The sequence below is a fragment of the Megalops cyprinoides genome, chromosome 10, assembly GCF_013368585.1.
Source record: "Megalops cyprinoides isolate fMegCyp1 chromosome 10, fMegCyp1.pri, whole genome shotgun sequence".
Taxonomy (NCBI): domain Eukaryota; kingdom Metazoa; phylum Chordata; class Actinopteri; order Elopiformes; family Megalopidae; genus Megalops; species Megalops cyprinoides.
In genome coordinates, this window is record NC_050592.1 from 25,624,295 (window position 1) to 25,691,547 (window position 67,253).

At 43.8% G+C, this 67,253-nt stretch overlaps 1 protein-coding gene across 2 annotated transcripts; it reads right to left on the reverse strand.

The window, feature by feature from the left end:
* Window positions 1-18,431: 18,431 nt before the first annotated feature.
* On the reverse strand, window positions 18,432-52,802 carry hace1 (HECT domain and ankyrin repeat containing E3 ubiquitin protein ligase 1). 2 transcript variants are annotated; one of them, XM_036539414.1, is made up of 25 exons: window positions 52,748-52,802; window positions 52,492-52,605; window positions 51,136-51,190; window positions 50,406-50,495; window positions 49,004-49,108; window positions 47,945-48,020; window positions 45,953-46,084; window positions 43,004-43,086; window positions 42,064-42,160; window positions 41,134-41,235; window positions 40,561-40,667; window positions 40,061-40,211; window positions 37,938-38,290; window positions 35,520-35,588; window positions 35,312-35,399; window positions 34,148-34,259; window positions 31,589-31,686; window positions 29,496-29,583; window positions 27,080-27,229; window positions 26,302-26,498; window positions 23,274-23,405; window positions 22,259-22,357; window positions 21,952-22,022; window positions 20,623-20,736; window positions 18,432-18,588 (listed from the first exon to the last, which is right to left on the reverse strand). In XM_036539414.1, the coding sequence occupies exons 2-25, from the start codon at window positions 52,580-52,582 to the stop codon at window positions 18,486-18,488; spliced, it is 2,763 nt and encodes a 920-aa protein (XP_036395307.1). In that variant the 5' UTR covers window positions 52,583-52,605; window positions 52,748-52,802; the 3' UTR covers window positions 18,432-18,485. The 2 variants fall into 2 exon arrangements, with proteins under 2 accessions (XP_036395307.1, XP_036395306.1); XM_036539413.1 differs by having other exon boundaries at window positions 52,492-52,592; window positions 52,748-52,797.
* Window positions 52,803-67,253: the final 14,451 nt, after the last annotated feature.

Sequence of the window (67,253 nt, forward strand, 5' to 3'; positions counted from 1 at the left end):
CACAACTACAGTAACAATATTTAAGTTTTCACAAGGGGACGTCCATTCAAGTACAAGTCAATCTGACCTCTGCATGGTGTTAGCCATTTGGCAAGAGAAGGTTACAGGGAAGCATGACTGTCTGAAGGACAAAGGGTGGGGGGATGTAATTATTCATTAAGTGCAACGGGAATTGTGTGTATATGAGAGGTAGAGAGAGAGAGAGTGTTTGTGTGTTACATACTGTGAAAGGTCTGTGTTTGCGTGTGCACGCATGTATGTGTGGCACTGGGACTCAGTGCAGAAACATAGTCGCTGTCCTGCTTCCACAGAACACCCCCCCCCCCCCCCCCTTTTCTGCGTGCTTTCTGCCTTCAGTACTGCGGGTGCTGGATTGACAGGGCGGAAAATTGCATCCTGTCATTTAATTTCCCCAAATCTTTGTTTTCAATGTATTAATCTCCCCGCTTTGCTCTGCTAATGTTGAAAGCTCAGCAAAAGCAGCCGGCCGGGTCTACATCTGCGGTCCTTTTGGCCAAGTCTGAAACGTAAAAAAAGGAAAAAAAATTAATAACTATTAGCTCCTGAAATAAGCATGTTGAGATTTACCCCAAATAACCTTAGTGCCCCCTATCCAAACACATTAAGTGTTGTTGTCCGTTTGTTTTCAGCAGTTTGGGTATTTGACTCTCTGTCATTTACAAGCAACACTAACATGACTCATCTGATGGTCTAATCAAGCTCTTTGCAATCAAATTTGTGTTAATGAAACATTGTGCAGAGTCAAATATTTGCTCCTCTTAATATCATGCAAATAAATTATGTAGATTCAAGTATTTTCTCAAGTACAAACTAGAGTTCTCTTATTTGGAATTGGATTACAGAAGAAGTAATTTTCTAATTAAAACCCTCTCATTGCAGCTGACTGTAGTAGTATGGCTTCCACAACAGTTGGAGATATAAAAAGATATAAAGTCACATTCAGTAGTGGTCAGTGGCATTTTACATATTTCTCCCACAGCTGTGTGATCATGCAGCTTGGTCTGATTGTTGTCATGCCGCTTGTCAATATCTTCCAACAACATTGGTAAAAATCCATCAGTGCTCCATGACAAACCCACGGACCCACTTTAAAATCACTTACATTGCTTTCACGTTGTACAATGTAATGAATGAATGCCTGCAGGTGAACTTGTTCAGGACCCACGAGAGATGGCGGCACGGCATATGACTGCCACAGCACCTGTAACGGCATCATCCTTTGTCCTTAAAATCAGACAAATGAATAATAATGATAATAAGAATTGTAATACTAAATAAAATTCCAAATTTTATTTACTTGGCAGGCATGCTCATCGAGGGAGACTTACTGTACGCAGCCTCTACATTATCCATTTGAAGATTTGGATGCTAACTGGTGCAGCTCAGGTTAAGTGCCCCACTCCTGGGCACAGCAGTCAGTCGCCCCTTGAGAGCTAAACCTGCAGCACTTTGGTTCCCAGCCAAATTCCTTACCCACTCCATCATACTGTCGCTCTGCATGTTTTTCTAACGATTCATATAGGGCTTCATGCTGGGGAAGAGCAGAGGGGCCCCTCACCACGTGGGTGTGTGGAAAGAGGGTGAAGGGGTCCCCGTCACTTTTAATGGCATTCCAAAGAGAAATACTCCGATGCCCCTCAAAGATGCGGACTAATTAAAAGAATGGATTTTATCGAATCTCATCCTTTCAGGTTGAAAGAGAAAAAAAAAATCTTGTTCGGGGCCGATCGATCGGCTTTACAAGCCTCGTCCGGGGGCTCGCGAAGACACGTCCTTAATGAAAACACAAACCGGGAGAGGGGGGAAAAAAGAGGCAACGCGAGGCAAAGCACTGAACGGGGCGCTCAGAGTTTAAGTCTGGAGAGAGTGAGGGGCGAGAAAAAAGCAGGTTACACTTATTAACCTTTCTGAAATGGCCCCTGCGTCTGGGTGTTATTGATGACCTGGGTTATGAAGTCGCAATGATTTCTCTGGGCAGCTGAAATGAAAGGTTAAACTATTCACACGAGTTGGTCCTCTGGTCATTTATCGACAGTTCCTTAAGCTGCGAGGCTACAGAATTCAAATTAAACAGGGGTGGGGTGGGGTGGGGGGGGCTACCTTTTTGATGTCCATGAGAGTTATGAACAAACTGTTTTCAATCGCACTCTGCTCTTGAAACAAAAAGCACAAAGGCTGCCAGACAAGAGTATGCAGACGTCAGCCAATTGGATTTTCCATGAAGAAAGTCACAGTGGGGATACAGATGGGAGAAATGCAAATCACCTCAGCGTACAGTACCAGCCTGAAGTTTAAACACACTTACTTGTTACTAGTTACCACATTTTAGGATAAGTGTAAAGTCATTAAAACTATGAAATAACACAAACAGAATTATGAAGTGACCAAAATTAAAACTGTCTTATATTTTAGATTCTTCACAGTAGCCAAAAAATATATTTTTTAAATTAAATTTTTTTGAAAGAAATTCATACACAGGCATCAACTTCACTATTTATAATTGTCTAAGAAACAAATTTCAAGCTTTCAAGTCTTTAAAACAAAATTTCTTTGAATGCATGTTTCCTGTTTTCTTAATCAGGTGTGTCCAAACTTTTGACTGGTACAGTATACGCATTAACCATGTCAATGCATCTGTGACATGCTCATAACCTTTGCCCTGCTCCAGTCGGTTTGCCCATTGTATCTGATCGCCAATCATAGCCCCAGTGGGTGTGTGCTCATGTGTTCACATTGCGTGTAATATTACATTGGACCTGGAAGGAGCAATTTCCCTGGATTTCCATTTGCCATTCTCTTCCTCCCATCGAGCACGACCCCCGGTGACCCTGCTTGTGAAGATAATGGTGATTCAGGTTGTTACCAGGGTCCACAATTTGTCAAAAGATCGTTTATCTGCTCTACCTCACACACACACATACTCACACGGACAGACACACACCGTGTCTGACTGTAAAACAGCACAAATGAGGCCCAAGGACAGACCTGGTGGAGAAGGGCCAGCACAGGAGGCAAGAAGAGTTGGAGGGGAGGGACCTGATTTAGGAAGATCTCTTTCTCTCCCTCTCTCTCATTTTCTTTCTCTGTCTTTCCCTGTCTTCTGTTATGTCTCGCTTTTCTTTCTCTCTGTTTGAATAGTTTTTCTCCTGGAATTTAATATTGGCAGGATCAATGACCATGCCTATGAGAGAGGTTATATGAGTAAGTTACAGCCTGATCCTGCACTCTGTGCCCTGTCTGAAAGAGACTCCCGTGGCTTGGCCTTTCTGAGCCCTGATCCACCTCCACCCCTAAACTCCTTCCAATGCCTTTACCAACAATTCCTTCTGTTTTCTGTTTCCCAGTGAGTAAATCTGATGCGTCTGCAATATTACACAAAACTTTTTTTCATGATTGTTTTTTAAATCATGTATGTTTAATGATCAGTTCACTCATTGATCCGTGACCATGTCTAATAGTGAAGATTTCAAAGTGACCACAGTAGCTGCAACAACAGTCTTGTGACAGTGACATTGTCATGATGTAACAACATTTAAGGAATGTTATTTGTTACTTGTGAAACCAGCTATGTTGTCAATACCTTTATGTTTCTGAATTGTCCGTGTGCGTCATCGAACGTGGTTAATTCTCATTTTAAATCTCTTTTCTGGCCTTGCCTTCTCTGAGTAGAATTCACAAGGCTATTTGATCATCATTCAAAGTCCTTTGCTGTTTTCCCTGACATTTTTTGCTGTTGTTGGATGTGCTTAAAATGCTCATCCAAGGACAAGTACCTGCGATATCCCATGGCTATTCATTCCTGTTCTATCTGTTCAGAGGGACTTGTGTTTGCCACTATAGCTAATCATTGCTTCAGTTGTTGACAACCTTTCCTTTTCTTGCTCATTCAGTGCAGGAAATCTAACAACACAGAATGTTCTTGCTTCAACCTGCTCACATTTCAGTCACAATATATCAAACAAGGATTTATAAGTATCTCGTAAACAACTGTTTGCTTTTTCTAGTTAGCATCTTTCTATTTATCCAGAGAAGACACAGCATTGGCCATTTTTTCTGTTTCTTTCATTAAACATAATATTGTAGATGTTCTTTTGTGAATTGAGCATTGTGGACGAGAGTGAGGTTTGCTTGTTGTTTTTGTTTTTTTATGCTGAGTTCCCTGAATCAGGTGGTTTTGAATGCGCTACTGATTCCTGTCTCAACTGAAACAGATCTTTTTTTTTTTACACAGAATTTGATTTACAACAATTATATGATTTGCATTGGAGGCAAGGGGTGAGATCACTGACTCTGAAGCTCCAGTTCCAATCACTTCAATAACCATTACAAATGCACAAACAGACACACACGCATACAGACAGACACATGCACTGTACACAGTCAGACACACTCTCTGCTCACTTCTGCTCTCTCTCTTTCTCTCTCTCTGTCACGTGCGTGCACACACACACACGCGCACACACACACACACACGCACAAGCACACACACGAACGCACAGTTGCTATACTGCAAGTTCCTTTCTGCACCATTTCCTTTCTATTGCATGGTAGCATTTTAATTCCCCTCCAGCTCTGCAGAGGGCAATTAATTTAAGCAAGGCATTATTAAATTAAAACATCAATAGTCAAAAACTTCCATCTCACACACTGTGAATCTCCTCCACCACTGTACTGTCCATTGTATTTACTTAATATGTTTTACTGAGCTGAATAATAATCATTTGGAAAAGTGAATGCTGCGTGGGCACAAGTGCTCTCACTTTACAAAGCAGAAGCGGTTTCCCAGTATAAAACACCTATAAAACAAACCAACAGTAAAAGCCCCAAAGCCTGGAGATGCCCTGTCCGCTGCCCTGCTGTGACAGCCCATATTACGCCCCCCCGCTCCTATCAGCTCGATCTCACTGGACATACGGCCGCAGCACCACAGAATGTCTTACATGAGATTTTTAAAAAAGTAATTACCCTTTCAGATGGGTCAAGCCATTCTCCATTGTAACAAAGCACATGTAACAAGAAAGTGTGCATAAATAAACATTAACCAACCCCCCCCCCATTCAACTTTGATGATAGAAAACTGCTGAAACACTTGTGTGCTAACACCGCCTTCCCCCAATTCAAGCTGCTACTCTATTTGTTAGGGAAAAAAAAGGCTTTCTTTGCTTGTCTCGCCACGATGGGGACAGGAGGTAGAGAGTGGACACAGGGAGCATAAGGCACGTCAGATGCAATCAGCCCTGAAAGGGCATATTATACAACCTAATGGAGATTAAAGCATCGGCCATTCACCGCTTAAAGTGCTCCCCCGCCTGGGTGGTCCGGATACTCTCTGAACAGAGAAAGGCACAAGAGCTGAAAGCCTCCAGCGCTCAACCTGATCAAAACTGCACTCCGAGAGTTCAATCTACAACACAGAAAAGTTGCACAGTTATACACACACACACACACAAGGTCATAATGGGGGAGGGACAGGAGAGAGGGCATTTGTTTGTAACAGCCACCAGAAGGAGCAAAACACCTGAACTAATACCACCAGAGGCTGTAGGCGGTTTTACCATGCAAGTTGCCGTTTCTCTCGCAATCGCAGGATCAATTTCACCCCCAAGTTGACTTCCCCTGTGCCTCAGATGGGATGCAGAGAAAAGCATTCTGGGCAGTTTCACTCATCCCCAGGCTGAAACAGAAAGCCAGGTTTTAGTCAGGGCCTTATAACACAATCAACACGGCTCAGCTTTAACGACGTGTCATTCTTAGCTAGCTTCTGAGAAACAGATAAAAAATAAAACAATGAAAATTATTATTGCGCTATGATATGTAGAGGGTAGAATGTCAATCAATGGCGTGCAATCACCAAAACACCCTCACCGGGACGCCGTGTGAAAATAATTGCGTGTTAATGATGCTGGTGACGTGTCCTCACAGTGGCAAGTCAGGATGAGGCGCATCTATTTTCATCTAGTGAGCCGCGAAAAACAATCACGGAGGAAAAAAAGGGAAAGTCTGTGAGTGGATACCAGCCGCTCGAGGAAAAACTTCGAAGTTCTGCTGACAAAAAAAATCACATCATTTCCCAAAGTTTCCATAGAATCCGTGCGATAAATCAAACCGGTCCCTTTGCAAAACCTCTCGAGATGTTTACTCATATTGTCAGGGTGACCAAGGGAAGAATCGCCTCCTCTGCCGGATATTTGTATCTCAAGGACAATAAGTGATGGATGCGGCAGAATGGGACGGCCTTGGCACACATCAATCAGGCATCCGCGGGACCTTGAGAGCTTTAGAGAGGCAGATGAGGAAATCCGTTTGACCTGTCCGTGGCTAAATTAATTATCCAATTACTCCTCTTCAACTGACTGCCGCGCCTAGATAACTGTGGGGCTATTTACAACTGACTGTGTCTCGGAGATAACAAAAGAGCTATTTACCGTATAATCACCTCTCACGGTGAATGATCAGAGCTGCACAAACTTACCCACATCTTTTTTTTTTTTGTTTAAGGGTTACTACCTTGAGTTTGGAAAATTCCAGTTTGGAAGTTAGTTAAGCCATTCATCTGAGAGGTCAAAGGTTGTCTTTCTTCCTCTTTTTTTGAGAGATGAATATGGTCAGATTTTGGAGCCAGAGTTTAAGGTATTAATGTTACCTCTTTATGTGCTTCACTATTATAACTATATGCAGTAACTTATATAACATATACTGTATATTACAACTGTCTAAAAGCATAAGTGGCAAACTGTTTGACTGTAGGTCAGACAGCATACACATCTCCAAACACTTGATCTTCACTTTTAACATAATCAGCAGTAAGGAAAGCTGATTAGGTTAGTGAACCCATAATTAGATGGTTCAAATCCCAGGAGCAAGGTGCTAAAAATGAATAGAATTCATAATTTTTTTGCCTAACATTGGACATTTTAAAGGTGAATTGGTCAGCAAATATTCAACATAAATATTTACCGAGCAAACTGATCATAAAAGAAACATTAATATCACCGGGAATTCCCAGCTCCTTGACCTATGGATGTGCTCTACAGACTGCCATAGCAGCAGAGAAGCTCTGGTGGACTGAACAGAGGAGGCAATGGGAGAGAGTGGCTGATCAATGACATCGAGGGCCCCACAAGAAGGCTGGCTCAAATGAGCTCAAGATAGTCGCCTCACCCCATCGAACATCTGCGCACACATCTCACTCCTCTCCCCTAACAAGAGAGGCAGAGCAACGTTTTAATCCGAGCCAACATTCCCGCCAAGGACAATCATCCCGCTGTCAAGATCTATTGAGAGTCCGTAATAATCTCGATGTATCAAAGCACCCCGCGCGACATCGATACGCTGCCCTTCCAGCTTACAGCGGGTGAGCATATTTCTCCTGGAGAGAAAGGACAGTGAGGAGGAACACATCCTCCGGAAACAAGCAGCCCGGACCTCAGTCTCTTATCTATCACCGCGTAACCGGGTTCAGTTTGTTTCTTTCAAATGTTGATTCATTTCTCTCAGCCCGTCCCTGGCAGAGTGAGTCCATCAAAAGGACAGGCGGCGTGCCCTCCCGGGCACGCATGTGTGTGAGTGTGCATGCGTGTGCAGGTGGGAAGCCTTTTGAAGCATCGGATGCAGTAGCGGGGTGTGTGGACACACACCCCATATTCCACATCACACTTTATGCCTTTGAGATGATTGTAAATAGGTCAAGGTCACAGTATATTTTTTGATACTAATTCATAGTCCAAGCTTGGCATCTGAAGAGGTGTAAATTCCTTTCATGTTCTGGGTACACGCACACAGACACACGCATACACAAAACATCAGACAGAAGGTGCAAAAACAAAGGCTGCAAGTATCTTTCCAAGGCTCTGATGTAGTCTCATACGTATAAAATTATAACAATCTCTGATCCATCGGGCTCCTGAAAGTAAACCTATAAGGACTCTTTGCTGGATACATATTGATGAGCCAGAGAGATCTGCCGTGGCTTGTTTGTGGATTTTTTGTGAGTATGTATGGTATCATAAGGTGACAAGCCCTCTGAAATCACTGCATAGCTCATTTCGATTTGCAAGGCTCCCATTTGAATCCACAGAGTGAAAGTGACCCTAGAGGAAGATGGGGGGGGGGGTTTGCAGCTGTGGGAGGGGGGTTACATGCAGTGTAATTCCTTTCACATTTTGCCGAGAGCTGGGTGTAATTTCACAGAGTCATTACTAAAGCGCTTTGCTAGGGGCTCTGCAAATCAATTCTCTGGATTTGTGTAACAGACCAAAAACATCAATTATCATCACAACGATTAGCCAGAGACAATCATCTGCTTTTAGCAGGAGACATGGATGCGGGACTGTTGGGTATGAGAATTTGTGAATGTTATTTTTGTTGCACATCAAAAATTAGTGAGATGAAAAAAAATTGTTTTGGACCACAAAAACCTGGCTTTTCTTAGACAAAGAAACCAAGTGCTTTTGATTTTTCTTCTGACAGTTGAGCAGGTCAGGGAGGCAAATCTTTCAGCACTTGAGGTTTTTTCATTCCATCTGACAGCAGCTGTTTGAGATTGAAGTGGAATTGGAATATGAGGGCAGAATTTATCTGGGCTCGGAATTTAGAACTGCAAATCTATCCCAAAAGCCCCCTCACCTTGGCTGTATTCCACTCCCAGACTCAATCATCCTCTGGTCCTCTTCACAGTGGCTAGCGAATGGCAGACACTCCTGTAGAAGTACTAACGAGCACGATCAGATGCCAGCACCTTGCAGAGAGAGGCAGAGAGGATGCTGGGAATTGTCTGACTTATTTCTCTGAGATATTTCTGGGGAAAGACAGGGCTCAAGAAAGTCAGAAGATGATTGTGTAACTGAATGTTCTGCAAGAGAGCAAGACCAGAGAGTAAGCCCAAACTATGTTCCAAAGACAACATCAAGTTTATATATGTAAAGGGTTCAAAAGAAGCAGCAAGGTTAACATTTAGCCTTATGGCCTTTACTTTGTAAACAGCAAGCATGTATTCATGATAAACTGTGCGAAGAGAGGGCTCGAAAGGAAGGTTATGGATTGATTGGTGCCTGTCAATGACCCCCCACAGATTTTCGGACATCATTGTGCGGAGGTGGTCTCTCACCGTTGTTTGGCGGAAATCAGTTCCCTGGCGATTCAGCATCGCTACACTGCTTCTGATGGGCTGACCTCCTTCAAAGGGCTTGGGGGCTGGGAAAAGCAGCACAGAGGCAGGTTGAACCCTGCTGACCTCCCCCTTAAGAGCAAACCTCTTGCCTTCAACCCTCAGGCAGAGTGAGCGCAAATGCGTAGGCCCAGAAACACCCCACGGCTCTTCTCGCCTCGAGCCTCCCAGCTCTCTCATTCACAGAGCCCTGGGATTGGTTGCCCATCACACTACTGAGCTAAGATTGGCTGGTTATAACCATGTTGAACCAGGATTGGCTGCACTCTCAGCCTCTGTTAACGTATATGAACAATGTGCCGCTGGTGAGAAAAATTCAAGTTTTTCCTTCCTTGTGGTCGTGGTGACCAGTAAGAAACTGGTGCTTAAAAATTCAGCATGTACTTTGACATTTACTTTTTATACCACAGCCAGGAGGTCAAGATACAAAACATTGTAGGCGTGTTGACCAAAACCAACATCTCTAAATCCATCATGCTGAAAATGTATATTAATGATATCATTTAAAAAAAAAAAAAACAACCCTTTCAGCTTGCTCCCTTGGTATTTCCAAGCACTGCAGAGCAACCTGGAGTCAAACCTGGGTCCACCCTGCAGCAAACTTCATCATCTCTGCTTCCGCCTTTACAGCTGTGTGCAACAGATTCAATGCCTGTGAACGATGTCATTGCATGGGTGCTCTTGTTCGGTGAAAGAGGACTGATCAGTCTGACACTGTGAAATCAATACCGGAAGAATGAAGGCACTCTTGCTGTAGCTGTGATCTGGACTGTGTACTCCTGCCAGGTGCATCACACATGTTTACTGCCATTTTTCTTCCTCACTATTCCTTTCTCTCCTTGTATCATACAGATGTAACTTCAGTTTGACGTTAGCACAGATCATTATTTAGGATAGCACACATGCAGTTCTGTATGTACAATACCTTCATTCATAAATTCATAAATACAAATACAGAAGTGCAGTTCTGTATATCCCAGACTAAAGATAAGGATTTTTAATGTAAATGAGTTTTTCTTGGAAATGTGTACAAATGAGTAACAATGAAAAAACGTGTAGCACATTTCTCTTTTTTTTCCTCTTCCAAGGTAAACAGAGATGAATTAATGAGGCTAATGAAAGCTGTAAATAATCTGCCGTGTGCGGGAACAGCTGTTCCAGGCCCACAGAGACGTCGCATGTGCGAGAGAGAGAGAGAGAGAGAGAGAGAGAGAGAGAGAAAGAGTGAGAGAGAGGTGGGGAAGATAGTGAGCAAGAGGAGGGAGACAAACAGAGTGAAAGAGAGAGGGGAAGGAGGAAGTAATGAATAGAGGGAGAGACAGAGAGAGAGGGAGAGGAAGGGAGCGAGACACGGAGGGAGGAAGGCTTGAGAAATGACTTCACAACAAGAGACTGTGACATCATTAATATGCGCCGATGGGTGCCACTGCCCTTGTGCGGGCCGCCTGACCCTGCCACAGATTTAGTGTGTCCCCCTGAATTATTCCTCCTCCCTGTCATTGTCCCTTGAAACACTACAGCGTCCATTTTGAAACCACAGCAGAGGACGCATACCGCAATGTGTTGGAAGGTCACTCCACCATGGAAAATTGTTTCATCTGCATCAGGCAGCGCCAACCTAAGAAAATGAAGACTTTGATCAATTTCCCCGACAATACAAATTAATATTAACAGTGGGGAAATACTGGACTCCTGCATACAAATATAGAGCCGTGCTATCATCCCTTCCCCCTGCACCTACATCAGCTCTGGCTGTATACACACAGTGGGCAGTTCCCCCATTAGTTAGACTTACTGTGAGAGCCGGTGAATGCTCATTGGTTTGACTTGCTGGGGAAGCTGGTGAATGTTTTTTTGAGCATGTGTAAAACACCAAAAAAACTCACGTTGTTTTGTGAGCTTGATGGTCAGACACTCCACACATGCTCCAGTGAAATGTTTACAGTGGTATGGTAAGCCCAAGGGAGAGACACTGGAAGCCAAGCACTTACTGTTCTGAAAGCTTTTTGGATCTGGGGCCATGTGACTGTGGACACGGGGCCCTTCCAATGACATGAAAACAGCGTTTTCCTAGACGCAGCAAAGAGAGGCGAGGACGTGCAAGATGGACATCAAAGTGCCATAAAACCACTAGACAACACTTTTCTCTGGCGTAGGATTATGTTTTTTTTAAGAGAAATATTAATAGTTAATTAAATGGCCATGACTAAATATATAGCTCAAAGCACTTTTTTGAGTGCAGTCATCAAATTTAGCTCCTTTAGCCTTTTTTTCACTCCCAGTTTCCAGTTTTTTGGCTTCAATGGAAATTGTGTAAGACCAGGCTAAATTGGTTGAATGAATCATGTGTGTGTTCAAGAATATGCCACATATTGTCGACAAGGAGCTTGGATGTCATTGGCATGATTTGCAAAAGATCACAGGCTAAGAAACTCTATTCAAACTGGAGGCAAACCTGAACAAAGGATATTTACTTATCATATTTAAACCCCTTTGTTGGGACTAACAGAGGACATGTTCGTGGCGTTGCAAGTTGCTTTCAGTGGATGTTTGTTTATCATTTGCGCTCAGGAAATTGATCTGTGGTGATGAATATAAAAATATGTCCTACTGTCAACTTAACTCCACACTTATGACAGCTGCTTGTACCAGTATAAACCAATAGTTTAAATTGCGTTCTCTCAAAGGGTCTCGGATCATTGTGACAGTCAGAGCTTAACATTTCTGACAACTTGTATCTAATATATTGCATAGTTTTTCCTTTAACTAATGAAGAATGATTGTGACTCTACTATGGTTTTATAACACTGCATCTATACATACATATGTGTTTGTGTATGTGTGTGTGTGTCGTGCATGAGAAAAAACTCCTAAAATCATCACAGTTTTACATCAAATGGCAATCATCTGAAAGCCAGGATACCGACAGAAAAAAAACATTCAGAAATAAAACGCATGCAACGATTATCCAAAAGTAGTGTCAAAAGCAATTGAGGCAGGCGGACAGATATTGAATATTTAATAGGGTTAGAAACAATACAATCTGGCGACCCCCCCCCCCACCGCCTCCCCCGCCTGGTTGTCGCCGTGCGAGAGCGATGAGTGAATTAACGAGCGGCTCTCCGAGGCTCTGGAGAGCTAGGACAGGTAACGAGAGTGCCACAGCACATTAGCCACGGTGCCCAATCACGGCGACCGCCTGCGAAACTGGCAGCCTGTGTCATATGTATGCTACCTCCTCTCAGCCCCATTGTGAAGAGCCGCCGAATCCGGCCCTCCTTACAATTCAAATGGGCAGATTGGGTTGGGGGGGCATTCATTTCTACTAAAGCTCTATTTGCTACCTCCAACCCCCACCTCTCTGTAAATTCAATGTTATTCAGAGTAGATATAAATATATCAATGCGTAGCTATGCGAGAGAGCGGCAGGTGAATTGTGACACTGAGTTAGCGGTCATCGTATTCTCCTTCGGTGCACCGTTATGCCGTTGCCTCATTCTGAATTACTAGCCTGCGTGGGGGTCGGTGCTTCCGGCTGTTCCCACCGAGGCGGCCTTGGAGAGCCGCAGAGCTGGGCGAATACTGCTGACTGTCCTGCAGCCTTCACCCCCTCCCTGCTTACTAAGCTCCGTAATAACCCCGCCGAGCGCACGCTTGACTTTCACCTATAATTTAATAAACGGTCCGGCGGGACAAGGTGATGCCTAATAACAATTTATTCTTCTCTTGAAAATTGTGCTGGCAACAGCAATAATTAGGAGAAGGACTGGATGGAACCACGGCGATGGCGTTCGCGATAACAGCGGACGCTACCAGCAGCCCAGCTAATGAGGAGGAAGGGACGCCCTTCTTAGAGTACGAAACCATCAGGGTGATACTGACATAAAATATAACACTCTCTTTCACATGTGATGCATTTTGGCTTTGATTTACACAAAGCACCATTTTCATTTGTTATCCTTATTTGGTATTTCTTCCCATTTCAGTTGATATTCTGTTTTTTTAATACACTCCATTTTGTTATTTGCCCTTACATTACATTTTTGTCATTTAGCAGACGCTAAATATATATATTTAAAATATCTTTCCTCACATGTGAAGCACTGCATGCAATGCATGCACATCCATGTGCTTTGAACCTAAGGCAAAGAAAGAGGAAAACTGAAAATCCGGAACATTCGTCTGGCACTGAGACAGAGCAGCGCTGTGCCGTGCTTTCTTTAGCATGACTTTCCCTTGCATGAACAGTGGCCGTGCGAAGTCTCTGCTCCCTCAGAGAGATGGACACCTCCCGCGACGGCCCACCAATCGATCCAGCTCACAGAGATCCGACTAACCGCCCGTTAGCCGCTCTCTTTAAGCTGCCGCACCCACCCACCCACACGCTGTGTGACACCCTGCTGACTGTAGTTCCCAAAAAAGGTGGAAATGGTGGCAGCCCTCGACATCTGTGCATGTCATTTTCCTTTCATGACCTCGGGCGGTAACCCTGCCCCCAGCTATTATTACTAGTACTTTTCTCCCACTCATTCTGTTTCCATTAGGATGTGGAAATGGATCTTTTTTTCCCCTGGTATTGAGAAATTTTCTCAATGCAAGTGCGCGGAAATAGCATTTCCATTAAAACGCATTGTTGAGCATAAATTGACCCCCGTGATTACGGCTACGGTGTATAGCCACACATTTTGAGGGGGGGACACAGATCACAGTTCCAAAGTGCAGCGTGACATTTTATGAAGGCTTAACCATTTCCATCTCGCTGATTACGCATTTAGGCCAATTAATATGCGTTTCTAGGCATTGTCAGGTTACCAAAAATGCAGAGGGGGGGTGGGTCATGCATTTTTGAAGTCACTTGGGTTTTTATTGTGCATGTCCTACATTTCTATCGAGCATGGCTGCACACAAAGCCAAATTGCCTCCACCTCCCCCCCTTTCTGTGGAAAGACATCACCTGGCAGTGAGGAGACTGCCGGCGTGACGTAAAAGGACCCGGGCAAAACGAATCCGGCCCCTTCCGAGAGCGCACCTTACATGATAAAGGGCAGCGTCTGTCTGACGGCGGCTGAGTCAGTGCCCGTGCAGAGTCAACACAGCTGCCAGGCACAGCCAGTGAGGCCTTCCAGAACTGTGGGGGCCAAGTGGCCCACAATGGAGTCTCTCCACTGGCAGGGTTCCATCCGGCACAATCCTCGCTGCCTGACATGCATCTTCATCTACCACGTCTTCCGAAACCCCGGGCGTCCCTGGCTTTGAGACGACCAAATGAATTCATTAACACAGAGATTTCCCAGAGGTTTTTTTTTGCAGTTAAAAACCACCCACACACGAGTTTGCATCTCATACAATGAGGAATACTCAAGGACAGATATTATAGATATTAACCTAAAAAGAAAATAAAATAAAGAAGGTGAGATGCAGGTGTAAGTGGTGCTGTTGATTCATTTCCTGTGTGGTGTTGCTTCCCGTTTTCAACACGTCCCATGTAAACTGATGACTCCTCAGCGTGTTCACGCGCACACACACATACACACACACAAATATACACATAGTGGGGAGGAGTGCGGAGGGTGTAATCATTGCGTTCTCACAGAAGTAATAACTTCATTGACAGCGGGGAGAGAAATGTATTTATCTCCATTTGAGCAACGGAATCCAAGAGAGAAAAGCAATTGGAAAAGCATCAGCCGACCAAATGAAGAGCGGGGGTCAAAGGTCGTCCAATACCTTCTCCCACGGTGTGTATTTATTTTTTTTTCCCCGGCAATATCGCGTGGCGGGATGGAGGAATGCCGGTGACGTGGTGATGGAGGAGAGCGGCGTGCAATTACAAAGATAACCCGCCGCCGCCGTGTTCCACCCAACAAGAGTGCACGAGAGTCGGCTTTGATGTACTCTCCCATACGCCTTAGACGCCCACGTCGTATTTCAGCGGTGGGGAAGGGGCGCCGAGGACCATCTCTGAAGAGTGGGGATTGGACAGATAGCGCCTGACAAAGGCACATATCTTTGCGGAGCTGGCATTAAAGACGTCACCTGCAGGGAACGAGGGCTGTCGACATGGGGCGCCTCGGCATCAGGGGAGAACAGGCCCGACCTCATCGCCACAGCGACGGGACATGAGAGAGGAAAAACAGATAAAACGCTCTCTTCTGTCTCTTGATTTTTTTTTGTCGCCACATGCTGCGACCGAACCAAATCGGTATTCTATTAATTGCAAAGAAAAAAGGGACACCCACTCTTGGGCAGATCTTTTGGTTTATTGCATTTTCTCCGCTGCACATCGCGGTACATAATTTATTTGCTGAGCAGACGCCCTCATCTAGGGGTGACTCACACTTCGTTGCTTCAGTCTTGAGTGATCTGTGTTTCTTTGCCGCTGAATTTGCACTGGAGTATTCAATGCAAAAAGCTTCTCGCTCACTCAAGTACAGTGGCAGTCTCCAACCCAGGACCTGAATCCACGACCTTCTGGTTACCAGTTCAAATCCAAGATAACCTCTAGTTAAAGTTTATTGGTCATGGAAGAAGAGAGAGGATGGTTGTGGGTTCAACTCCCCTGCAGAATGCTGCTGCTGTATGTAGGGTACTTCTGCTCATTTGTTCCAGTACACATGAACCTTTACAGAAGTGTAAAGCTATAACATTGTACATCATCCTTGTTGAGTAACTTCTAAAATGATAAGTAAGGCTATGTGGTCTAGACATATGAAGACAAATATGAAGTGCATTAAATGAAAGTAACTGCTCAGTTGAAGTCCTTCTTCCATTTATGTCAAAATGAACAGGACAGCCAAGAAGGCATACGACAGCAGGTTTGCTTGATGTGTAAAGAAAATGGCATGCTGCTCACAGAAGAAAATTACTCTCTATTCCCTCCGTGCGACTGGCTGGTTTTCTCCCATGTAAACAGAAGCGGGGTTCTTACTGGTCAGTTCTTCCCACATAACCGACTCTTTCTGGCTTTCAGACTGGGGACAACACGTGACTAGCACATCACAGTGAAATATCAATGTCTCTATTACACAGAGAACCAGGAGAAGATGAAAGCCGCTCAGCTTATGAAAATGCGAGTTATAAAATCCCCACAATTTGTATGATTTCATGGCCCAGGATCTGAACTGAGGTGGAACAAATGAAAGGGGACTGGAAGAGAATGGGAACATGCATGAGAGACGGAAAACACAGCCGCAGTATTCTCTCCTGGAGAAGGGCGGCTCACTGCCTCCATGTGCCCATCAAAGTTCCCAGCATGCAGTAGCAGCCTGACAGTCAGAGGCGGCACATCACCGGAGCTTCAGTGATCATTTTTAGGTCATGTCCTAGGAGATCAATACTTTCATAAAGTACCTTTTCTTCCTGGTATGCAACAAGATAAAAAGCTAAAAAGCTTTGCTAGCGACCAGCTGCTTCACCTGCTGATAGTTTTACATGTGTTCTGTTGGCGACTGTGACATTTTTGTTGAAGCTGGACATACATTCTTGTGTGCATGCGTGTGATTGACCCTCCACGTGACGATAAAAGATGATGCATCAGAAAAAAAAAACAGAAGAAATGTTTGAAGCCAGAGCAGACATGCACCATTTCAAAGCTTCTACCTCTCCCTCCCTCCCTCTCTCTCTTTCTCCCTCTCCCTCCCTCGCTCTCTCTCTCTCTCCACCTTGCTGCCATGGTGACATATGCCATGTCTGTGGTCCCCCCCAGCCCTGGAGTGAGGGCTGTGTTGTGGTCTCACCGTTGCCTGGTCGCTGCAGTCTGGTGGCGTTTAGCGCGGGGGTCACTCGCCGCACGGGGTCAAGGCCCCGGCCGGCCTCACGCAGGGCGTGCATATGTCTGCCCCGCGTCCCCCTGTCCCGGCTCCAGCCGCACCGGCAGCCCAGACGCCCTCGCCCGCCGGGCCGCCAAGTGCCTGCGGGGTGAGCCAGCTGTAGCCGTGGCAACAGTCCTTTCCGGCGTCTGGACTGCCCAGGCCGACAGGTTTGGCACTTGCCGACGTGAAACGTGCATGGTACCGCAGTTGTTTTTAATGGGGGGTCTGTCAAGGGGAGAGGGGGTGTGTGTGTGTGTGTGTGTGTGTGTGTGTCACACTGTCACCATTACTTTTCAGTGGAAGTAGCTGAAATGATGCCTAGAAAAGAGCGAACCGGAACACAAGATTCTACACATAGTTTATGATAAAATACGGAATTTAATGCATTTTCGTCTCAGTCTGCAGAAATATCTATAAAGTTACTGTATACAATAAACATCAACATCTGCTTACAAATGCAAAACAAATATACATCAAAAACAATACTGATAAATTACATCGAATATCAACACATTTACATTCATTAGTTATTCTTAAAAAATAAGAATAACCTGAGAAAACTTGGGGGGAAAAAATTATGTACATAAATGGCATGATACAATTTTGTCCCTCTTTGTAAAATGTAGTTTTCCGTATATCACCCTAATCATTCGTGAAAGGAAACTGCAGCAGTGGCTCTTATTAAATTATCTACTTCTACAATGTTTTGGCACAGCTTACCAAAAATATTCCCCCTGGAATATTGCTTTGACAATGGGTCTTCCTGAAAGTCGTATTAATGAAAATATACATTACACATTAACCCAGGCAACAAAAGTAAAAAATAAAATCACTCAACGACAACACATAGAGTTTTGTTACCATAACAACAAAGACACCATGGAGTCAAAACACAAGATATAAAGCACAGACATTTGGAGCTCATTCTGGGCTCTGACCCTCACCCTGTGGATTGACATTCACCCAACCTACAGCCACACGCACGTCACATAAGGATGAAAATGGCCTCCCGCCCGGTAAGAGACAGCTGCAAATGACGGTAAAGTAGCAGGGCGCCATGCGCTGGTGGAGGCTGGAACTGCACTCAACCGGAGAAAGGGTTCAATGCACTACAGAATTATTTTGACAGGGGGACATTAAGAGTGCTGAGGCAGGCTTTGGCAGCCGAGGTCAGGTTTTTCTGTGCCTTCAGTAAAGAGCTGCAGTTTCGGATTAACCCAAGCTCAGGTTTGCCAGAAAGGCATGTCGATAATTACTACTACAATGAGTAAGTCACTTAAAATAAGATAAATAGTAGAGAGGAGAGATAAGAGACTGCAGAGAGAGTGTAAAATTCGATCCCTCTTCCTTATACCTGCACAAAATATATACCCAGTATGGCAAAGTCTTATGACACACGTGCGCCCGCAAACTCACGTGTTCGCGCACACACACACACGCGCATGCAGAGACACACACACACACGCGCGCACGCACGCAAGCACACCTCATGCCATGGTGTAGCCGTAGCTCCCACAATGCAGTGCGACGAGCAGTCTGTCTCGGAGGACCTCCTGGCTGGGGTACTCTGGGAGTTTCAGCATGTTGATGCTGGGGGTGGAACAGGACAGCAACGGGTTACATTGCATGCATTTCATCTAGGCTCGCAGTGAACGTACTGGATGTCCAAAAGCTGCACTATGCCCAGACAGTCTTTGTAAGACCATGAAGGCATTCAATCATTTAATACCACAGGCTTAGATGATTCAGAATTTCAGTTTTCACATTCAAACATTTTTCCTAACTCTGCCTGCAACCTCAGCTTTAATTTAGTTTTTATGCTTTTAAATCACTGATACATCGCATGTGAATATTTGAACACAAAGACATCATGTGCGCAGCTTTATATTGACTGAAACAGCTCTGTCTTGCAAGATATGCTCAGTGTTCACACTGAAATAATTTCACTTTGCACAATATCACAGTTTCCTTGCCATTGTTCCCCGCTGCTTGCTCCTTCGCCAGTACCATAAACACGTCTGTTTCAGCCAAATATAAACCCGGATAGCGGGTTGCCAAGTGCCAACCGCAGCTGGAGTAACCCACTTCTGACCCCGCCTCACCTACAGCTGGCCACGAATAGGATCGACCTTTTTCATGTGGCCACTGTCCATACGGCTAACGGAAAGAAAGCCGGTTCAGACCTGATTCAAGTGCACCTACATGCTGGTAATTGCTGGTGTGGTACTATTCACGTTACACTACAAAAAAGCCACATTTTACTAACTGGTATTCATCTGTGCCAGGTTTATGAGATCATATTTTGAAAACCTTAAAACTTTTTTACAGTTTTTTTTTTTTTCTCCACACCATTGTTTAAAATACCTGATGGTTTCTTTTAAGTGTCTCCTGATGGCCATTTATTATGCTAACATTAGTCTTTTCCTACTGCACCCTTCAGAGGCAGTTCCTAAAAATAGCTACCGAATAACAATGGGGGAAAAAACAGATTAACTTGATTAATCAATATTGTCTTTACCCACACAAAGTAAAAACAAAATGGCACTACAATACATTATTTTCACCCAAAATGGTGCAAGCAGCCATTCCTTTTTTTTAAATGTATTACTGTGATGCTTTTAGATATAGTGTATTGTTATTTAGTTCAATATCACATCAACATTTAATGCTGCAAGTGCATGAAGTGCAGAGAACATGGAATGGTTATAGAACAGTAGGAAGCTACATTAAGGCACATTTAGAGAGCAACTAATGAGAAGATCTATGCTGCAACTGCTAGAGGTGTTCTGACACACGAACAGGAAGGAGTGCTAAATAAGGAAGAAGGGAAAATGTTCGGAGCTCTGTGATTGGCGTGTGCGTCTGGCATTTGTAATGCATGTCTGTCTGCACCGAGGTACAGGTGATGGTGATTCACCAGCTCTGTTCACACGACTCCGAGGCAAAGCGCGAATGCCGTTAGTGAGGGACTCTACAATTCCTACAGCTGCTTCTTCCAGTCCCACCAAGAGAAAAAAGAAAAAAGCTGGACCTTGTTGTCTAAAGGGCAGTGATGTTGTTTCTCCACAGCAGAGAAAAGGCCAGCTGTTTCCAGTCCAAAGGGCCACTGATTAGGTGCAACCTTTAAGCTACAGCCAACATGTCTGTGGAGAGTTGACTGTCTCAGCTTCGTTTCGCCTGACCTGTTTCCATAGCAAGCTATGCTCCCTTCCCCACACACACCGCACACGCAGACACACACACACACAAGCATGCACACACACAGACACACACACACACAGACTCACACACAGACACACGCACACATACATGTACAGACACACCACGCACATGCAAGCAAGCACTCTTCAAGCACTCTACCCTTCTCTTTCATTGTTCCTGCCTTGCTTTCATGTAGAGAATGCTGTGCCCCACCTGCTATTTTCTACTCTGTGTAATTTCTGTGGAATTTCCTTTGTGCGTACAAGCACATGATTATGTATATGCATGAGGGTAAGCATGAATGTATAAGAGACAGTGTGCGTGTTAGTGGGGTAAGCATGTGCGCTCAGCTATGCCATGTGTGGGGGAGCATGTTTGAGAAAGAGCATGTGTATGTGTGTGTGCATGTGGTTGTCTACTCACCAGGTGCTGGATGTGGGTAGCAGGTTAGAGGTGTAGGGCACCGCAGCGATGGTAAACTTCTGTAAGCCACTCCCCCCCATCAGGTATGCGAATCCACCGTGAGGAACCCTCGAACTAAGACGGAGAGAAGGGGGGAGGGAGCAAAGGAGAGGAGAAGAGGAAAACCAAGACTTATGGTCAATTGGCCAATCCTGTGGCACATGTCTGTTAAGTGCATCTGAACTGCCACACACAGGCAGCCATTAACCGTTACCCAAGAGCAAGAGCTGTGTCCAGACCAGCAGTGTGTGTTTCATGTTCTTGAGCTTGGATGAAACCTTGTCATAAAAACAAGAGTTGTGGGCTTAATTCCCAGATGGGGCACCGCTATTGTACACTTGAGGAAAGTAAATATCCTTAACAGCCTCAGTAAATATCCAGCCAGGGGAGTGGATTATATACAACATGATAAATGACTTTGATGAGGCAGAGAGAGCAACTAAACCTGCTGAGTCTCCTCTACGGAAGGCTAGAGTGATGTCACAAACAGCGGAGGTGTGGCTTGAGAGAGACCAGGTGCTCTCCCCGTCACTCGAATCTAAAGGAGGTATTCGCTGCCGTCAGTGTGCCAATCAGGGGCATCAAAGCCAGGCCAAGTCCCCCGTGGGTGGAGACTAATTACAATATTTAAATTCACACCGTAACCATGGCAATTAAACTAACGGTTCGGCCCGCATTTGTGCCAAGGCCCCCCAGCCATCCCTGTGATTACTTCTCCATAACACACAGGTCCAGCCTGCCCCCTGCGCTCCCTCACGCACGCACGCACGCACACACACACACACACACACACACACACACACACACACACACACACACACACACACACACACACACACACACACACACACGCTCATCCCCCTATCTTTCTGTATACTCCACTACACCAATACTCTGTGACTCGTAGGACAAAACCAGCTCAAACCAGCTCAAACCGGCACTGGCCAGAATTTCAGTTTAATATCCACCATGGATACCACACCTAAGCAATGAAGGGTGTCTTTTTTTTGGCTTTTAGTCAGATCTATTTAGGCACTGCTAGACACATGGCCATGTTCTTTGAATAGATTTTGTTCCATTTACAAGACAAACAGAACCGAAAATGCAGAAGGAAAAACTCTTCAAAGGTTTCAAATAGTCCTTTGCACATTTCTCAAAGAACTCTGAGTAATCTATAAATTCCCTATCCCCAAGACACCCCTTATTTGGATCCCGAGTGAGACGGAGACTTTAATCAGACACATAACCACTGGATATCACCTGATTTACACTGTCCTCGGGTAAACCCACCTGCCTGTGACAAACTGCAGCAGAAGAACTCTCTCTTCCTGAGTCAGGCTCTCCACCACCTCCCAGAACCACTGCAATACAAGACACTCAACGTTAATCCCCCCCTACGACAAAAGACTCAACATGGCAACCTGCCTGAGAGAAGAAGCCAAACATTGCCATCATAGTACAAAAGACTCGGAATTAGATCCCCTTCCCAATACAAGAGACTCAATATGGAACCCCTACAACAGGAGCGATTCGGCATTCACCAGCCGCGAACACAATGGAGCCGGAGCGGTTCCAGGCCCGCAGCGCGCTAGCGCACCTGAATGACGGGCTCGTCCAGGTCGTATCCGCTGGTGTATTCCGTGTTCCTGTTCCAGTCGGCCACGTCGATCTCCGGCATCCCCGAGAGGAGCAGCTCCTGCCAGTGACATGTTTGGGTGGGACAGCAGTCAAACGCACACGCTTGCAAAGCTCTCCGGGGCGCGTGCGGATTTGTGCCGATTACACGACGGGCCCTGAACTCGTAAATGACGCTGCCGTGAGAAAACTCCGCTACCGCAGAGCTGCCCTCACATGCAAATGTGCAGTCGAATATATAAGTATACTGGACATTACATTAATCCCTCAATCCCCACCCCCTAATGCCTGCTACTTTTAGTACTTGCTGTTTATTTAATATGTAATATTGTGATGTGTTTTAGATTCTGTGATTTAGTTGCTGATATATTGTAGTATACTTGGCTTCCTTTGTCTAGTCAAGTTGCACAAGTCAGCTTGTGGTAGGGCTTGAATAGTGTTTTGCTCACACTCACAGGTCTGGAAGTGTTGTTAGCCTGGACTGACACTGCTGCTCATTCAGCCTGAATGGATGCACTTACGTTCTATTGTGCAGGAAGTCGCTCTGGATAAGAGCATCTGCTATATGAGTGTAATGTAATGTGTATGCAACAGCTGGAGGCAGGCGTTTCCCAGGGCTGCACCCTTCAGCCCTCACAGGCTCCGCAGCACTGACGGTCAGGCCGCGTGACCCAGACGTGTCTCTGCACACGTATGTTCACTAAGCAAAAGCACACACGGAACAATCTGCAGAGGAGATGATCAATCGGGTGGGTGGGGGGCAGGGACGGCCTCCGCAATTCTGTCAACTCCCACAAAAACAGCAACGTGTGAAATCAGAGGACGGCAACTCCAAGGTGACACTTGACAATTGGGGGGGAGGGGTATATACGGACTCCCCTAATCAATCCTACCAATAAGACCCGCCTTCCTCTGACAAGAACACCCCAGGCAATGGGGGGGTGGGGGGTTGAGGACATGGGCATGCAGGAACTCACCAGCTCATATTCGTCAAACAGCTGGATGAGGGAGGGGGGGATGAAGGTGTGGAAGCCCTGCAGGAAAGCGTTGATCTGCGGCTGGATGGCACGGGTCATCCTCAGCTCCGTCACCAGCTGCACGTACTCCGCCTGGACACCAGGGACACAAGAGGCACAGGGTCAGAGACAGCGAGTCAGAGACACAGAGACAGAGTCAAAAAGAGAGTCACAGTCAGAGGCACAGAGGGAAAGCAAGAGATGCGGACACAGAGTCAGAGAGAGACAGACAGACAGACAGACAGAGACACCCACAGAGAAAGACACAGAGGCAGAAACCCCACGCTCAGATTTCATCAGTAAAACAGAAAGAGTAAGAATCGAGAAAAAGTTTTCCGTGTGTGAATTTCCATCACTGCAGTGCCTCAGCCCATCCCTGTCTGCTGCTACGCTCTATGAAGCGGAGCTCCCGAGTCAGCACAGGTACCCCCCCTCCTCCTCCCCCCCACCCCCGTCCGACCAGCGCAGAGAGACTGAGCCCCACTACAGTGGAAATCCCATATATCTCCCACAGAAAGAGCGAGAGACACAGGGATGGAGGGGAGGGAGAGAGGGGAAAGCGCGAGACAGGAAAGAACTAGTCACACCACTGCAGTCTGAACAACAACAAAAATGGTTTTTAATTAGTTTCTATTTTAGTGGAGACATAAATACACTCACAAACACATACACACACGCGCGCGCGCACACACACAAACACAGAACAGCTCTCCTCATTAAAACAGAGAGCTTCGGTTTTTCCCTCAGAATCTGCACTTGGTATGATGCGCTGTATTTCTCTCCAGCTGCACGCTGCTCTTGGCAGGACAGAGGAGGGCCGCTGTGTTTTGGGAGCGTTCCACCCTCGCCTGCGGGGCCAGCCCACGTGCCCGCCGCGCCGGCGAGCGGCTCAGAACAGAACCCGGGGTCTGCGGACGTTTGGGTAGGCGGGATTAAGGCTCGCCCTCAGACGACGGCCGTTGGAGTGCGTGGCATGTGTGCAAAATCCCCCCAAACTAAACCAGACATGGCAGACCCTCAAACCCACCATCAACACGCTCACCTTCAAACAAACCTGAGAAAAGACTGCACCCTTCCTTAGGAAACACTGACCTCCGCTGGCCAGCAGCGGGACTGCACACACAAACGATCTGAGCTCTACTCTCAGGCTATGGAGAATAGCACATATAATTAAACAGAAAATTAACAGTTTTTAGTTTTCTGTACTTGATAACCAAAACATCCATTTTTCTTTTTTTTTTTTTTTTACAGAAATTCCCAACGCACACATCTGACCCATATCTGACCCACTGCTAAACCATGACTGTCTTAAATTTCTATAAAAGGTTTCGATGGATTTTACTGAACGTGAGAAATAATAAGAATTACAACAATAAAAACAACATCAGTAACAATATTCACAAAAGGTTCTCCAAAAAGGGTAAAAAAAAAAATCTCACACCGCTTTAACATAAATTAGTGATAGACTGTCAGCAAGGGACCAACACCAATGAAACGTGTCACACACGCAGTTCTGCTGCAGGCTGTTTGTTTAAATACCTGCGGCTAACTGTACTCAGAGCAGGATAAAGGCTAGCACCAGCTGAGCAGCTGTCCCCTCTAGCTGTTCTGAGAACAGTGCTAGATTTCAAACACCTCCTCCATTGCCGACAGAAACAAAAAGAAAGAGGCACTGACTTTTATATATTAAATAAAAAATATATCCTGATGGCTCGTGACTAGATTTAAATACAGCCAAACTACTACAAATCAGTGTGATCTATTGACAGTGAAAATGTGAAATGTGAAATGACAGTGAAATGACTTCCTTCATGGATACAGGGTTTAAATTTCTCTAAAAAAACTTCTCACTGTTTTCGAAGTGGGAAAGCTGAGCAGAAAAACACGGAATGATTTCTCCCCACCTCAAATCCCACAAAGAGGACAATCTCCTACCCCCCCCCAAATGGAACCACTAATACAAATAACTGTTTCCCTGGGGGAGACATGTGCGATGGACTGATCAAAGGCATCGGCCCGGTGCCTTATAAAGCACTCACGCCCTAAGGGCTTATTAGAGCTGCCACTTTTCTGACATATACCTGAGTGGCCGCTGAAGTGGGCAAGAGCTCCAGGCGGAATGGGCACAAAAGCCACTCTTTTGGGACACACTCCACTGCTGCCGTATAGACACAGCACGGAGATATCCATCACCCCCAGGCAGGGCCGGGGTGCTGTCTGCCCCCTTGGCTGCTTTCGCATTCCTGTTATTTTCCAATGCCGGAGCGCAACCCGCCACTCGAATACTCATTACAGCGAGAAACTGCATCTAATGTGAGAATGCCACTTTCACCAATTTAAGGCCTATCGTTTCAGCAACGACAAAAGGAATCTTTTTATAGATCACAACATTCTAATTCAATGATGGAACGAAGCTGTGAACCAATGGACTTGGTCAGCTGGCTAATGAAGTAAATTATGTAACACAGGCATAATTTAATTTGTCTTAAGAAAATGTAAATATGTAAAAGGGATGTATATAAGTATCTCCCCTGAAAATGTACAGGTCAGTGAGTGAGTGGTTGCTCGGGTAACAGTGATGAGAGAACATGCATACATCAAGTTCTGGTAAATTTCCCAGCTGAGAAGAGAGCACTACTCACAATATCCTTTCTCACATATGCAAATACGTCAATACATTCTTCATTTTGGAGCAAAGACTTCTATCTGGCATGGAAAAAATGTCCACAAAAGGCACTTCCAAAGAGATACTAGCTCTACAGAGTCTTAATTGATAAGATAAAAAGGGAAAGTAGCTCCCAGTCTGTAATTTTAAATTAGTTTTTTTCAGGGGCGTCTTTAGTTTAACCCTTTTTCTCACACATATACGTATACGCACACTCTTAAGTAAACTATATGATAATGGAATACAACAGTGATCGCCTTTAAATGTATTACAACAGCTCTCTGGACCTGTCATGACGGCAACACTTCTGAACTGATTGGTCACCTTGTTGTCCTGGGTGACGAGGATGGCGACTCCGCCCGGTTTCAGCGGGACTTCCTCCATGGCCCCGAACACGTCTGTCTCCACAGAGAAGGTGAGCTCCAGGCCAAGGTCGCTGATGTCATTGTCCAGGATCCACTGCAGGTTCTTGGCATACTCCGGATCAATGGAGGCTACATCCTGGTAGTTTACTGGGATCCCTATACACACACAAAACACACATATTTAATACCTTCATAGGTGTCAACACATGCATGCACACACACACTCAAAAGCACATCAACGTGCACGCACACATAAGCATGCAATTATGATTGAATTTCAAATTTCACGAAAATCAATCAGACATATTTTAAATACTCCTAGTGTACTCAATGATTCCAAACAAAGGTAAAAAAAATAACCAATGGCAGAAGCACAGCACTGCTGACAGACAGGAGGAGTACAGAGGAGAGTGAAAAGGAAAAGTGGAAAAACACTACAGGAATGCACTGATCATAAGAAGTGCATACATCAGAAGGAGCAGCACAGCTATCAGGAGGAGTAGCGCATCTATCAGGAGGAGGGATGCATCTATCAGGAGGAGTAGTGAAGAAACTCTTAGTGTAGCTCTGAGAAACCACTTTATCAGTAAATAATACGCTGGAATGGGACTGTTCCCTGTTGAAAAAGTCGAGAGTTCTACCTTGTTTGTGCTTACAGATGTTTTCCCTAACATGCGCTAAAAGAACAAGCCGGTGCTTTACCCAGTATATGCCTATAAGTGGAGCAAGTGCTTTACCCAGTATGTGCTTGTAGAAGGAGCGGGTGAAGTAGATGTTGACCAGCTGCCGGTGGTACAGCGCCAAGCCAAGGATCTGACCCGCAAACCGGAAGTAGTTCAGGTGATCTGGATTCACAGAGGAGTTACTGTTGGGCTGGAACGTGGTTCCTGGAAGACAAACACACAGGCTAATAATGAACCTAGTCAGTGCAGACTTGCCTCCATTGCTTTCTCCAAGACATATGCAGGTGGCAGGTGGGTGGCAGTGTAGCATAGTGGTTAAGGAGCAGGACTTGTACCCAAAAGGTTGCCGGTTCAATCCCCGCTGGGACACTGCTGCTGTACCCTTGGGCAAGGTACTTAACCCACAATTGCCTCAGTAAATATCCAGCTGTATAAATGGATAACATTGTAAAGAACTGTAACCTATGTAAGTCGCTTTGGATAAAAGCGTCTGCTAAATGAATAAATGTAAATGTAAATGTAAATATGCAGCCTGGAATAGGTAAATAAAGTGAATGTCTCTCTTCAACCAGTTAGGAGGAGAATTCTGATAGCCCTTTCCCCACTACAGAGAAGCGACCACAACATTATGGTCAGGTGCCAAGGGTGGCTGACCTAATCCAGAACGGTTGCTTTTCTCTTGCTTTATCTACAACCAGCGGATAACCTGTCGATAACCTGACCAGACTGAACTTTTTGTACAGGGCAAGGCTGGGGTTTTCCGGAAGAAACTCCCTCTGTCAGTCTCTGTTCCCTCTCCTTTCCATTTACATCCCCAGATTTTAGTGCTGACACTGATGACAGCAGCAAAGTTACAGAGACTCTGACTGCAGCTCGCTTGGTTGACCAAGCTGACATAGGTCAGCGTGACAAAGGACAATGTAAAACCAGCTGAAACCGGAATGACATGGACCAGCCTGGTTCCAACTTTGCGGGGGAAAGGGGTATTAGGGAGAGCCCTGCCGTGGCTGGCAACATCGGCATCTCATTGCAGAGATGCTCTCCACTACAGAGAGAGTGAAAGGGTGTGAATTCACCTTACCCTGTAGAGAGGGAGAAAAAGGAAAAGGTAACACCCTTAAGCATTAGTCTGGTTACAGAATGAGGAGGAAGTCCTTATTAAGGCTAGGCAGGAGACTGCCAATTCCAGCCCAGGCAGCTTTAAGCTTCATGGGTCACCAGCGATGCAATGCTTCAAGTCTTCGGCAGCCTTCTGGGGACCGAACTTAAGACCTCACACCATTGGGCTGGACATGCCACACAGACTCAAGGCCAAGTGACCGCGTGTTCAGGTGCTGAAGGGCACGACCGAGTTCTGTTTCCAGGGCTGCGTGCCAGCTGTGTGTGTCAGCGGGCCCGCTGGGCACGGGGGGGGCGCTGAACGGGCGGGTGCCGGAGGGGGGTGAGATGCACCGCTGACCCAGAGTGAAAACAAGACGTTCACAGCATTCACAAGGGGCCGCGATCACGTCAGAGACCAGCGAGAGAGGGAGAATTCACCGGCACGTTTCAACCTTACACAGACAGCTGGAGGGGGTTGAGGTCTTGATCTGCCCGTCTAAAAACGGCTGCGGATTTTAGCACCTGTCGGAGACAAGGTTCTGCTTCTTTTCAGACAGGCACACATGCTAACACAACCTAGGTAGCTTTCCACTTGAGCTATCTCACAGGTTCAGCTTGCCAGCTACTACAAATAACGGTAAGAGTAAATAATGTATATTCTGGCAGGGCAGTTAGATAAATGCTTTTGTCTCAACTGAGCAAATGCTGCCGGCTGTTTACTGGTTCCATTTTTGCAATACCACCGACAACCTGTAGGGGTCCAGAGTGATGCAACCAAGCACACCTCACAGACACACAACACTGCTATTCGCTGCATTATATTACATCAACTGCCCTTATGCAGGCATCATACACTGCTTACACTTTTATACAGTTGGACATTTACCAAAGCCATTTGGTTAAACACCTTGCTCATAGATACAACAGTAGTGCCTTTTCTGGGAACCAAGAGGCAGCCTTTAGGTTATGAGCCGTTCTTTTCCAATAAGCCAAACAACTGCCATGCACAGACTTCAGAACCATTTGTTGGAATATTAATAAAGAGTAGGATTCTTTACAAATCAATAAAGGGCAGAAAAGAGAGCACGCACTCCTTCTTGACAGGTAGAGAGAGATCACCCACTTGTTTAACTGCTCCAAGAAGGAGTTATGTACTTATGTCCTGTTCACAGAGGGAGTCCAACTCTTACTGCTCCCAGAAGGAGTTATCTACTCCTACTGCTCAAAGAATGACTCATCTGTCGTTACTGCTCCAAGAGGGAGTCATTTAATCTTATTGTTGCAATAGGGACTCATTTAATTACATTGCTTGCAAGAGGGACTCATCTAGTGTTACCACACCGGGTTCTCCCGCAAAGACGACACTCACCATCTGCAGACTGGGTGAACAGAGCGTAGTCAGGGTTGATGATCTCATTGGAGAGGATGTCAAACCACTCCCGCACCACGCCTTGGCCCTGGGGAAGGACAGAGGTCAGAGGTCAGAGGGCGAAAATATTATAGTCAGGACATACACATTACAGTCTCACAGAGGTGGGCAGAGAAACACAAACTTTGGAAATGAAGAGTAAACACCCAGAGACCCGAAGTGCAGAAAGTTTTCAGCTCTTCATCGCTGCAGTCAGCACCTGGCGAGCGTGTTTGCTGCAGTCGATTCGCGTCAGCGGGGGGGGTTCCCGCGGCGTCCGACCGCCCCGCCGCAGGTGAGCACTTTAAAAGCTTATTTTCTTTTCACTCCAAGTTTTTCCAGAGACAAGTAGCAGAAAAAGATTCGACTCAGTCCTGAGGAGCCAGCAAGGCCCTGACCCCTACGACACCCGGGGCGTCTACACACACACACACACACACACAAAACCATCTCCACCGTCACACACCTTCAGAACTCTAAGTTCAACACATTTGCACACACCCACACCCACACCTATAGCCTTGTACACACAAACTCATAAAGCACCAGCTTCACTACATATACACATTTATACACCTTCAACCTCACTCTCTCACTCTCTCTCTCACACACACACACACACACACACACACATACACACACATACACACACATACACACACATACACACACATACACACACACACACACACACAAAAAAACCCACCAGGCATCAGCACAATTCTACTCCCCACTGGCTGTCTGACTAGTCTTCAGTGTCCCACTGGCATCTACAGTGAAAGCTGTTCATGTTTACATCCCAAACCCATCAGTGCTGCACCATCAAAGCCATCACAGGAGAATAACATCACTGCCCCCTGGGAGAGAGCATCTGACATGACCCACCAGAAAGGGGGTCTGTCTGATCTTCAGAACAGAACTTCAAAAATAAACAGGAGTATCTCTACATAAGAGTAATATATGGAGACCAATAACACTACACTGTCACATCAGGAATCAGGTATATCTCTATACTGTGCCATTAGTAAAGAGGAATATCTTTATACTGTGCTGTTAGGAAAGAGGAATATCTTTTCACTGCACCATTAATGATTAGGAATATCTCTACACTGTGGCATTTGGCATCAGGAATAATTACATTGTGCCATTAGGACTGAGGATTAAGGGGCTTCCAGCTGAAGAGCACGTTATAGGCTACACCCACGTTGGAGCTGGGGCTATGTCATTCTGCAGTGAAGGCAAACAGCCTGCTACGGTGGAACACAATTGGCTTCGTTGAGGTGAGTTATTCAGATGATGTCAAAGAGGTATGTCTATCCTTGGTTCCTGGTGCACTGTGGGACTCGCAGTGTGAAATAGTCCAATTTGGCATGCATCAGAGGATTGCACTCACTCTGCCCAAGCAGTCCTGCACAAATGCAGAGGATGTCTGGCTGTAACAAGCCTAATTTACAATCAGGGATTCCAGCGTTAGGAGTGAAAAGGGAGAAAATTACAAAAAGAAAAGCAGGGACGAATGCACGCTGTGAGATTAGGAACATTATGCCGCAGCAGTTAACAGGAATATGTCTACACTGTCGCAGTAAGGCAACAACACCATCACAGGAGTAACCACACCATGTCGTTACACCAGAGAAACAATTACACTGGGACAGATTGCGTGAGGCTGGAAAGCAGGGAGAGTGTGTGTGTGTTTTGCCCACAGAACTCACTTTGTGTTGTAAGTGACAAAAGCTTCTGCAGGCAGAACACTGGCTGGCATTGATTTCTGTCTGGGTCAGGCTGTATGGTGCCTCTCGAAAATCCACTGAGGGGCGAGTGGGAGGTGCCACCCTTACCCCCTACACATTTACGGGAAGGGCAGAGGAAAACAAGAGAGAGGACAGAGGGGAGGAGAAGGGGAGGGGAAGAGGAGGAGAGAGGAGAGGAAAGTAAAGGAAGGGCAAAAGGGTGGGGAGTGTAATGAAAAAGAGGGAGAGGAGGGGAAAAGAGAAAACAGGGGGAAGAGGGAGAAGGTATTGAGAAAGAGAGGAAAAACCTCGTTTGACACTTACCATCCCCTCCTCGCCGTGGAAACGCACAGCGATGCCCTGCTTCAGCTTCTGGTTGCTGGACTTAGACACGACCTCGCAGCTGCTGCGGAAGATGGACTCTGAGCGGGGTGGGGGGGTTGGGGGGGGGGGGGGTGGAGGAAACAACAGGTGTTCACTTACACAGGTGCCTCTCTTCGTTCCACAAAGCCACTGAGGAGATCAAGGAGAGCTGAAAGCACAAGCGGCACTCCACACACACACCCGCCTTCGCCTGAGAGCGTGGGCGATCCGCTCCAACCTTTCCACATCTCACAAATCAGCGAGAATAAATGTTTCGCGTAAATGCGTTTCAGGTGGTTTAACAGGTTTACTAACCAAGCATTCGAGGAGGGCTGGATATAATTAGTCATAAGATTGTTTCAGTTACCCAACAATTACCCAATTTTGTTTTTTAAGGTAATGTACGCATGGACTTGTTGACTTTGGAGCATGAGGTAATTAGTAACAAAGTTTTGGAAACTAATGTCCCTCACTCATTCACCCGCTGAGTGCCCCCCCCCCCCCCCCCAACACATACATACACACACACACACACACACACACACACACACACACACACACACACACACACACGCACACACACACACACGCACACAGAGAAGCAGCTTCATTTTATCATATTTATTTATCATATATTATATATATATTTAAAAGTGGCAGAAAAGGCACTAAGAAGGAAATCTAGCAAAGTAACTACAGGCCTAAAACATGGTGTTGCATGGCCTAAAACATCTTGCTGTTGTAGCCCACGCATTACCAAATGGCAGCATCTCTACAGCTGTTTTCAGTACCACTGCAGAGACAATCCCGGTCTGCAGGTGTTCGCTCGCAGCGCGGTGGAGCGGGCTAAAAATGAACACGGCTACTAGAGGAGCGTGTGTCGGTGAGAGTGTGAGTCAGTGCGTCTGTCAGCAGTTTGAGACAGTGAGTTAGTGAGCCTCTCAGTTTATCTCACCGCAAGCCGCGGCTGCAGCCCTGAGACGGAACATTCCGGTGAAGAGGGCCCTCACACAAAAATCCACTCAGACCCACTCCAAGCCCCTGCCCTCTCCTCCCCACTTAACAAGGACGAAAGCACAGGCCGCACGGCAAACAGAGCACATATTTCACGGAAACCGTCACCATGGAGATCGGGGATACACACACCCCGGACACGGGAGCGGACGCACACATGGCGTGCCACATGCTGTTGGCATGATGGAGGGGCGCTTTGTATGCCATGCTGCGTGTGCCGTTTAAGCCAAACAGGGCTGTTTAAATGTCAGCAGAGAGAGCCAGAGATATCCGTCATAGACACACACAAACCTGCAGGACAAAATGTGCAGACAACATAGCAGAGATCTGCGCGCACACACGCGCGCACACGCGCACACACGCGCACACACGCGCGCACACACGCGCACACACGCGCACACACGCGCACACACGCGCACACACGCGCACACACGCGCACACACGCGCACACACGCGCACACACGCGCACACACACACACACATATTTCTGTCTGTCCTTTGCCACACTTTTACAATACTGAGCGGAGCAGGGATATATAAAAACAAAGCTTTCTCTCTGTGGATTTTCTTCTTTTCCTTTCACAACATGATTACCACACCACTGAAATAACCTTGAAGGGAAAGGGAAACTTCTCGAAAAACCCCGCTCGGGGGCGGGGGGCTGGGGGGAACGGGGCCTGGAGCGCATCTGTGGTCCCCATACGCTTGCATTAGCACAGTCGACGACAGCGTTCCCATAACCCTCCGGGGGCGGGGTGTTTCGATCCCCTCTCTTTTCCCGAAAGCGTCCATCAAAGCGGAGGGGGTGCGTCTGCCGGCTCGCTCTGTCTGGTTTTAATGGGGCCGCAGGCGCGGGGCGCCCCCGCCAAGCTCAGCCTGGGCCCCGCGCCGAAAAAGCAGCTCCCGCCGTCGCTAACGCCGATGATTAAAAACGGGAGGGCGGTCCGTTTTCCCGCAGAGTGGAGAAAACGCGGCGGCGCGGTGCGGAGCGGGCGGAGGAACGCCAGGCTGTGCCCAGACAATGCTTTGAGTTAAAAAAATCACATCCACTTTGAAATATGGGGAAATCTCATGCAGGGACACAGCGCTATGGTCCTTAACAATGGGTAAATATGTGCATTCAAAAAGCAGGGCAGGGGGAAAAAAAAAGCCTAAAAGGCAGAAGATATCCAGGCCAAAAATGACTATCGTTATCGGTACAATTTTGATGCCTGTCGAAGTGATCAAAAGTCAACATGAGGACGATGAGTCAGAGGGGGTGAGAGAGACAGAGCGAGGGGAGAGAGCACAAGAAGACGGAGAGATGAAAGAGAGAAGAGAGGGAAAAGAAGAGAAGTGAGAGAGAGAGAGAAAGAGACAGGAGCACGATGGAGAGAGAGCCAGAAGATGGGGAGAGAGCAGATAAGAGACGAACAGAGAAACAGACAGAATATGCATACAGAAACAGAAAAAGACAGAGAGAGAGAGAGAGAGGGCAGAGGGAGAGAGAGAGAGAAGTGCCGGTACCTCTGTGGATAAGCAGGATGTCGTTCTCGTTGACGGGTCGGTGAACCATGTCGGAGTCCGGCTGGCCAGCCAGCAGGTGTTCATAGAACCACTCGCACCTGTCCTTAAACGGCTGCAGGGGAAGAAACGGAAAAAAAGAAACAGAGGCGGTGAAAAACGACGGCTCATTACAGCTAGTTAGGTCTCGTTAATTACCCACACGCGCCCTCCACGAGGGGAGACGTCCCCGTTTCTGATTCATTATCTCCTCGTTAAACTTTTAAATAATGAACGCGCAAGATATTCCAACTGATAATTAAAATGCCTAAAAAGTGTTGAAATAACATGCCACACGCAGGCGCGCACGCACCAAAAAATGTAATTTGCATGATATTTCAATCACTTTGTCTCACACACCATAATGCCGTGAGGGATAAGGAAAATTGACAGTAGAGGAGTCTTCGGGAGAGAGAAATAAATGAGGGTAAAAAGGATTCTTTCTCCCTGGGGTGAGAGGATACACATTCAAAGGAAAAAAGAGAGTGATGAAATCTGATTGGTCAGTTTGAAACCCATAATTAAAAGAGAGTGTTATTCCCAGCGGGGCCATAATCCAAGGGTAACAGGACCTGCGTCAGAAGAGCAGAAATATGAACACTAAAAGTATACGAATACTAAACGGCAACACAGCACTTAAAATTTATGAACCAATATAACGGGACTTAAGACAAGTGTTATCTCCCGCTTAATAGACGCGGCTTAACGATTCGGTGCCCGTGCCATGTGGATGTGTCAAAGTGACCCGGCGCTGGATTCCGGAGCGTTCCGCCGGGAGCTTTAGTGTACTTTACTGTGCGGGGTAATGCGGCGTGTCGTTTACCAATCCCAGAAGCCAATGAGCTGCGTGCCAATGAAAACTCGCTCACTTTTTTAACCGGTATTTTTGTATTTTTGATTGGTCGGAGGAGTGGAGTTTTGACCTAGCGACAATGGATTGCCTAATACTGGAGCTGCCGATCTGTAAGCATGCACCAGCAGGAGGACAGTTCACCTGTGTTAAATATGTAGTAAACCAGGAGAGTGACTGGGCCTATGTAAAATTTATCTGTATGTTACAACAGGAAAATGACAGAGGCCTATCTAGGCTTTATCTCTACATTTCAACAGAAGGAGTAAGTTGCCTACCTGGGCTTTAATGATGTGCATAAATCTGGACATGAGTTCTGGACATTCCAACAGGAAGTGGAAGTGGTTGAAGATGATCTTGGGGTTCCTGGATAGGGGGGGGAGACATGGAGACAGAAAGAGAGAGGGGGAGGTGTGGGCATTTCGTAAAGGGGCAAGGTGTAGAGTCGCGCTGACCACAGCGAAGGCCAGCGTTCTGTTTACTCACCTCGTGACGAAGCATTTCAGCACCTCGTCGTGCTTGCAGACGAACTCTATGAAGCGAGGAGACGTCATCCTTTGAGAAGAAAAAAGAGAAGGGGAGACAGATGGAGAGAGACAGGGTTAGAGAGAGAGAGAAATACACTCTTTTATAAAAGAATTAATCCACAGGAGACGGGATAATTTTTTTTTTTTAAATGACAATATTTCCCCAAAGAAAAACGGGAGAGTTAAAAAATGAGTTGTTAAATGACGGTGACACCTTTTCATATCACTCACTTAACAGACCGGCAAAGAGAGAGTATTTGATTTATTTTCAAAACCAATATTTCAAAGTTACAGCCTGCATCACTTCATAGTGTTTTCAGAGCGAAGATTGAGTTTTCTGTTTGTTACTGAAGAGCAGTCAGAGAGAAAACTAAGAAAAAGATATCCAATTTCAGCAGGCCAATAACAGTGGCAGACTTCGATGTTAATTAAAAGCCGGTTTAATGATCTAATTAGATCTAATTAGATGGCTTCATAGGTACTGCACTAAAAGACGAGAGTAAAGACACCTTTTACATCTGAGGCATCTTCAGAACAGAGATGCACAAAGGGGGTTTTGATATTGAGCTTTGGAAGACATGCTGACTTTGACAAACAGACAGTCTGATTTTGTAATAATGGTCAGCAGTGGCTTCAGATGCCCTGTCAGCTATTCAGCATCCACTACCGACTGTCCAGTGAAGCGCCTGTACTGTTAGTAACCAGCTTCTTGCATTGCTGTTCCGAACTGTATGCCAACCATACAAGAATCCCAAGCAGCTTTAAAAGGGAACGCTTCCTGGTGAGCGTGCAGCGGGAGACTGCCCACGACGGAGTGGTTCTGACGGCTTTGATCCCCCCTTCAAACGCACATGCATGCATGCGCACACAGACACACGCATACATGCACGCACACACAGACACACGCATGCATGCACGCACACATATGCACACACACCCAGACACACAGACATACATACAAACGCACACAAACACATGTACATACACATACACATGCACGCAGACATGCATGCATGCGCATCACACGCATGCATGAGCGCGCACACACACACACACACACACACACACACACACACACACACACACGCGCGCGCGCGCACTTCTCTGTCCCAGGACGGCTCCTGGGGGGCCACTGTGGAGGTAATGAGATTTCCGGGCGGCACAAGGATACAGCAGGGATAACGGATGACTCGCCCTCAGGGTCGCGGAGGTAATGGAAACGGCTGTGTGAGTTTCAGCGCGTGTGGGACTGAGGTCAGCTGAGGGGCTGCGATGAGTTTCCTTCACCCAACACAGCAATACTGCAATACACCCTGCATTCCAACTAATATACTACAGTACACCGTGCATTTTCACTCATACACTACAACACCCCGCATTTTCACTCGTACACTACAACACACCCCACATTTTTACTCATACACTACTATACACCCTGCATTCTAACTAATGCACTACAGTACGCCCTGCATTATAATACACTACCATACACCCTGAATTTTTATTCATACACTACAGCACACCCTACATTCTAACTAATATGCTACAGTACACCCTGAATTTTTACTCATACACTACAATATACCCTGCATTCTAACTCATACGCTACTACACACCTCAACAGATTCACCCCACACTCATTACCCGTACTTGTACACAACTACAGAACTGACATGTCTTTGTCAATTAGTGTGTCAATAGCAGTGTGCCATCGTGCACTGTGCTTAAATCAGAGGCCGTTACTGAGAAAAAAGCTGTGCAACTGGCCGCTTAGGTAGAAGGGGTGAATTTCGGTCTTGCTGAACAGCAACATGTTTTCGGACATTAGCCATGTGTGAATACCTTGGATTGTACCACTCCATTGTTTTCAAGAAGATTTTTCCATGGCAAAGTTTTGGGCATCACCAAATCATTAAGGTTTTAAACTAAGTGGTTGTCTAGCTGGAATATCCAAGGTTACACCAGTAAGACTCAGCTAAAGCCCAGTTCAGGTCCACACTAAAATCAAAAAGGTATCTACTCCAGGTAGCTCACCTAACACTCAGCTTTCCGTTTCACCAATTAATACTGCCCAAAACAGTTTGTGCTTGAAGAGATGGCGATTTCAATTTTTCATAACACATTACATTAAATTCATTTAGCAGACGCTGTTATCCAGAGCTATTTCAACCACAACAGAACAGAAGTGTATCAATTCAAGTTGAACAGGCAACAGTGTCAGGCCAGGCCAGCAACACCACCAGACCAGTGAGTATGAGCACAACACGTATGAACACGCCTTTAGCCTTCAGCTTTAAGCCTGTTCCTGCAAAGAGGTTAACGTCACAAGCGAGGAAGCTGACGGGAGGAACTTCCTGCGTCTCCAGGACACTCTTACCCCTGCGGCATCTGACAGGAGCAGCACATGTAGAAGGCCTGGATGACGGCGCTGAGGCGGTTGGCGGTCATGGAGATGACGTCCTCGCCGTCGCAGTACGTCTCGGCCGTCACCATGGCGACGTCCGAGTCGAGCGAGGGCCGGCCGGGGGAAGGCAGGACCGGGGTGAGCACGCCGTTGCTGTAGCCCGTCGCCGCGGGGATGGGGGCGGAGGCCGAGGGGTCGGCCTCGCGTTGCTTCAGCAGGAGGGAGGCGATGTCGGCGCCGGAGGCCGGCCCGCTCCGGTTCTTCTGCAACTCGGTGGAGATCAGGACCAGCCACTCGTCCAGGGAGTGCCACAGGAGCTCCAGGGGCTGCAGCGGAGACAGTGCTGTGTGAGCATATACCACCAAACCACAGCCACAACAGTCTAACCACCTAACAAGAGTCAAGCCAACCAGTTATGGTCACACCAGCCAGCCACAGTCAGACCACATTACATTACAGTACTGTCATTTAGCAGACCTTCTTCTCCAGAGCAACTTAAATACAGTAGCTTATGATTTTGTCTGTTTATACGGCTGGATATTTACTGAGGCAATTCTGGGTTAAGTACCATGCCCAAGGGTACAACAGCAGTGTCCTAGTGAGGAATCCAACCAGCAACCTCTTAGTTACGAGCCCTGCTCCTAACCACTACACCACACTGCTGTCCCACCCAACCACGGTCACACCAACAAACCTGTGTCACACTACCAAGCCACTACCACACCAATAAACCAGTCGTGCTAAAGACTCGCGGTCACACCACCCAACCATGTTCAAACGGCAGTCAACCACGGTCATCCACTTCACCACGATCATACCAAACAACCACACTCACACCATCTGACTACCATCATACCACCCCCAAGCTAATGCTCTATATATCACTCCAGCTTCAAAGTAATCCGCTGTTCTATGCAGTCTTATCATACTCACTCCATCTAACTCCGATTTTCAATTCTATCTTTTAATTATCTCCACATTCTCAAACTACATCATCTAATAGCTACATTATGACCATCTAATCATCTTTATACTAAGATTCTTGGCCCTCTCCCACTTTACTCTCTCTCATTTGCTGAAGTCAATGCATCTTCACTTTCACTTCTTACATTATCTAAGAAATCCTCATATCACACTGGAAAAACTGAATTAAAACAAAAACTATTACAAATGAAAAGACTATTCTAAATATGCCTGATCCTGCATATAATTGCCTTGTCCAACAGGACCTTTTAGTAAGAGCCTCCACACTCATCTCCATCTGATCATCTGCACGCTCAGATACAGGAAGCACTCAACTTTAATTCCAGGATAAACCCGCCACCTCAACTGTGCTGTTACCAGCAGAGATTAGAGACCAGGTGGAGACAGGCACCTCAGTCTCAACTTCAAAGCACCTTTTGAGGAATTTATCTGGGAAATGGCGGATTACATGGTTTCCAAAAGCAGTGAGCGTCACAAGAACTCTGCAGGTTTAATATGACCCAACACAAGCACCAGCAGGCAGAGCCAGAACATGGTGCATTAGTGCCCTCTGCTGGAGAATATTACTCACTACTCTCGACAAAACTGAACATTTCTATAACGTATCAGGCCAAAATTGCTGTTGTTCCACCCAGCAGCAAGGGATCGAGGTAAAGCAAACCTGGTGAAAACGGAGCTGTTAGAAAAGGCACCACTTGTGCTTCTGTATGGAAAGCAAGCCAAGACACTGTTTCATTATTAGCACTAAGCACATACTGATCCGAAACACGGCCATCTAGATGGAGTGGGTGCTTTATATCACACCTACCACCTTCCACGGAACTAATTTTCAAATATTCACTTAAGTTCTCCAGACGCTTCTGAATTAGCCTCATATTTTTTAAAATTTTATAACAGTAGGAAAAGGTGTGATCTTGTTTAAGGAAATCAGCAAAGCAGGAGGAAAATACCCTCACGCTAACTGCCTTAAAATATCACCAGTTGTGGAGCATGCATCTGTCACTCTCAGTAACCCACTTCCTGTCGGAGGAAGGTTTTCAGTCCCGAATAAGACTGATCCATCTCTTTTCCTCCCTCTTTCTCTGTCTCTGTCTCTGCCGGGCAACTCTCACCTTCAACACCTGGCTCTTGGGCGTCTTGTTCCCGTTATAGCCCATGTCGTTCCCATTGTTAGGAGAGGAGGGGCCCAGGCGGAAGACGTGGCAGAATATCCTCACAATCCTCAGCAGACTCTTCATCTGGGCCTCGTAGTTACTGGACAAACTGGACAGAGAGGGGAGGAGCAACACTGTGACATTCTTCCTATGAACAGAGTCCGGGTGAGCAACGACACAGCTAAGCCACAGCGGATGGGGTGCCATCTGAGTACACTGCCCGGGGACACAAACCGGGCAGAGTGAAGCTTCCCGAAGCTTGCGATAGGTGGAGTCGCCCTGTCAATCACTGACCTGACTTACTGTACTCTCCCCAGAGCACAACAGGATAATTGCTTGAAACCAGGGAGTCTCAAGTAAGTCATGACAGCTCCACCCATTCTGGGGTTCCTGAAGCCTCACTAGTAGAGTGGCGGGGTCAAGCCATGAGGGCGGAGCTTCACGTCGCTGGGCGGTACCTCAGGAGCTTGTGTCCGTTGGTGGTGGCCACCTCGGCCAGGCTGGTCAGGATCTTCTGGTAGTGCAGCTCGCTCTGCTGGGAGACGTGCTCCAGGACCTGCCGCAGCTGGGGATGAGCACAGATGCTGTTACCCACACACACCATCAAAACGCATATACACAAGGACACAAACGCAGACAGACACACTAAAAAGTCATTTAGCCATGTGCATGCATTCAGTCTCTCTCACACACACACCTACTTACACATGTACTACATCGCTAAGACAGGATCACAAATCAGAACATATGCACAGATGCACAGGAGTCACACACACCCGCATACATGCACATACACACACACACACACATTTCGTATTCAAACATGCACCACTTACACATGATCAAACTCATGATCTCATGATCAAACTCAAGAACAAAGACACATGTAAAAAACGCGGCACATGACCACGCACAGTTTTTTAGCCACATGCATTCATGCAGACATCATCATAATCAGACTATCCAGCAAACACCCGTGCATACAGCGGGACACAGACACACATAGTGGAGGAGTGAAAGAGAAAGGGTACCATGTTCTCCTTGATGTCATCGTTCTGTGTCATCTGGATGAGGGTCTGGAACAGCCTGCTGTGGTGCTGAATGAGGATCTCACATGTCTCACCGTAACCTCCCTGAGCAAGGACACAGTCATGTCTCACTGTAACCTCCCTGAGCAAGGACACAGTCATGTCTCACTGTAACCTCTCTGAGCAAAGACACAGTCATGTCTTACCGTTACCTCCCTGAGCAAAGACACAGTCATGTCTCACTGTAAACTCGCTGAGCAAAGACACAGTCATGTCTCACTGTAACCTCTCTGAGCAAAGACACAGTCATGTCTCACTGTAACCTCCCTGAGCAAGGACACAGTCATGTCTCACTGTAACTTCCTCGAGCAAAGACACAGTCATGTCTCACTGTAACCTCTCTGAGCAAAGACACAGTCATGTCTTACCGTTACCTCCCTGAGCAAAGACACAGTCATGTCTGACCGTAACCTGCCTGAGCAAGGGCACAGTTACGTGTCTCACTGTAAACTCTCTGAGCAAAGACACAGTCATGTCTTACCGTAACCTGCCTGAGCAAGGACACAGTTATCACACAGAGCTCAAACAAGAGAGTCTGATAGGTCAAGTGCATAATAATGACAATACAGTCTATCCAACAGCAGAGACGCAGTATCTGATTCAGATCAGTCTTGAGATATCCGACTCTGTATCTGTACTTTAAAGAAAAACCTGTGCCCCTGCGCTCTTGGACAAGAGCCAGCTGTGAGAGCAAGAGCTCATAAATATTCATTAACAGCGAGACGCTACCCATTTGGCTCTGATTATAATCACTGCGGATATGTGAATAATTACCGATACAGCACAATGTAACAAAGCTCATGATGTGTGTAATCATAATTATCAAAGGTGTGAGGGCGTGTCCCCGCCCCGCCGGGAGGCGCGCCCCCTCACCTGCACACACAGGTCCAGCGGCGTCACCCCGTTCTTGTCCGGCAGGTACTTGGCCCCCCGGGAGAGGAGAATCTGCGCCGTGTCTCTCTGACCGTGACTGGAAGACAGAACAGGGAACAGCCTTGGAAATGCGGTCACGCTTCCTCTCTGACCGTGAGTGCATGTGAAACACCGGTGCTCAATTCAGATAAATGGTTGGCAAAAAAAAAAACATAAATAGCTGGTTGTTTTTGAAAGATGTTTTAGTTGACATGTTGTCTAACTTTTATGTGAACACCATATTCACATTCATTATTTTTTGATCATCAGTCCTGGTCCCCTTAAGACAAAAAAGTGCCAAAAAATGCTGAAACAGAGCCAGACATTCCAAAGGCCTTAATACTGTGTAAAATGTCCATGTTTTATCGGAAACTCATTCAAATAGAATGCTCTAGGCACAAAATGAGGGAATGTTGCTTTGGTATCTTTTCACTCCACCTAGGCGTCACCTTATGTGTCATCAAGTTGTTTGTCAGATAAGGGGCAACAAATAGCTTCATATCCTTTACAGTCTGTACCAGGACAAAATGTCCACCAGGAAAGACGATGTCACTGATATTTCACAACCGGTCAGTGTAACAGTATCCTGTATTTCCCTCCCATTTCCTCCTGAGTATTGCATATGCACTGTATTACTCATTCAAGCAGTATGATCTCAAGCACTGGGCAGCACTGTAGCATAGGTAGCTCCAGGTAAAGGTTGCCAGTTCGACTCCCCACTGGCGCACTGTTGTTGTACCCTTGGGCAAGGTAGTTAACCCAGAAATGCCTCCATAAATATCTAGCTGTATAAATGGGTAACATTATAACCTATGTTTAAGCCACTCTGGACAAGAGCATTTACTAAATGCCATTAATATAATGTAATGTATTGAGCAAAGTGCAGGGACTGGACTCTTACCTGCAGGCAAAGTACAGGGGTGTGGCGCCAGAGACATTTGGCCGGTTGATGTCCGCACCACTATCCAGAAGGCAGAGCACCGTCTGACAACACAGACCAGACAAATCATCACTCACTCACACACACACACACACACACACACACACACACACACACACACACACACACACACACACAGAGTGTACGCCCTCTCTCTGCTGCTGTATTCAAGAGCCAGGTACCAGAGCTGAACTGCTTTAGTAAATAATTGGCTATAAAAATGGGTAGCACGTAAAATGGAAGCTAGGTAAGGTAAGCTCGTCACCAATGCAATGCAGTATCAATTTTCATGTAACATTAAAATGAGCATGTCACATCTGAGGTGCCTGGCGTCTAAGGGCCTTTTCCGATCCTCCCCACATCATTCTCCCAGTCATCCCAGTAGCCCCACACCTTGATTACCAATTAGAATTCAGTCACAGCTTGACAATGTAATTGTTCGACTCCTTTCTACACAAGCAGCTGGTCGGACCCACCCTGCTGTCCACAGCACAGGCACTCAGGACAGTGAGCGGGGCCGGGGCCTTGGGTGCAAGAGCCGCCCAGCAGGGGCCTCTAATTCACACCTCCATCTCGCTCTCTCGCTCTCTCCCATTCTCTCTCTCTCTCTCTCTCTCTCTCTCTCTCTCTCTCTCTCTCTCTCTCTCTCTCTCTCTCTCTCTCTCTCTCTCTCTCTCTCTCTCTCTCATTATAAACTCAGCTACCTACATCAGGGCCAAATGATTCCAATTTAATCTCTTGATGAAGGCATTACGGGAGCACATAGAGTATGAATATTTTAACCCCCCCGAGAACTGATCTGATCGATTAGCACGTCCTTAAATGAAAATGGGAGATCCATTGTCTGTACTGCATATCTATATCTGTGACATAATATAGCCTTGCTGGTAAATCATTATAAATATCTTAAAAAGTTCAAACCAATTCACTTGGGGGAACTGCACTTATAGCTGTAACGAAAACCAACATACACAAGACCTAGGGAGCCCAAGAAAGAGGCAGTACATGTACAGTACGCAATGCATGAACACTTTACTAGCGAATATATTCAAATTACTTCTCAGTACCAGTGATACAGTCCAGTTAACCCTGAAAACTTGTGCGTGTGTATGATGCTAGCTCTGTCTTATCCTGCTCTGGGTTTCTCTGTTGTCCTATGTATCAGACCATCACGTCACCACCACCACTTCGGGATGCTGGTCTGATGTACTTGTTTGAGATGGTTCGCGGGCCCTTCCTCTCTAGCTTAACTCAGAGCACTCCTCAGTTCCCCTTTCGTCCGGGGTCGTCCTCAGGCCCGGTTCCGAGCCACCTCACCTTGATGTCTGCGTACTGGAGCAGCCCTTAATGCCAAGGGCCTAAATGGAAACACTGGAAATCCGCCAACAAACCCAAGTGAGTGTCATCCTCCTCTTACCCACAAGCCACTACTTCAGTTTTTTTGTTGTTGTTGTTGTTGTTGATTACTTGCCAAATGCACTTATTTGATAAAGTGCTGAGCGGGGTAATTGGTGCTACCTCAGGGACGGCCACTGTAATTTGCGATCAAACACAGGCGCGCTGCTGCTGTGCCCTCATCTCCGGATCAGGGCTCGAGCAGAAACAAAGAGCAGCTATTCTGAGGTCAGTAGTTCAAAGAGTTTGTAAACAAGAGAAAAGTAAAGAACATATCAATTATTGCTTTGCACTTGCGTTGAGTGACGCTTCTAGCATGTGAAGCATCCTATAAAACAGCCACCTATACATTTATTCCTCACTCAGCAGGAAATGTAAGCACCTTTATTACTCCCCTTCAGTGCCATATAAGAACCTGGCAGTGGCTGCCCACTCTGGTGTGAGTTTGCCCCATGGTAACATGGACCCCTGCAATATTGCGCAGTGGGCATGGGGCTTACGTCACCATGACTTTCACCTTTTTAATGCCTAAAAGCAGACCAAAAAGCTCCATTTTAACATCAGCTGACCATGGCGCACGCTTCTTTTTTTGTGGCTTGCCTTCATAAGTGTCTTTTCTTTTGCCTGAGACACCTGCCCTAACCCATGCAAGTGGCAAGGAACGCTGCTTTTTGACTTATTTTTACCCGGTAGTTGCAAGCCTGCTCTGCTGATCTCCAGCTGTTGCCTTTCAATCTACAGGTGCCCCCTGAACCACTTGTCTCACAGCCCATGGTGGCAAGATATACTTGCATCCCCTTCCAAGCAGGCTTGCTATTGTACCAATAGCCTTGCATTTCTTTGTAATGAACACTGAAATGTGGCAGATTGAACTTTTTTGTGAACCTCTGAATTGCGGAGGTCGAAGACCATTTGTCTGCAGTCTGCAGAGAGCCCTCTAACCTCAGCAGTGATGATGCAGGCTGCTAATAAATCTCTTCTGTGTTACCTCCTTTCATCCCAAGGACACAGAAAGTCTGGATGCTTCTATATAGTTTCAGATACTTCCACTGAACTGTGATGAAGCATCACTGCTGTAGTACATTAGTTCTGTTGGATACTGTTTAAGACATTTATTTATTAAGATTATTGAATATGTGTATAATTTATTCCTTAATATGGTATAAATATCAGCTACCCTCATGTTTTCTAGAATGAATCTCATTATTTGCAAACAGTATCACTTTGTTCTATGTAATTCTATTAAGATCAAAGAATAAGATGGCAAAAATTCAGCAGCAAGAAATAATCCAACAAGTACATTTTTTGTTGTATCATGTAGGGCACTATAGGGCACTGTATATAATAATACAGTGATGATTACAATGATAATACAATGTTATAATGTTATGGAAAGATATCTGACTGTTTGAACAGATCAATACACGCATACACAGACACCACTGATTTAAAGGGAGAGATGGGGTAGACTTGGCAGGGTGTGACAGAGGTGTGGATTTAATGCTTTAAACTTACGGTCTTGTGGCCGTTCTGGCAGGCCACATGCAGGGCGGTCTGGCCCATGGCATCCTCCACATCCACATTGGTCACATGCTGGACCAGGTCATGCAGCAGCTCTGTCCGCCCATTGACCGCAAGCCAGTGTATCTGCAGACAGAGGGAGAGAGAGTGACCAGGGAGAGAGGCGTCTGTAACGCTGTATCTACAAAGAGAGAGAGCAAGTAAGTAAGGGATGGTGGGGTTTGTATCAGTATGTCTGCAGACAGAGAGACAGTGACCAGGAGGAACAAGGGTCTGTGCCAATAGTTCAAACCCTGATCCTCTCATGCCTGGACTACTCTAAATCCCTCCTTGCTTGTCTTCCTGCCTGTAGCTAATCCAGAACACAGCTGCATGACTTGTCTCCAAACTCCCTAAACGTAATCAAGTCACACCTCTTACTTCACTTCACTGGCTTCCTGTTATCACTCGCATCAAGTTGAAAACCTTGGTGCTAGCATACAGGACAGTGAATGGGACAGCCCCCGATCATCCTTCAGACCGTATATTCCGCCCAGATCACTACACTTTGCAACCTCGGAGCAACTGATGGTTCCCTTTGCGACGGGGTCAGTCCTGTCAGCCACAATGCCTATCTGGACTGGTCCCTCAGTGGTGGAATGAACTTCTGAGGAGGACCACTGGGATCTAGTGACTGTGTGATATATGGTAGCGTATGTACATGACTTCCCTTAGTTTTCTAGGCTGTCTAGTTTCAGGTTGGCACAAGTTATCTTGTGGTACTGCTTAAATGATATTGTGCTCACGCTCCCCGGCCTGGGAGTGTTGTTACTCTGGTCTGACACTGTTACACATTCAACTTGGATGGACACACTTCTGTGCTCTTGCTCTGGATAAGAGCATCTTCTAAGTGAATGTAATGTAATGTCTCTAGAGAAAGAGACAGAGGGAGTTACAGCGGGGTGTTTTGGTTTGTGCCCACTACTTCTGACCTATCTGCTGAGTTCCAATTTAGTTCTGTCTACTGGGTTAAACTGAGAATGACCTTGCTATGCACAAACCTCCACCATAAGATGGACTGAGAGATATCTATTCAACAAAATAAGACAATGTTCTACCACCCAGCTCTAGAGAGCCAGAGAAATCCCTCTCTCCTCAGCAGAAGATTTTTTAATCAACATATCACCACAAATTTACAGAGAAATCTCAAAGGGCCTTCCTGAATTAGAGAAACAAAGATGTGAAAGTAAAGCAAAACAGATATACTGCAGCAAAGAGCTTGGAGCAATGAGCCACAATGAAGTCCATATATCAAAATAAATACAGGTGGCTTTAAAATAGCACTACATAAAAGCAGGTCATACGAAAGTGGAGCTGTAAAGCTAGGTTTTGAGGCCGGGCTTAAAAGATGCGAGCAAGGACGCAGCCGCTAACTAGCCTGCGCGCTTGTTGCGGAGGTGGGCTATGGGTGAACAAATGGAAAACAAGAGACCCGCAGCACTGGACCCGAATAAGGCCGTTCACTGCTCAGTTAGACTGACTGATTGATAATCGGGCTTAATTGGACCGCATGACCTTTTCCTCAGGACTTGGGCCAGGGTGTGAAACTCAAATCCCTGACAACACGGGTGTGGGCTGCTTTTGGCCCTACACCTCCTCAATGGACCAGTTCCAGTTTGCTTCACAAAAAAATAATACATTACCAGTGAAGAAAGCACATGCGCCCTGTATTGTACTGTGGTGCACTGTGGGAAATTTATTAGTGTAAGCATATGCGGCTGATAGGCTAACTGGGCCAATGAAGACGGGGTAATCAGTTGGAACAAAAAACAGACTGCGCATTGGCCTTCCAAGGGACTGGGTTTGATACATCCAGTTCAGAGAAAGCAGGGCTGCAGACCCCGAGGGAAGGATGTGCAGCATCTATGTTCATGCACGCGCGCGCACACACACACACACACACACACACAAACAGATAAAACACATACAGATAAAACACAGACTTACTGCAGTTAGTCCCTCATTGTTACAGATGTTGACGTCTGCGTTGTACTCCAAAAGTCTGCCCATACACTTCTTCTGTCTGCAGGGTGAGAGAGACCAACGGACAGAGAAGGGGGGGAAGGAGAGGGAAGGGACAGTAAGAGAGAATGAGAGCATGAGAGAGGGAGGAGGGAGGAGGGCACAGAAAGGAACACAGGGAAAGAGAGAGTGGAGAAAGAATGGAGGAAACAGGGGAGGTTATGGGCCTGTAGACAAGACACTATAGCTATTCAAGCACCTCCAAACCACCTTTTCTCTTCTACATTATCACTATCATAATCATGAACCAGACATAACACAAAAGCACTTGTTAGCATCAGCAAGCCACTGTAAACTTAAAGCAAATCTGTTATAATTACTGTACCACCCACCATGAAATTTTCCAAAAAAAAAAAAATCAACTCATAAAGTTTTTTTCCTTGCTCACTGCCTTCAACTCCAACCAGTTTTGAAATCTCTGGTGTTCAGTTTGGGAACAAAATGTGCTTGCATTCTCCACTCCTGGCAGTAGGTGGCAGCAGTACATTGACTTTAAGGATGCATTCACACAACCCTAAAAACATCCAGTTTAAACCCTGCTATGTGCTCACATATCCATGCTTTGGCACTGCTGCAGTGAGGACCCCACCCAGCAAAACTCACAACCCCACTTCAGCAGAGGAACATCGCAATTAAGAGAGATCAAGGATCAATTCTATGGAAAAACCAAGTTCCACGGGGTTTGGTTTTGTATTTACTTTGTAGTTTTGTAGTTCATGGATGGCATTACTGTAGCATAACAGTAACAAGTGAGTCTTGGATTACTATACAAGCCATGCTGCTGCTACATGTGTATTAAAGATGATGCTGGACTTCAGACACCAAACTTTCACAAATTTTCTCTCACATCTCAGTCTGCGTAAATACAATGACATTAACTATGTTGTATGTAGGACAAAATTGTGACCTTGAAACCAGTACGTTTTTTGGAAGTTTAGTCAATATTGGACAGCACTGTGTAGCATTCAGTTAAATTTCTATTACCCGTTCCTTGCAGCCAGGTGCAGGGGAGTGCAGCCAGAGATGTCCTGGTAGTTGGGATTTGCTCCTTTCTTCAGTAGAAGGACCAGACACTCCACCGATCCACAGCTGGTCACAGACCACAGCACAGATTTAACCAGTCACTTACAGTATGCAGTAATTAGAGACACTGATTGGCAATGACTTTCTTACTACGTTGTGCACTTGTGGTGATATTTAAGAGTTAAGCACATAAAGATTGACCACAGAACAGCTCCATTTCATTAATGAAGGCAGCATGCTGAAATGAGTGATTTTTTTAAGGCCCAGTCACACACAGACACTATATATAATATAATTAATACAGAGAACCATAACTGTAAAGATGGAAAAAAAATCAAACTGCTCAAATCAATAAGGGAGGTTGCAAAGCAATGACAACTATGAAATTGACCTTGATCAATAATGACTGATACTGCTGTTGTTGCTTTCAGAACAATTTTATAGCTGTGGTTTCAACAACAAAATACTGCTGACCAATCACAGCTCTGTAAAAAAATAATGTAAAAAATGCAGGCTCACTGTTGTGATCAGTCTTCTATGTATAAGGTGCTACTTAAAATAGAGAAAAAGCTCCCTTGAAAAACAAAGAGTTGTGCTGTATGCGGAAACCATGCCCGTTTCCAAGGAAGCCTTGTGAACAAAGAGGGTTGTGTGGGTGGTGACAAGAACTCCGTGGAGATGAATGGTAGCTACCTACACAGCTAGCTAATTAGCAAGCCAAATATGTTACCTTTTAACAAATGACACTCCACGGGTGTCTTCTCTCAAGCCAAAGTACAAAGGAAAAGAAGCTAACTGACAGGTGCGTTGACCTATATACCATTCTTTGGTGTGGCTGTATTTTGTTGTCATTAACTCTACAGTTACAGTAGTTACAGTGCACAACTGTGACCAAGGCATCAGCCTTCTCTAAACTGTAAACAATTCATTGAGAGAGGATCTTTTATGATCATAGTTAACCAGTCATTCCACCAGCCAAGACAGAGGAAGAGGTAGAGAGTGAGGGACAGGCATGAGAATACAATGTGCCCAGCGCACCTACATATAATCCAGTAGACTGTAACTCTGCAGAACTTGCTTGCATTGCAGTATTAGACTAGGAAGTACTGGTCACTCATTGATTGTTGGACCTTATTGTTGATGACATAATCGATTTGCTCAGATCCACCAGAAACGGTGCCATAGTGAGAATATCTCCATCTAGCATCACATGCAAAGGACTGCTACAGTACATCTTTCCAGTCTCATCTCCTTGAATTGCATGCTGCAAGGGCAGCAACAGGGACTATGCTGTTGCTCCGATGCTGAATGGTGAATAAAGCAACGGTCAGCGCTGGGCCGTAATGAGGCCGGCGCTCCTTACTTGGCAGCGATGTGAAGCAGGCTCCTCTTCACACGCCCAAAGGCGTAGTTCACGTCAAACTTTGAGTTTAACAGCAACTCTGAGACCGACCTTCAGACGAGACGAAAAACAGTGTTGGAAATGCAGCACATTAATACTATTGTATCACCTATATATCACGTAGCATTAATATGATTGTTAAACAAGCAGCATCGATTACAGTTGACACCACTGCAGCAATTACCAAAAACCATTAATAACATTAACCGTATTATAAATTACCAATATTTTACTGATAATGCATTTCATTATTTGTTTCACTTTCGAAGCTCTGATCATGAGGAAATTACAATGCTATCTTACTAAAATACAATAAATGTGCACCACAGGATGTTTTCAGAGCAACATACCTACTATTTGCACACATATACCCTAATAATGATTAATCCAATGAGTAAATAGCATATTTATATATATATAATACTTCAACCTACTTATATCTATACGTACATCAGCCCTACACACTTTCCTACTCGCATTTGGCACACACATACACACACACACACACACACACACACACACACACACACACACACAGTTCTTTTAGCCTGCAATCCCAAAAACCCAACCTCTTACTACCCACAAGCAAGGGTGACATCACCAAGAGTGCATCTTCTCAAAAAGCAATGTCAGCATGTTGTCTCTGCATGAGATCACAGTTCCCCAAGGAACTCCATTACCCAGAACCCACCTGTGCTGGTCCGCCATAACCATTGGCATGAGTGTGTACACAGCCGTCTCATTGTCTGTGGAAAAGGAGTGTATGGAAATGTAATATTATACTTCATAAAGAGGCTGACAGTTTCATTCATTCATTAAACACAAAGGGTTTCTTTTTTTGAGAACTTCTTACCCAGCATGTACTTAAAACTAATACGAAAATAGGGAAGTTATCAAAGAACCATTTTGCCCATGTATGAGTATGCCCCTGATTCATCAGAGACATATCTCTGACAGAACAGGTTGTTCAACACTACACTGTGTGAGGATAGCAACATGCTTCTGTATGGGAATTATGTCACATACCACCCAAATTACTACTTGAAATGAAATACCATCAACCTGAATAAACACTTATGTCTCATCAGATAGTTACATATAGAAGATAGAGTAACTGAATGACATCAAAAAAAGTAGTTATCATTAGCAAGATGTCATACATCTTAAATGTGAGGGTTCTGTGGCTACAGAAACAACTGAATTCAATGGCCGCTCGTGCCAAGTGGATTAATTTGATCTTTGTAATGTCCCATACCATCAAGACAGGAGTGGCATTTGTCATTTTTAAAGGGAAAGCAGTTACCTAGCTGGACAACTATGTTAATCGCATACTACATTACTAACACTTCACATGGCTTGGTTATGTGCAAAGCCTTAGGGGTTTGATTTATTTTTTAAACGTCTGAACCTACCAACACTGGCTAGCTGACTAACGGTATTACCGCATAATACAGGCAAGGTTGAATTTGTCTTTTACCGCACATATTCGGTATTCAGTGGGCTTCTTATTCAGATGCTTTGTATTTAGTGTTAGTTTAAAAAAAACCCGTAAAAAAAAAACGTTTATCACATAAAACAAACCATCTGAAAAGGACGCCGTGACGAATACGCTAACTTCATTCTTGTATATTATAGCACTAATATTCACTAGCGAATCATAATTTAACGTTACATCATTAACATCTTCTTTGTACTTTTAAAGCTATGTTGGTTAGCTCTTAGTAAGCTAGATAATGTAGTTGCAAGTGAGCATAACGCAATGCTAGCCCCCTCGCTAGCCAGCCACTGTGTGACCTAAGGAATGCATCGGTTGAAAACTAATCGACGTCGTCGATATGAATATTTGCTTATCAAAACATCAACGTAACTACCTATTCTATACACCAAACCATTTAACCAATACAAGTGAGTTAGCTGGCTAACTAGCCTTGTTGCCTGGCAACTTTTCATTGGCCTGGTACAAATGTAGCTAACAATATCGGCCATGTGACATGTCTTTAAGTAAAATGTAACCATTAACGTGGTTTAGGTGTGTTGATATTATTACCCTCCGGTAGTTCCACGGTCCTGGCACGGCGGAGTGAGCGCGTAAGCCGATTCAGCTGTACGTTCAACTGCTCCATCGCTCGTTCCATCATAGGCGCCAATCTACCGGGAGAAACTGGAAAAATAAGCACTTATCACGCTTATTCTTTCTGTATTACAGCGGTTTCTATCCCGGCATAATCCATTTAGCTAAGCAGTTCGCATTGATATCAACGTCCGATGATTCAGAACGGAAAACAACGCTTCCTACTACTCACAGCCTTTGATTCATTCAGCATTTCCTTGTGGTGGACATTCTTACTTCCTGTTTTGATTGCATCGAGTTGCAATGGAGTCTGGGTATTATCGTTCTCATTGCTGAGAATGCGCACGTATTACATAATTAGGCTATGTGGAAATACAGTTTTATTGTATCCATATATAGCCTATATTGGTGCGTGTGTTGTAATTTCTGTGCAATTAGTCATGCGCATAAAATTGCAAACACAGAGAAAAGCGATTCGGTTTCCTCACCTCAACCAAATGCTTCTCCTGTTTATACTATATTTTCGTGGGCGGGGGGGGGGGGGGTCTTATGCTTGGGGAGAACGATTTGGAATTAATGTAATTCACACTGCTGTCGCATAATAATAACAGTAAATCTTAAAGTTACCAACTTCAATGTGTCCGTTTCCTTAATTTCTGCGTTATGAACCTAACGTGTTTTGTGATCTAATGCCCGGCGCTGAATCTCTCCGTGACCTATAGTGGTGGTCCAGTTTAAAGACAAGCGCCTTCACTTCTCTCCACGACGTGGGGACAGTCTGCAAGAGTGGGATGCATAGTCTGAGGAAGAATCAGGTTCCGGTTTATGAAAGCTCGGAAATTTGGCCAAGATGGGTGAACACCCTTTCTCTTTTCCATAACACAACAGAGTCTTTAGTATCCGTCAGAAGGCATGACCAATGACTCAGGAATGAGTCAATATCTCACCCAAAACACCGCGCCTCCTACAACAAATTCAGAGCCTTATATGGTTTTCTCAGTGGAAGTAAGAGTGCTCTCTATTGGACCATCAATATTAGCTTTTGGCAACATCTTTTCTGTTATGGATGTCGTTCTTCACTCGTTAGAACTTAGAGAAGGCGACTAGAAGTGATACTTACTATCCTTTTATGTGATCCTACTAGCCCTTTATGATGTATATGTAATTTCCTTGTATGAATATGTTTGAAGAAAGAAAAAGATCGAATTGCATTTTCTCCAGAAGATAAGCTATTTTGGGACAACCCATTATCACGTTTTAAGGACGGTAAATCTACTGAGCTTGTACACTCTTGGCTTAATGAAAATGAAACTGAAATTTAGAACAGATGAATTAATGGACCTGGGAAGCTTTCGTCGATGGTTGCCTTGCTCTGTTTGGAACACAGTCCTGAATAACGAAACTGCAACAAACATGCTGACCACAAGAGGTCACTGCTGTGAACCAAAGCATGTTGGACATGATAAAAATCTAATGAAGTGAGTGGGGAAACTGACATATTTGTTTGAAACTGAGGGTACAATAAACCATATGTCAAGCATTGAATAAAAATTCACTGTGTGTGTGTGTGTGTGTGTGTGTGTGTGTGTGTGTGTGTGTGTGTGTGTGTGCGCGTGTGTGTGTGTGTGTGTGAATAACGGCAATGCAAATGACAGTAAGATACACCTACAAGTTTAAGTTGAACAAACCAGTGATCATAAGTAACCATGTGATCATAAGTAACCAAACACATTTAAAGCTGTTTACCTTTTTATTCCAGCATCATTCTTGACATATATTTACTTACAAAATTACACAACCTCAGGAGAAAAAATCTGCCAAACTGTGACTTGTCTTAAATTGTGACATTTTGACAAAAGGGGGGAAATTTAAGATCTCAGAAAGAGCACACCTGCTCATATCATATGTTGCCCAAAATCTCTTAAACGCTGTTTCTCTGTCATTTGGAGGAACAGGATTAGATGAAAGCATGGAATGTTTTTTTTTTTCTGTTACTGTAAAATGTAACAATCATTGTCATTTGTTGCTGTTTTTCATTATTTTGCAGTCATTAAAGTTTGCTCTGTCTTCTGAAATGTAATATTAAAATGCTGACCCTTTTGGTAACGAAAGACTACAGTATAGTAACAGCAGGGCATAGATTTCCTGAATATGTCAGCTACAAATAATAAAATATAAAAACTGAAAAGCGATGCATAACAGCAACTATTTTTCAAAAGAAGAGACAGAATAGATACATATTCATGTGACTTGTTTTCTGTTAATTCCATGTGTTAAATAAGATTTTATTTGTTCAAATGTACACCATAGTACATAATTCAACAGAACATGTTCTTTTGTGCAACCCAACTGATGCTTTCACAAAAAACAAACACTTCAAGCAATTAACAATCTTAATACAACTTGATAGGCTCCTGATGACCGGCTAATGCAGATTTCTGTTTTCTTGCAGTGTGAAAACACATGCCAACAAGAATAGTTGTTGGGACGTAGGAATCAAGGTATGACATTGACTATTGGAGGAAGAAAGATGAATGATCTCTAGCAATGCTGCCAGGAATGGTGTATAACAGAACATGGCATGTGAACAAAGAACACAAATTAATTCATGTGTTTTTACCCTCTTTAGTTGCAGTAGATAAAACTTGCCATGCGTGAAACAGTTCTGTTCAGCTCATAATGGGACTATGGGAGGACACCATTCCATGAATGAATGCAGGACTGTTGGCTGTGGGCAATTTCAGCCCCCCCCCCACAAAAGCCACAATGTGACACGGACATGTCAGCACTCTTATCTCCACTGACCCTGCTACATGCTAACACAAACAACAATCTCTCCCAAAGCTATGAGGTAAATCTCTGCCAGATGTACTTTGCTTTGAAATATCAGTACATGAATAAAGGCATTGAGTCTCACACCCCGTTTATATATACCCGCAATGTGCTGTGCCTGTAACTTCAAGGGACAAATTCAAGCAAGAGGCATTTTTTATTAGTACCGGAGTTTGGCAATTCCTGAAATTACCCAGAAATGCTGAGTAAGAAACAGCAATAGTTTAAAATTGGTCACATAAATGTAAGGGCAATGTGTATAGTGGATAAGCAGAATCTAGGCATGTTTTGTTTTAATTTGTTGTCATTGTTCTTGGTTTCAAATGCCCCACCTCCCTCCATGTGTGTGCTGCCCCATTCCTCAGGTGCGGCAGAGGGGCATGCTGGGAAAAATGGCTGCTTGTCTTCATTCTGGAGCCCGTCCCAAAGTGAAGCGGCTGCAGGCTTCACTTGGAGTGCTTCGTATATGGAATCACCTGTCCTGAACACCTCACTCCCCGGCTGTGGCATTAAGTTACAAACAGAGACCAGTTCAATGCAGTGACTGAGTGTGTGTGCACCTACCACAGCTGTTGTCAATGCATGAGAGGAAGTGATGTGCATGTCCACAAGGAAGTTGATGTCATACATGTGGAACCCTAAGTAAACATTTATTTATCTTCTAGTGCTGAACTTAATTCAAAGCAGTGAAACCAGGCTTGAAAATCTAATCTTTTAAAAAAAAACCTGCTTTAAAGATCTGGTTTTTAAGGATCTCTTATGCACTATTAATTTTTTTCCTATTGAGTATTTGTAAACTAAATGTATTTGGAAACAGTATTGTTTTAACAGACAAATCAACATTCATAGGAACTGTGGATTAGCCTTAGTCCATGATGTGAATTTTTGTTTCTGATTTGAAAATATCATCTGAATATTACACCTGATATCTATAATCATCTGAAATACACTTTTCAGATACAAATGTATCTGAAGGATCCCTGTGCAATGAGAAGAGTCCTATTATTGCTTACATTGATGGGACATTTTCAGCTCAGAAACATAACATGTTGTAAACTATCTTCAACAGACATTGTTGTTAATATTAAACGTTCATTGGTTTCAGTTTAAAACGAAAAAGAAAACATTTGGCAACAATTAATAAGCCCAGAATGAAAATAGAAACAGAGAGGAGAATTTTGATATAAGATTTATTAAGTAAGCTGAAGAGAGACAGAGAAAAAAAAACAATTTGTTTAATATTTGTTCAATAGGCTAAACAGGGAAAGAAAGAAAAGGCTTTTCTGGATTTTTTCGAGCTGTTTTCTTTTTAATTGTACATTCCAATATTCCAAATTGAAAATGTATCAAGAGAATCTAATTCAATAGTTAGAAAAGGTTCTACAGAAACTCAGTTAACAAGCAAATGTATTTGACAAGCAGTAGTGATAGCCGTACTTTGCTGCAAGTTTTGCTTTTACAGTTAAGTGCTTTTCTTTTTCCAACATGCAAATATATGCCATGTAGATATAAACCACTACAAACCAGCTGTTTTTTTATTCCAACTTTTGTTTTAACTCTTTTGGAAATTTTTCTTAATAATGTAAATTGTTCTGGAAGCAGCAGTAATTTCTTGAATTACTATACTTCTATGTTTTTGTTGTAGAATGATTCTTTGACGATGATGTTAAATCAGCAAATGTTTCAGTCCATTTTCACTACGTTGTTGAAAGGTTTGTTTTTGTATTGTGAATACACGGGCATAGACCTCTTTTTCTTACTTCCTAAATAATAAAAATTGCTTTATTTCTCTTTTTGTTCAGAAAAGGAGAGTATGTACTTACTTATGCAATGCTGTATTTTAGCTACTAATCATAAAGTCTCTTCCTCACAATTAAAATTGATGTATTTGAATGCATACATTTATTTGGAGTGATACTTTGTGAATTTGTCTATATTTACAATGAAAAGTGCTTTGACAAGCTCATCAGAACTTTCTAATGGTTATTTTTACATTTTGGAGCAGACAGCTTGCACAATTTCAAGCACATGATTTTAATTCATGGTATTATTTACATTTGGGTATTGTCAAATTTACAATTAAAGTAATTTGAACTTAGAATGCATCTTCATAAATAATTTAGTGCTACAAACATTGGAGACATGTAAGTCATGGATATACCATATGTTTATGTAGGCCTATTGTAGAATTACATGTGCCACATTTACTACATTAAATATATTCAGCATTTGTGTATGTAGACACAAACTTTGTTGTTACTTTGTGAATCACACTAAAAAAGTGTTGGAATTATATAATAAGGTCTCTAAATCAGGCTCTTGTCTGAGCTCTAGTTGTTTCAATTAATGTAGTTGTTTCAGCATAATCTGTCTGGAATTGATTTCAAGATGCTTTTTTTAGAATTTAATAACGTATCCTGATATTCAATGAGTATATATATACAAAAAAATGTGGCCCAGACAACTGAAATGATTCCCAGTAAATTACACACAGGAGAAAACATCTAAAGCAAACATGAGATGATTGAAATTAGTTTATGGAAAATAAAACAAGCAGTACTATACAATTACAAAACACCACAAAATTGCAGTGAATAAGAATTATTCTAAACTTGTGTTTATAGCATTGGTTAAACTTTGTAATAACATTTATTTAGATTACTATATGACCTTCGTTGATTAAGTAGAAAATTAAAACAAACCTTAATAATTTTTTTACTTAGAATTTTTGAACATCTTCTCACACACTTGATGAGTTCTATAAAATACAGAAATGCCACGAAATATAGAGTAAAATAATATATGCAGTATAGTTTTCAGTTTTAGTTGTCAGGAGTGTAGTTACATTTCAAGTTTTATCTTAAACCCACTTACTCCGATTTAATTTTGGAACACTCCACCTCTGTTATTTATCATAACTCCCCCAAATACTGAAATTAAAACTTTAAGTCCCTTTGTTTTATGTTAGATTTGGGAAACATGAATTTCGTTTAAAAAAGAACCTCTTCTTCACTATATAATTGCGTTAGTTTGATTTATTCCAAAAGATAATATGATCAAAATGTCGTTTAACCGATTAAAACGACATCATTACATTTAACTGTATATTAAACTCTGGGTGTGACCCGCTTTTCGCTTTTATTTGATACCGCATTCGAAACGATGTTCCAGAAGGTTCTAAACGAATGGTTTAAAGTTTCTACGTTTGTGGTGTACACGAATATCATTTATATTATTCACTAACACATTCAGAAATTCGTGTCTCAGAAATGCATTCCAACCATACAGCACGGTTGCTGGATATATATACTCATACGTATGGATATATATCATAAAAATATAAACTTTCAAGTGAGCAACAATTATTCGTGCCTCGTGGAGCTTCTTAGCTGTGATGTCCTTGCGCAAAACCACCACCAGATGGCACACGGGGGTGGACTTTTTCACTCAATACTTCAGTGATGTCAACAACCTGTAGGGTTTACATTGCATATTAAACACATGCGATTCAGTAGGTGGGCAACAACAGAGCTGATATATTTATAAATTCATTCATTATATTGCAAAAATGAATCGGCAAAAGAAAACACTACCGTCCATATACAGCAAAACATTTCCAAGATGGTTTGAAAAAGGCAAACATTTCCTTCAAATGTAAATAATCAAACATTTAAGATAATTGTACCAAATCAGATCGTGTGAAACATATACAATATTATCTGTAATAACACAAGTTAATTAATAAAAAAAACACGATTTGTTGAGAACCATATGACTGCTAAACTGTAGGCGCCTCGTTGCAAATGGAAAGGTAAGCCCACGTTTATAAACACATGCAAATACTCAAGCGTACAGTAATTACACTAAATTTAGACTGATCTGGTAAGTCATATCAAACTGCATATGACCCAAAAAGAAAATAAGTTTGTGCCAGGGCCTATATATCAATTATACTAATTATATTGTTGCTATTCTTATCAACTAAATTATCATGCAAGTGGACAAATTAGCCTTTGCCTTAAGTACAACACACGTTCAGTTCCTTTTACTAGCTGGCTGAATAAATGTAACTAAAATACTCTGAAATCTAGCATTTATTTATGGATAAAACTGATGCTTGTGTAACACCTAAAAGCCTGCGTTCCAATTTGGCGCTGTGCTCGGTAGCATCCAATCGCTTGCGTCGAGAACCGCGGCGCAGGTGAGGCTGCGCTGACGCCAGCAGCTGGAGCGCTATGGCTAGAGACCGTGCAGTTGTCAACGATAGAAATCTATCGATAGACCCGTTACTGTCGGTTCTACTACTACATCAGGTCTGTCCGCTCGGGAAGTGAAACACCCGTGTCTGAGAAATAACTAGTGGTTTCGGCAATGGCGAACAATAGGTAAGCTGCTACATACGCCTTTTTCCCCCACAATGAATGCGGCTGATTAACCCTACGTTAGCGAGCTACGGAATCGCCTAAGCAATGATGTGTTGGTCTAATAAAACAAGAAACAAGAAGCCTAGATCGGAGTTTTCATGTTGTCATGATGAAGATGCGATGTGTCTCATGTTCTTCCGGGTTCATATACGCTGGTTTAGAAAACAGACATCGAAACTCACGGGCAGGCATCCAGCAGTTTAGTTTTTATTACCGAAACAAACTGACGCGCATCATCTCGTCTTTCGCGGACCGATTAATGCGTGGTCGTAATACTTTCGCATTTAAGATTTAAAGTGTTCCGAAACTCATTAGAATCCGTTGGAAATTTAACTCTTGCTAGACCACCAGGAGCTAGCTTCGCTGCTCCCTCGGCAGTTTTCACTCAGGGTTTCCGATTGTATGTGCTGGGGGCGGCAACTCCTGTTCAAAATAGGGGAGGGGAAAAGCTGTTCCACGCACTTCAAACCTCGGAGTTCTCATCAGTAGCGATTGGAATTAGAGCTTATATCACATGTAATGCAAACTTGTATCTGAAAAGTAAGATATCTAACATAACCGTCAACATATCCGAAACGTATTGTTGCAGCTTGGGATCATCATTCCAAACATTCATTTCATGCGTTACTTAGTCACACGGAAAGTGGTCACACAGAATAAGTGTGGTTTTATAGCCGTTGCAACTGACATGAGCTGAAATGGGCGAAATTTAGGTGGAACTGGCACGCTCACCTCCACCGCTGTCTACACTACATGTGCTACCGAGCCATAATTCACAACAGAAACACGCATCATATGTATGACGGACATGTGAATGAAGTTTTCCTCATTGTTTTCTCACCCGCCATAGACTCTAATTCTGGGCCCATTTAACACTGACATTCATCATGGAATCAATGAACTACAAAATAAATGACTGATAGGAAACTGTCAAGATGCTGTTTGCACTGGCATCTAATATATTATTAAGAGCATCACATTCGTTTTGTAGAATAGGAATGTTCCAGTCTGTCCACCTTTTGACCAGATCAGATCACTGTAACACTGGCTACACCTAGGCTACAGTATACGGGTACCTTTTGACATTGGTGTACCAACATTTTTTCTAATATAAATGCCTCTTCAAGGACAGCTCCAGTATACAATGTGGTCGCGTTTTAGAAAAATATGTCACCGTTGTATGGTATCTGTATAGATTGCTACCAACGCCTATCCAATGTGTCATCCTTAATAAGCATATTAGTGTTTTAGTGAAATATATTTTCGCGTATCACACACAGCATAAATATGTTCCTGTTTTTCAATAGAGACGTTTTAAAATAATATGTAGCTTTAAAACGCGGTGGTGTATAAACCTGATGACTAGGAACACTGTAAAAAGCAGTTGATTATGCGGTATGATAACCTTATAAACTTAAATAATAATAATAAATAAATATGTATGTATAGCGTGACATTTACTTTGTCATAATTTAGAACGCATGGCTTCCTTATGCTTCTGGCGTGCCATTCCTGTATTTCCACCTCATACAAATTGTTACTGTGTGTTATTCAGCGATATCAAAGTACACCAAATTATCACCCATCGGATAATACAGGCGAGAAAATCTTTGGTCTGGGGTGTCAGAGTCTGGCGACTTCCTTCCGTGAAATGAAACACTGCGTTGTTGCTGGCCGTAGTGCTGAATCCAGGTTTTTTATTGATTGTCTCCGATCTCCTACATTTATTTATAGTACGATTACCAGGCTGAATGTTGCCGTTTTCTTTCTCCGCGCGAGGTATTCCATGTACATTGCAGGGGTTGTCAGGCAGTCGACTTCAAAGCTGAGTTCAGTTCGTTTTGATGTTGAGATGTATTGAAAAATCGCGACAGACTAACGTATTCGTTTGTTCACTATGTAGTTCTTGCCAGAGGATTGGTGAGATATTTATGATGAACAAATTTCGCAAACAATGTTAATTCAGAAGTAACCTACTATTTATATCGGCTGTCATTGGGATTTTTTGTCTGCAAGGAAGACTTCCTCGTTTCCCATATTAAAACTTAATGCGTTTAAGTAGCTGTGTGATGTACAGACAGTGAAGAAATGACAAAACACCAATGATGGAATATTACGTAAATGTGCTTGTGTTTATTAATATATTATTCATATGTTGGCAGGATTTTTCCTTGGGGTTTTCAGGTGGTGGGTGTGAAATGTATGCTCAGTTTTCATGTAGACCTCCTCCCCCAACCCATATATACACCCCATCCCCCAATATTGATAATTTTGTGGGACAAATTTAAACAGAAATCTATTGACATCCCCCCCCCAAGCCACAAATAGACTGCATGGATATGCAAGATAATGAAATGAAAGGTCAGAGGTTATACACCAGGGGGCAAAGTTCACAGAGCTGATTCCCAGCCCTCAGCTGGACAGGGCTATCCTGTGTTCTGATTGGCTGTTACCACAGCCTCTGTCAGCTGTCATTGTAGTGGGCTGGCATGAGCTGGTCAACAAAGGAGAAGTGATTGATCTTTTTCCTGAGGTTCCACAGGCACATATTTAACTAAATTTGTACATAAAAATAAATCACACAGGTGGGCAGATAAACAAAATAAAGGAATGTTGAGGCTGGAGATGCATGTATGTATGCATGTGCTTTTCTTGTGGTGGCGGAGGAGCATTTGCAGATTGTTACATTATCACTTATCATACATATATACGTTTGTGTGTGTGCGTGTTTTTTTTTTTTTAGCAGAATCATCCTACAGGCAGCCAAGGACAAGACAAAGGCATGTCTTATCAAAGAGAAACATCTTAAAATTCTGCAGTCTTACTGCTTGAGTTGTTAAAAGTGATTCAGTAATAACTGATTTGATGTACAAAGAAGTACAAAATGTATGATGTACAAAGTCCTCATCATAACACCAAATGTGTACTAGTAAAGTGATGAAACAATAACACGTCCTCCACTCGAATGCAATTCACATGCCCAAGAGTATTAATACCAACAACAATTGCTCAGCATGTCTTAAAATTAAGTACATATTTAGCACTCAAGCAAGGTTATACAATTTCTTTTTTTGGGGGGGGGGGGGGGTGCATATGTGTATGTAAGCTCAATAAATATTGGGAAAGGGATTACACCTAGTCAAAACTAAACTACATTTGCTACACTAACTGAAATAATTCCAGGAATGAACAAATGTTTACATATATATGCGTATATGTGCATTTCCATTTTTGATTCAGTAGGATGGTGAACATAAAATGTATGATATACATGATGATATCATAAAGCCAAAAAAGTACATATACAGCTTAATTTTGTGTTAATAAAGTGATTGCATATACAAAACATCCCCCACAGCATTTCATCTTCAAAGCTGAATCATTGAAATAAAGCATTCTAAGTATGGAAGTTAGAATGGGAATTCTGGTTAAAATAAGCCAGATGAGTGTTAAATATGAGTTCATTAGAAGTGTGAAGTGAAGGAATAAAGAAAAACTGCAATTTAATTTATGAGAAAACATTCCTGGTAACATTATTAATGTGTGAATACAAAAATGCAACAAACATGTATTGGTTGTCCACATATAGGATAAAGCAAAGGCAACGGGACAAGCATAAAAGATAAAACTGAAAGAAAATAGGGGTTAAAATAAAGAGGTTGTGTAATTGTTTTGTTCTCATTAATATGACAACAAAAAGCCCTCTAAATTGCTGACTGTTGATTCATTATAACACAAATTATTTTCAATTACAGTTTTACTTGCACAGTGCTGTAAGAACTGCAGATGCAGAAATTACAAAACAGCATGTTGCGCAGGATGTAAAAAAGCCACTAATGTTGTATGTGTGTTTTTGTGCATGTGTGCTTGTTTGACTGAGTGTGTATGTGTGTGTGTGGGTGTGTGTGTGTGTGTGTGTGTGTGTGTGAGAGAGAGAGAGAGAGAGAGAGAGAGAGTATGTGTGTGTTAGGACATGTGTGCTTGCTTGTGTGGATTTTACATCCACACATTCACAGCTGTAATTGCTGGAGTATGTGCATGCATTTTGGCAACCTCACTAAATAAAGTCAATGAAAACGTGAGAATCTTCCCATCAGATAACCCTAGAGCTATTGTTGCTCTTTGGTCACAAATGAACCACAGCAGGACCAGGAAGTTTTTACTGTGGACCAGTTTTACCAGATTTCTACTGTTAGTTCGGCATGGATAGATGCATATTTGATTTTGATTAGCCCAGTTTGGATCAACATTATTTGTAATTGTGTGGTATGAGATAGAATAAGAAATCATCTTGGTTAAATCTATGCTTAATTCTTAGCTCTCCCCTCCCCAATACTGTATTTGACAATGGGATCTTTTATGCAGATTTATAGCAATAGGCTACTTAGGCGGTTTTGGAATTTTGATTCAGAAACTTTGAATTCCAGAATGGCTGAAGATTGTCTAGAATACCACACCTTAAAGTTTGGTCTGCGTATCTCTAAAGTGATTGTGTTTCAGAATGCTCTTCTTCGTAAGACCACAGGACACAAGAGATCTGGCAGCTGCAAACTGCAATATATCTATCCAAAGCAACTAAATTCTCTTTCATCTCTCTCATCATCTATCTCTCTCTTTCACACATGCACCTGTATGTCTCTCTTTGTTTCTCAATGTGTAAGCGTAGTTTTTACAAGACTGATCTAGCTAAATAGTTTGGTAGCCTCCTGTAATGCAAGCATGTGCAGTAATTCAAGTAATATATTGAATATATTGCCTTTACAAGCTGAAATATTTCCTGAGTCATTAGATTTTGACTGGTATTATTTATAGAATGTAGAAATGCATTAAAGACACATACGCATGCATGTACATAGACACAGACAAGCAGCAGTATAAACCTTGTTCCCTGGTTTTAATGTTACTGTATATTCGGGTAATGTATCCCGCGTTATTCTCTTATGATTAGTCAGAGTCCAAGAGATGGTAAACCTGCCTGTGCTGGGGTTACCGAGAAGTGATGTTTTTTTTTTTTTTTCTGGGGGGCAGATGCTCAGAGGAATTAGTCTTTCTCAAACTATCCCATTAGCACAAGTAAGCCACCCTCTGCAGTCTACATAATAGAACAGGTCCACGGAGAACTGAAAATGACCTTAAAATAGCCATCTGCAACCCGACCTCCGTATTGCTGTTTCTCGTCTGCAGCTCCGATTTAACAAAGCTGACCCCACAGTGCTTGGAAAGCAATTCGCTCAGACCTAAGTTTGAATAGCACGACCCACATCTCTACGTTTCCCGTCAGGTTTTCCAACAAATTGGTGAAAATTAGCGCTTATGTGAGAGAAATCTGATACAGGCAATAATATTGCTTTCGTACTGACGAACAAAATCACTTTCGATTTTTTTTTTCAAATTCGGAAATGCTAAATGCCCTGAGAGTTTGAAAACACTGATATTCTTATGGGTCCCAATAACCAGGAGCATTTTAACAAGTTGCCAGCGTGGACTGCTCAAATTACTCTGCAATTAAATATTAATTAATGGAAAGAACTACCTGACGTGATAAAAAAAAAAATCCCAGAGACCGACCACGTGAAACAGTTCGTTTTAAAGATAGTACTCACTACGACGCTAATAAGTCTGAGGGAACTATTTGCAAAGGACTCTCGGCATTATTCTTTTAGTTCTCTCACTTTAATACATAACGGAACGATTCCATGGAAATAAACTTTTTAACGATCATTCCTCCTCTCCCTCACAGGTTGCTAAGAAGAGAATGAGTACAAGGAAAGGTACCTCGACACGTTCAGGTCAGTACGTCACGTGTTCCCGGTCCTTTAAATTAGGAAGCTGAATACTACGATGAAGAGCCAAACGCAGTCGGGAATTTTAAAATCTTTTATCAAGAGCAGTAAGAACATGTGTTCTGTCAAATCCATGTTCTAGGCTACTGTATTGGTTTGAAAACAGTCAACGATTGTGCAGAGAGTGGCAGGCAAAAAGTTTGTATCGATATTGTCAAAAGTGTTACCAATTCTATTACAACGATGTAATATATCAAGGATTTAATTAAAATCAGTAAGATTTATTAAAAGGTGTTGAAATGTGGTAACAATGTAACTAACTCATGCAGCACCTATAGATTTCTTCGCAAAGCTGTGATAGCAAACAGAATTCTCATTACGCGCATCTGTCGCGATTGAGCAAACAATAGTATCAGCTACTCTCGCTGAAGATTCTGTTGGACGAACCGGGATAAACTTTTTTATCAATATCATGAAACTTGTATTACGTATTATGCGGTGAAATAATGAAAGTAAGAACGACTTACTTTTGGCGAACGATTGTTGGTCCTCATGTTACTTCAAGAATCTGAAGAACTGGTGGCACCTAATTTCGACCGGAGCGCGAGCACTTAAGATACGTCTCAACCGGTGACGTCACAACTCAAACGAGGGGTTTCCGTGAGTGATGTCACCATTTTATGTTCGTTGTGTGTGTGTGTGTATGTATATATATATATATATACATATATATATATATAATTTTTTTTTTAATAGTGGAGAAAAACACTAGTGATTCTCCCAAACAAATGCATAAACAGGTACTTATATATAGCGGTTATCAAAATATGTCAGCCAAACAAATAGATGGAATTAAAATAAACTAAAAGAAAAAAGGTCACAATTTGTAAAATGATAAAAAGGCGTGTTATTCGATTTATTCGTAGATATTGGTCTCCGCGTCTTAGTGGTCAAACTTTTTATTCCGTTGGCTTTCTAGTGGCTGACAAAAAGGAAAAAAAAAACTATAAATTTACAAAAAAACTTTATTTGTGTTTAATAAAAAATATGTTCCAAAAAAGTGTTATGATGGAAAAACTTTTCAAACTAGTTTAGCCAGAGGTAGGTAGCAACGTAGTCATTAAATGCGTGGTGCTGTTGGTTTTCTTTTGAGCAAAACAATTTAACTCAATGGTTTCATTAAAATATCTAGCTGCATCAACGACTCACGTGTTACTTTTAAAATCCACGTGTAAAATTGTTAGGATTGTTAAATATTGTGTGGAATCCATGTGAAAGTAACGATTTTCATACACAATGAAAAACTGAGAGTTTAGCGTTTTCTGTTTATTCAGGCAATAAGAATGTTGTTGTATCCATCGATCTAACGACTGCATCTCCACCTCACATGTTAAGTACTCCATTTTCGTAATAAAAATATACATACATACAATTCATTTTGTTATCAAACAAGTTACTTCGTCGTTTTGCACCCGTGTGCTTTTTGGTATAGTTACTGAATGCAATTTAAGTGGTTTCGACAAACCTGTTTTGCTCAGGATTTGGCCAATTCACCGTGATTGGCTGACTTTATGTTGTGCACATTTTAGCAAAAGTAAGATATATTTAAGTAGTGTTCACATAATCTATTCAGAGCGTCTGTAGAAACAACTCCCACGTTACAATTTCGCACAGATTCAGCTGCTCACGTGGGTGTTCT

Excerpts from the sequence above, each read along its gene's own strand:
- hace1 (XM_036539413.1), bottom strand. Across the intron at positions 50,496-51,135 it reads GTTATGGCGGACCAGCACAG|GTCGGTCTCAGAGTTGCTGT; the intron begins GTGGGTTCTGGG and ends TCTCGTCTGAAG. Across the intron at positions 22,358-23,273 it reads TGTTTGACGAATATGAGCTG|GAGCTGCTCCTCTCGGGGAT; the intron begins GTGAGTTCCTGC and ends TGTCACTGGCAG.